This window comes from Poeciliopsis prolifica, unplaced genomic scaffold (genome assembly GCF_027474105.1).
Source record: "Poeciliopsis prolifica strain line A6 unplaced genomic scaffold, Auburn_PproV2 SCAFFOLD203, whole genome shotgun sequence".
Taxonomy (NCBI): domain Eukaryota; kingdom Metazoa; phylum Chordata; class Actinopteri; order Cyprinodontiformes; family Poeciliidae; genus Poeciliopsis; species Poeciliopsis prolifica.
In genome coordinates this window covers 94,820-166,908 of record NW_026562578.1, presented here as the reverse complement: position 1 = coordinate 166,908, position 72,089 = coordinate 94,820, and the positions used below count along the sequence as shown (strand labels likewise).

The 72,089-nt window shown below is 38.4% G+C and overlaps 3 protein-coding genes and 2 pseudogenes across 3 annotated transcripts in view; 2 read left to right on the top strand and 3 right to left on the bottom strand.

Annotated features, from left to right (window-relative positions):
• LOC129356879 (NLR family CARD domain-containing protein 3-like) overlaps positions 1-8,728 on the bottom strand; it is a 12,575-nt pseudogene extending 3,847 nt beyond the window's left edge.
• Positions 8,729-29,158: 20,430 nt separating this feature from the next.
• LOC129356878 (ras guanyl-releasing protein 3-like) lies at positions 29,159-31,435 on the top strand. Its single transcript, XM_055026416.1, has 4 exons — positions 29,159-29,394; positions 30,144-30,180; positions 30,369-30,512; positions 31,290-31,435. Exons 1-4 carry the CDS (start codon positions 29,173-29,175, stop codon positions 31,433-31,435), a joined length of 549 nt encoding a protein of 182 aa, XP_054882391.1. The 5' UTR covers positions 29,159-29,172.
• A 2,240-nt stretch (positions 31,436-33,675) lies between these two features.
• Positions 33,676-49,092, top strand: LOC129356875 (B-cadherin-like). Its single transcript, XM_055026414.1, is given in 21 exon segments — positions 33,676-33,895; positions 34,610-34,724; positions 35,993-36,081; positions 37,421-37,591; positions 39,217-39,339; positions 39,546-39,692; positions 39,976-39,981; positions 40,601-40,745; positions 41,649-41,821; position 41,919; positions 43,017-43,144; positions 44,516-44,699; positions 44,849-45,095; positions 45,245-45,387; positions 45,705-45,796; positions 46,460-46,592; positions 47,279-47,500; positions 47,863-47,996; positions 48,193-48,336; positions 48,426-48,529; positions 48,531-49,092. Coding segments are annotated over 21 exon segments (2,661 nt in total). The 5' UTR covers positions 33,676-33,844; the 3' UTR covers positions 48,640-49,092.
• Positions 49,093-50,149: 1,057 nt separating this feature from the next.
• Positions 50,150-60,906, bottom strand: LOC129356874 (cadherin-1-like; annotated as a pseudogene).
• A 4,252-nt stretch (positions 60,907-65,158) lies between these two features.
• The window catches only part of LOC129356873 (B-cadherin-like), a 16,409-nt gene continuing 9,478 nt past the window's right edge, over positions 65,159-72,089 (bottom strand). Inside the window, 12 exon segments of the mRNA XM_055026412.1 lie at positions 65,159-65,926; positions 66,012-66,055; positions 66,058-66,160; positions 66,372-66,502; positions 66,913-67,131; positions 67,435-67,567; positions 68,932-69,023; positions 69,273-69,415; positions 69,564-69,808; positions 69,993-70,178; positions 70,419-70,547; positions 71,736-71,910. Of these exon segments, the coding sequence (XP_054882387.1) occupies positions 65,711-65,926; positions 66,012-66,055; positions 66,058-66,160; positions 66,372-66,502; positions 66,913-67,131; positions 67,435-67,567; positions 68,932-69,023; positions 69,273-69,415; positions 69,564-69,808; positions 69,993-70,178; positions 70,419-70,547; positions 71,736-71,910 (1,816 nt within the window). The 3' untranslated portion in view covers positions 65,159-65,710.

Here is a 72,089-nt window from a genome sequence, read left to right as displayed (position 1 = left end):
CATCAAATGTGGCATATACCAAGGAGATGCTCTGTCCCCGCTACTGTTCTGCATAGGCCTGAACCCCCTCAGCCAAATTATCAACAAGACTGGTTACGGATACCGACTCAAAAATGGGTCACCTTCTCTACATGGATGACATCAAGCTGTACGCCAAGTGAGCGAGACATCGACTCACTGATCCACACCACCAGGATCTACAGCATGGACATTGGGATGTCATTGGGACTAGAGAAGTGTGGTCGGCTGGTAACAAAGAGGGGGAAGGTGATCCGCACAGAAGGGGTCTCACTCCCAGAAGGAACAATAGCAGACATAGAGGACAGTTACAAGTACCTTGGTATACCACAAACAAATGTCAACCTCGATGAGGCCACAAGGAAAGGAGCCACAGCTAAATACCTCCAACGAATAAGGCAAGTCCTGAGAAGCCAACTCAATGGCAAGAATAAAATCCGTGCGATAAACAGCTATGCCCTGCCAGTAATCAGATACCCTGCTGGAATAATTAGCTGGCCAAAGGAGGAGAGAAAAGCCACTGATATTAAGACTCGAAAACTATTAACCATACATGGATAGTAGTACCCCAAATCCAGCACCCTGAGACTGTACATGAGAGCCGCAAGGAAGGAGGCAGAGGACTAGTGAGTGTGAGAACCACTGTTCAGAACGAAACAACTAAGATCCATAAATACATCAGGGACAAAGCCTCAACAGACAATGTGCTCAGTGAATGTCTCAGACAACAGGGAACGGAGGTTGAGGTGCCAGAGATACCATCATGGGAGGACAAGCCCCTACATGGGATGTACCACCAGCAAATAACCCAAGTGACTGATATCAGTAAATCCTACCAATGGCTGGAAAAAGCTGGACTCAAGGACAGCACAGAGGCCCTCATCCTGGTGTTAGGAACAGGCCCTAAACACCAGAGCAATAGAGGCCCAGATCTACCACACCAGACAAGACCCAAGGTGTAGGTGTGTAAGTATTGTAAATAATTAAATATATATTTTGTTCTGGCCCCAGTTAATCATTGTTCTGCTGATTTAAACTTAGATTGCTTTAATATCGCTGATGGAGTTAAGAAATGAGAAATAAAGAATAAAGCCAAAGTTTATATGTGAACAGGAACTAAAGGTCAGAGAACACAATAAAAAAAGTAATAAAATCCATCACTAAAATAACAATTACATCATCTTTGATGATAGGTAACAAACAGAAATTTAGTTTCAACATGTTTGCCAAACATTGTACCTGATAGTTTCCAGTTTGCAGTTTGGACTCTTCAGTCCAGCAGATAGAAGCTTCACTCCTGAATCCATCAGGTTGTTGTTACTCAGGTCCAGTTCTCTGAGACTGGAGGACTGGGAGCTGAGAACTGAGGACAGAGCTTCACAGATTCTCTCTGAGAGGTTACAGAGGTTCAGTCTGAGGAGAGAGAGAATAAAAAGTCACCTTGAAGAGTGATGGCATGTGTCTTCCACAGGTATCTATGTTGCCTTTTCTTGTGAACTAGTTCATAATAAATAAAGTCAAATAACATGAATCAATATTTACCTCATTGTTAGCATATTTATCTCAATCAATAGTAAAAACAGTAACAATCTGTGTCCTTACAGAGCTTTGTTGGAGGCTTTAACCACTGGCAGCAGCCTCAGAAGAACCTCCTCTGAAGCAGAGTATTTCTTCAGATCAAACACATCCAAATCTTCTACTGATGAAACTAAAATGAAACCCAGAGCTGACCACTGAGCAGGAGACAGTTTATCTTTGGAGAGACTTCCTGAACTCAGAGACTGTTGGAGCTCTTCCACTAGAGAACAGTCATTCAGTTCATTCAGACAGTGGAACAGATTGATGCTTTTCTCTGCAGACACATTCCCTCTGATCTTCTCTTTGATGTACTGAACTGTTTCCTGATTGGTCTGTGAGCTACTTCCTACCTGTGTCAGCAGACCTTGTAGGAGTCTCTGATTGGTCTGCAGTGAAAGTCCCAAGAGGAAGCGTAGGAATAAGTCTAGGTGTCCATTTGGACTTTGCAAGGCCTGATCAACAGTTTTCTGAAGGAGAGACTTTGTTTCTACAGTCTTAGATTTCAAAGATATTGTAGATGTTTGTGTTTCTTCCATCAGGTTGACCCCAGAGTTGTTGAAGGTCAGATTAACATGAAGAGCAGCCAGAAACTCCTGAATACTCAGATGGACGAAGCAGAACACCTTGTCCTGGTACAGACCTCTCTCCTCTCTAAAGATCTGTGTGAACACTCCTGAGTACACTGAGGCTGCTCTGATATCGATGCCACACTCTGCCAGGTCTGATTCATAGAAGATCAGGTTTCCTTTCTGCAGCTGATCAAAAGCCAGTTTTCCCAGAGACTCAAGCATCTTCCTGCTCTCTGGACTCCAGTGTGGATCTGTTTCAGCTCCTCCATCATATTTCACCTTCTTCACTTTGGTCTGAACCACCAGGAAGTGAATGTATATCTCAGTCAGGGTTCTGGGCAACTCTCCACCCTCACTGGTCTTCAACACGTCCTCCAGAACTGTAGCAGTGATCCAGCAGAAGACTGGGATGTGGCACATGATGTGGAGGCTTCGTGACGTCTTTATGTGGGAGATGATCCTGCTGGCCTGCTCCTCATCACTGAATCTCTTCTTGAAGTACTCCTCCTTCTGTGGGTCAGTGAACCCTCTGATCTCTGTCACCATGCCAACATACTCAGAAGGGATCTGATTGGCTGCTGCAGGTCGTGTGGTTATCCAGAGGAGAGCAGAGGGAAGCAGTTTCCCTCTGATGAGGTTTGTGAGCAGAACGTCCACTGAGCTGGACTCTGTGACATCAGTCAGGATGTCCTTGTTGAGGAAGTCCAGAGGAAGTCGACTCATCCAGACCATCAAAGATGAACAAACCTGGATGTTTTCAAAGCTGCAGATTTCTTTGGTTTCAGTAAAGAAGTGATGAACAAGTTCCACCAAGCTGAACTTTTCTCTCTCAGCACATTCAGTTCTCTGAAGGTGAATGGAAATATAAACTGGATGTTCTGGTGGGCTTTATCTTCAGCCCAGTCCAGAGTGAACTTCTGTGTTAAGACTGTTTTCCCAATGCCGGCCACTCCCTTTGTCATCACTGTTCTGATTGGTTGATCTCTTCCATTAAAGATGTCTTCTTGTTTGATTGTTGTTTCTGGTCTGTGTGTTTTCCTGGATGCTGTTTCAATCTGTCTGACCTCATGTTCATCATTGACCTCTCCAGTCCCTCCCTCTGTGATGTAGAGCTCTGTGTAGATCTGGTTCAGAAGGCTTGGACTTCCTGCTTTAGCAATCCCCTCAAACACACACTGGAACTTCTTCTGCAGACTAGATTTAAGTTCTCGTTGACAAGGTGCAGGACTTGTTTCTGAATGAAGAATAAATAATTTTAATATATTTTAGTTTAGAATGATTTTTCCATCAGGTCCAACCTTTGCAGAAACCCTCTTACTTCTTTGCAGACGGTCAGCCAGCTGCTCCTGCTTCATCATCCTCAGGAAGTTCAGTATGATCTCTATCACTGCCTCTCTGCTGCTCTTCCTCTGCACGTCATCCTCACCTTCCACCTCCTCCTCATCTCTCTGGCTCTCTGAGCATTCTGGATCATCTTGATTCAAAACATTCTTGATCTTCTTCAGTTCTTTCTTCACAAAAGTCACAATATCGTCCTCCAGCAGCTGAAAGAAAATAATATATGAAGGACACACCAGATGGGGATCACGGAGCCAAAGAAGATATTCATGCTGGATGGACTGACAGTCCTTTGGTCTACAAAGGACTGTCTACAAGGACCAATGGTAAAGTAGTTGTTGTACTTATACAGACCATAAATATGGAGTCCAGCTGTGTTTGATGCTGCTGGGCGGATGGACTACTGGGAACCTCTGAACTCTGCTCGTTCTCCCTGTGAAGAAACCAGGAACAATTGCAAAGTCATTTCGAAATAATCCAGGTTTTCACATAAAAACTCCTGAAAACAGAATATTTGAGCATCAAGGTAAGACATTAGAAAGCAGATAAGAAGAGCAAATAAAAGAATGAAAACCAGTAACACCAGAATCACGCAATAGATATTAGAAAAAGTGGATCTTGAAATGGGATTTCAAATCATCCACACATTGAGTATGTTGGATGCTGCTGTAGACAGTGTCTTTAGGACAATGCAGAACATCCAACAGCTTCTGCTGACTAGATCTGTGGTAGTGAACATGGAGGAAGTCTTCATAGCAAAACTTGGAACAAGTTGCCACAGCAGAAATGGTGAAGAAAGATAAAAACCATACATTTTTGGTGAAATAGTGAACAACCACACACAGGAAATTGGATTACAAGAAAGAACAGAATGAGAACTGAGTGCTCAGTCCTGCTTTATGAACATTGCATATTTATAATTTTCTCTCTCTTACACGGTCACTTCGCAAGGTAATGATGTAATATTGACAAACAAGCTGATTCTGTTGATTGAACAATGGAGTCTGGGTTATTGAGAGTCTTTTTTTTTGTTTACAATTTTACTTGCTTATAATGCTTTACACACATCAACAGCTATTACTATTATTTTTTTCAGAATTATATTTATTTATTGTATTTATGTTCATTTCATCAAATAAATAATTTTATTTATTCAGCCCAGTACGGGGCTGAATAAATAATTTGCCACTAATTAATGAGGACCAAAACCTAAAATCAGTGAATTTTATGTATTCACTGATGAAATGAACATCAATACAAGGGTTTATATTTTATGGACATATATATAACCAGCTCCTCCATGATAATCACAAGTAATTTCCTAATCAGTTTAGAAACAATTCCTCCAGTATGTATTTAGGAATGGCTCAATTCCACTAAAGTTGTGGTTTCACAGTTGACTCCCTGACAAATGATCACAAGACACATGCTCCCAACCTTATTGTAAATGTGACAAAAGCTAGAAACTTGTAAAAAAAACATAAATATATTTCTTACTAGATAAGCCAAACAGAGATATTGGTATAGACAAAAGCTCACATTTCTCTGCACACTTTTCCCAGTCACACCTGCAGACAGTCAGTGGTAGGGGGGGTGGAGTTATTGCAAAGTAATGTCAATAAAAAGGCTTTAATTGATTGAATTGATTAGATTTGGAGACAATTTAGGATACATGTGATTGTTCCATTTACAGCTGACAAGAATTGAAACATTGCATAACTGAGAAAGATTTTCAAATACAATGAGAAAAAGTTACGAAACAAAAAAGGTCCATTGATTTTATGTTAAACTGTACAGAGTCAGATTCTGTTGGAGATTTCTTCCTGATTAAGGGTTTTTCCTTTCCACTGTTGCTATGTGTTTACTCAATGTAAGGAATTACTGTAAAGTTAACGACACAATGCAAGCCGTGTTTTACTATGTGCATGTCAAGGAGGAGTGAATACTGCAGGTCAAATACACGACGCAATCTGCTGGATTTCATTGGACAGAATTTTTATTTATTTTTTTATCTCTTTTGAATAATTAACAGAGCGTATTGTTTGAAAACTAGGATTGATTGGAATGTATCCATGTCTGGATTTTCTCATGAAATACCTTTAGATTACATTGGTTGTGAATTAGTGGTATATAAAAAAACTGAATGGACCTGAATTCAGAGACTATAAATATTTGAGAGGCAACCCAGTTACCTTAGTAATTTGTAAAAGAGGACTGATCAGTGAGCAGCAGACCAGAATAAGTATTTAACTTTAAAAGAAGAGTATTTAACATTTGGCACTGATCAACGAGGACCAAAACCTATCTGACCGGAACTGTTGGACATGGTGTAGCAGCATCAAGGAGACCTCCAACAGCTTCCATTCCATCAGCTTTCACTACTGTGGTTCTGGAGAACATCCAACACACACCACTCCACATATGAACAGAAAATACGGGGAAAGCGCTGAGCTCACATTAAACACACGTTGGAATAAAAACAGTTCAGACTGACAGTTCACACAGTGAGAGAAGTTGGATATAGCTCACCTCTCTGAAGGCGAATCTCCAGGAGATTTAAAGAAAATGATTGCGTCCTTTGATTTGTCGCTCTTTAAGGACATACAGCTGGGTTCTGCTTCTGGTTTAAGTTCATGCTTCTGTTTCTTGGACATCCTGATAGAGAACAACACTCATGTTCATATCTTGTTGAAAAGAGGAGCAGCAGCAGCTTCATCATCACATCTGTTTTGGTCTTCATATAGTGTGAATTCTGTGTGAAAAGGGCTGCAGAAAGTTGGAGATGGTGATCTGACCTTTGACCTTTGCTCCGGCTCTCATCTTCCTTCCACAACGTGATTTTAGAGGGAGGTCTCCCCGCTCTCTGTCCTCACACTGATCCATGCTGCTGAATTCACATCCACATCAGCTCATACACATCTGCAGAGGAAACACAAATGATTCATCTGCATATCAATTGTGATCATCATTATCGCTGGAACAAGATCAACTGCTCTGGAGGCCTCATTTTCCTGCCAATGACCTTGAAAATACCTTCTTCCCCTCTAGGTGATCTTATGAATGTTGGTCTAATTCAGTCTTTCTGCTGAAACCCAGCTGCTCATTGCTAAACTCTGATTATCTTTCTTTTGGTAAGCAGATGGTTCAGAGAAACTTTTACTGTTTTTATCTGTGGCTAGAAATATTGCACCTTTCAATGTCGCACCTCCTCAGGAACTAAGGAGTTGAGTCATCAGCTTTGAGATTGGTTGTGGGAACCACATGTACTTTGATCCAGCACACCTTTCATATAAAGCTATATTTACATTGTAAACAACAGCTTGCTGAGGAGAAGAAGAAGATCTGTTCATATTTACCAGAATGGATGCAAACCCAGAGAAGTGTAGCAGCAGTGAAGTGCAGGTTTTACAGAACCTGCAGGCAGCAGGAGAAATATAACATAAGGCTGTAATAATGGAGGCAGAAAGTGAAACAACTGAAACAAGATTACAAAAGACAAAGACCACAATAATCAGATTGAATCAGATTATTGGTGGATTTGACTGAACTGGGTTCTGAGGCAAGAACAACTTTTAATACCAAAGGCCCACAAAGGTCAAGTGGGAGCAGATTATTAGAGCTGGATTACTCTTTGATATCCAGATTAGCAACTTGTTGCTCTAATGGACGAAATCAGACTCAGTGAGGGTTCACTACAGATGGTAGATTGACTTCAGCCAAAATTTGTTAAAGAGCTAATGCAGAACCACAACAGGCTTCTATTAGATATCCATTTATGTGAACTAACTGGATCTAATTGCTCTGCTGTTCTCTCATTTCTACATTCAGCCATTCATCACTGATCAACATTCCATTTTAGATTTACTGCTTAATTGTTATTTGGGTTCTGGTTCAAACTTTAGCCACTGAATCAGAAAGTTTTATCCAGATGTTTCTAGAGCAACATCTGTGACTCCTTGAAGGACAGCTGGATTTAAAAGAAGCTACAACATTCAACAAAGAGACACGATTCCTCAGAATCACAGATTTTAGCCACAATTTAAGAAAAAATAATAAAACCTTTGTTTTTAAATGTTAAAGTAAAAATGTTCCCATATAGTTACTTTAACTTTTCAGACTCTTTATTTTGGAAAAACAAATCCATTATCCACTGGATTTGTTTTTGACCTGCTGATTGACCACTGCTCATTACCAGTGGTCAGTCAGCCTGACAGTTGTGTTTTTGGACGTTGGGAGGAAGCTAGTATACTGGAAAGAACCCAGGCATGCACAAGGAGAACATGCAAACAAACTTTGGGCCAAGAATAGAAATCAGAGCTTTATTGTGCTACCAACTGCACAACAGAGCAGCAGCACAGTGGTAAATCCTTACTCCTAATTCTTCTCTCATAGGCCAACACTTGAACAAGAGACAGATCACTTAAGAAAAAATCTGAGTTTGATTACCAGAAACAATTATTGTTTTATTGATGGATTTTTAAAAATTCTGTGTTAAGCTTTTGGATTATCTGTCTTTTGAACAAATTTCACTCTAAAATGTTGAATCTGAAGAAGTTTAAAGCTGAAAACATTTCTTGGTTTGATTCAAGTCACCTCCAGGTTTTCAGCGGTTATTTCAATCCGATCTCTGAACAGCAAATATTTTACAGCTGTCATAAACAGAGTGGAGACATATTTGAGAAACCTCTCAAGTTATTCGTTAATCATTCTCTAAATTCACATCTGGTTCATATTTAAGATGATCCACAAGGTTTAACTAGCTGCAGAATCTCTTAAGAGAGAGTTCAAGTTTCAGGTTGACCTTTGTAGTTTTTGCAGACCAACAGCAGAACCTTCAGAACATGTTTTTTACAGAATCCAGAGTTTTGGTCGGAGATTAAAAGATGGTTTAAACTGAACGTATTTAAGCTCCCAGATATTTAGATTTTTGAAGGATTATCTGAAGAAATAAAACCATGATGATCAATACAGTTCTACTCATTAGCTGTTCATCATCATGTTTGATTCCAGTAAATCAATAATCTAATAATCCTCTGGATTATTCTTCAAACAGCAGAGAAATGAAACTTAGAGCTCAAATTTGAAGTGAACATCTTCTTCAAACTTCAGAGAACAGAAAAACAAACAGGACAGTTCTCGAAGGCAAAGTTCAAGAAGAAAACAAAGCAAACTTACAGTTTGTTCAAACAGTCCCAAGAGGCGAAGAAGAAGATCTTTCAAGTGACTCTCAGGTGATCTGCTTCCAGGAAGGAGGCGGAGCTTCACCTGCGATGGAGGTGGGACAGGTTAGAGGGTGGACCAATAGGAGCACTAGTGGAGTCCCTGCAAGCTTCAAAGTTCAAAGTTTCTTTCTGGTCCTCAAGGAGTTGTTTGGTTTGCAGCTGCCAGTCAACAGAAACCAACAAACACTCCCCACCAGCTCCACTTCCTGGTTACACAGTAAAAAGCTGTGAGCTGCTGGAATCACTGTGTTCTCAGTGGTGACAGAGCGTACCAGCATCCTGAAGGATCCACATCTTCACCCTGCAGCTGACTCTGGTCTTTAACAGGAAGTGAGGCGTGTCGGCAGCTCTGTTGCTTTCTGCTCACAGCATCATTCAAAGTCTGCAGGTTTTTCTCCAGTCTCACTCCTTCAACATACTGAACAAAGGTGGGGCAGTTGGCTTTTTCTTCCACAATCACACTTCTTTAGTTTTCACCACATTGATGTTGAAAAATGTGTCTCCTTCACGATGAGACCATGAAGCTCTGATGTCTCCCTGCTAAGGAGGGACCAATGGCAGAACTATCAGCAGGTGCAGTAATGGGGCATCCTGGTCAAACAATAGCACAAAAAGCTCATAATAGCATTTTGGAATCACATTCGCAGGTCCAAAACACCTGCAGTTGGAGACACTTTGCCAGTGGGATCTTTGACAATTAAAATCCCACAGTTTGGGATGTCTTTGCCACAAAGTTCAAGACGAAGCTCTAGTAGCCAATATTAGGCATATTAAACCCATCCCCTGCTCATGCATGCTCTAGCCTCCTACAACAACTTTAAACCATTTTCCTGACCTTCCACCAAACCATGGACATTTCCAGTCATGAGGCACAAACACCAATCTCCCTGGGAGACAAGGAGTTTCTATCTATAGTAAGGAGAAGTAAAACTAAAATATCTGTTGATAGTGATGGGATTGACATGGTGATTATAAAAAACAATTACTGACTGTGTTATTAAACCAGTTACTTGTATTTGTAGTTTGGTAGATTTCAAGAAAAAAATGTAATTATCCAAAGCAATTCCAATGTTTAAAAATGGTGATAGCTATATCTTTGATTATTATAGACCGATATCAGTGCAGTGCTCTCCTAGTTTACCAAAGTGATTGAAAATGGTTCGTTCAGAAATTTGTGATTTTGAAAATAATAACTTGTTGACTGACAGTCAATATGGATTTAGACAAAAATAAATCAGCATCCTTTGCATTATTAGAATGACATGATGGAATTACAGACGCAATAGAAAAGAAGTGATATACAGCGGGGATGTTTGCTGATTTAAGAAAAGCTTTGATACCATCGGCCACAATTTATGACTTTCCAAATTACAGAATCATTGGATAAACTGTTTAGCTTATAATTGCTTAAATAGTCATTTGACTAATCGCAAACAATTCCTAATTTTGTCTCCTAGATCATGTGCTAAAAATAAAAAAATAAAATGAATATCAATTATTTGCACTTCTGTTTAATGAAAATAAAGCCGGCGGCTCCATAAGGCCCTCCAGAGATTCAGGAGCCCCTTAAGTGATAATATTTTAACACAAACTACAGATATATGAATGCAACATTTATTTATTGATACTATCAATGATGCTAAATTTGATTTAATCTTTTCAACATACATAAATTCAAAAATTTTAAATAAACGGTAGATTTAATTCAATGATGCAAATGTGGCTTTAGTAGCTCTTCCACTTTGTGTCTGTTGACTTTTTAAGAAGCGTCACAGGAAGTGTTTTAGTTGCTGGAGTTAATGGGACGAGATTTTCAGATCTCGGCGCGGTCTCGCACATTAATTGGGGCAAACTAATAAATAAAACGTTCTGTTCAAAAACAACATACAGCTACAGCGTGCCACACAGCTTTCAAATCGGTAATGAACAGTGACTCTGTCCAAACCTGCACAGCTTAAGATGTGAGTCCACTTCATTTAAATGAATGGAACTGTGATCTGTTGGATATGTCTAACTTTAGCAACACTTTAAATGTAATGTTCTGTGTTACATTTCATTCTTTGCACGTTGTTTTCTTTCCTAGTATCTCTGGCAACAATATTCATCATGTTTGGTATTGTTGCAATTATAATAAAATACTTTTGAATGAAATAAGCATATTTATACACAGCAATGCTAAGAATATCATAAACATAAAAAAACATTTTGCTGAGGTACATTATTTGTTTTGAAATGATCTCAAAATACAGGTTACTGATGAATCCTGTTTCAATATTTTAATTGATTGTCAGCCATATTTAAAACATCAAACAACTATTGATGGGTTTTTGAAAGGCAATAAATAACTATTTGAAATGCTCCACATGTAAAAAAATGTACTTTTATCATGCAAATGATAACAAGTAGATAATATTTCAGATTTACAAAGAGAAATAGATTTTCCAGTTGCACATTAAATTTGAACACAAACTGAACAAAAATAACTCTGAGTAACAGAGAGATGGTTTTGCCACACTGTTAATATTTCTACTGAACTAAAGTCCAGCACCTCAGTATTCAGGAACTTAACACTGAATACAATAAGCTGTTTCTAAGGACGAGGAGTGACCCATTGCAGTTTTCACGCTGACTGCTGATTACGATATTTAAAATCCTGACCTGCCAATTCTGATACTGATTTAATTATTTATTTATTTATTTATTATCTGAAATGTTAATGAATATAGTAAGAAAGTTGTTGAGTCGGCAGCAAGTGGGGTGTGGGGCTGATTATTGGTGAACGCAAACATGCAGACGTGACCTGGTGGGCGGGGCTGACAGTCAAACTCTCATGGCAGAGCAAAAGAGGACAGTGGCTGATTTTTAGACCTTCATTGATCAGATCGGTAGATAATATTGGCTTCACATGCAAATATCGCCGATCTGGCAAAATGAAGGACAATGGACTACACCACTACAGACTTACATTTATTTACTCTTATGAAAAGGTGAACTCATGACAACATTCAGTCCAATCTTGATAACACCAGATTATTGCTTATGAGTAACAGTATCTGAAAACAACCTTTACAGGTGGGCAGCGTTGGGCTGTTGGGCAGAGAGCTGTGGGTCAGCCTGGCTGGAGAGCCGCTGCTTACAGAGCCTGAGCCAATCAGCTTCCTGCAGGCCAGAACCAGAAGGAAGACATGCAGAGGAAGATGAGGAGGAGGAAACAGGAGCATCAGCTCAGCTGGAAATCTTTTAGTCATGGACAAAGTTTATGGCAGTGATGCAAATGTGTTTGGCTTTTAAATTGAGAAATATTCATTGTTTTGGGGACAGGGAGTCTTTTTTTCCGCGTGCTTCTTTTTGCTTTTTTATATCAATGCAGAGTTGTATGATTTTGTTTCATACTGAAAGAAAATGCAGGAATCAATACAATCTAAGCAGCATAAAAATAGAGGCAACACATCCCACAATCTAGCAGCCAAGCAATTGCATAAAATAACCTTATGACCTTTCAAATGCTCCTCTCTGGTGATTTTTTGATTGTTTTTAATGTTGCTCCAGTGTAAGGGGAAACTCTATTTATGACATAGTGATATAAATAAATTGGTGTGAATTCAGGCCAAATCAATAATTTGATGAACACATCAGGATGGAGGAAGTATGGGTCGGTTTGGAAGCTAGCAATTTCCAACTTTTGTAAATATCACCGTCTATGATCCCCAATCAGGTTTGTTACGTTCACAGACAAGTTATCTCCACTCCAACAAGAAGAAGCCACCAAGAAACTGGTAAAAACAACTTGGATAAATAACTGAAGTCACTCTGTTCAGTTCTCCCATCCTTCACTGCCGACGTCCGTCATGGCGCCTCCAATGATGAAGTGAAGCAGTTGCAAAGGGTTAATAGTTTCAATCATGCAGAACTGATCTGACTGTTGCTATAGCAACGATCAGAAGCAAGACATTGTCCAGAACTACAGTGAGCTCATTGTAGCTATGACCTCATCAATGACTTAGATCTATGACATAGTTCTATGTCATAGATCTAAGAACCTCTGAGGCTATAAAAACTTGCATCTCAAAACCTCAGCTTTCAGTTGCAGTTCTGTTTAGCCATGTCTTTGGATCTGAATGCGATTGGAGCGACATTTTTTTTCCCCGTATCTTTCGGGCTTGGTTATTTGGCCACCACAGCCATCAGGAAAACAGTAAATCATTTCCTGCCGCACATCAAATTTGAGATTTCGCCCAGGGATGAGGACCTGGACGAATTTGATTCTTTCCTCTTCAATCCTTCTCCGGCTGGAGAAGAGAGCTTAGCAAACATACTTCCCTTCCAGGAAGAGTGGCCTGATGAGTTCAACGCCTATCTCTTCACTCCTACTCCGGCTGGAAAGGATCGCCCAGTTGAAAGTCCTTTGACTGAACTGTGGATTGGGGAATATGATGATGATTTTGATAAATATCTTTTTAGCCCTTCCCCACCTGTGACGCAAACTTCTCCGGCTGGAGAAGTTTGCGAAGAGGACGTAAATGACATCGATGTGGAAGAGACTCCTCAGCTAGGAGTCTCTGATCTAAACAAAGAAAAGCCAGAAGAGCCGACATCTTCAACAAAAGAGGACGTAAAAGACATCGGCGTGGAAGAGACTCCTCAGCCAGGAGTCTCTGATCTAAACAAGAAAAGCCAGAAGAGCCGACATCTTCAACAAAGGAGGACGTAAAAGACATCGGCGTGGAAGAGACTCCTCAGCTAGGAGTCTCTGAACTAAACAAGGAAAAGACGGAAGAGCCGACATCTTCAAGAAAGAGGACGTAAAAGACATCGATGTGGAAGATGTAAACAAAGAGAAGCCTAAAGAGCAGAAAGCTTCTCCTCCATCAAAAAGAGCCGTAGAAGATTGGACTCCAAAAGATTCTTTTAGTTTTCTTCCAAAACAAACTTCCCTGGCTGGGGAAGCTTTGAAGATTAGGAGGTTTTCACCTCTACCTCCCCCACCACCTGTGGAAGTTTGGGATGATAAGAAGGCAGTGAAGAGAAGTAAGAAGGCATGTTGTCGACTATCTTGACTGCCTGATTTTAAGTATGTAGCATCTTGTTTTTTCACTTTTCATTTTCATGAAAAGTGAAAAAACTTGCGAAACAGAGGTCTTGGGTTTGAATCCTGGCCTGGGTTCAAACCCAAGACCTCTTGATCTCCATGAGCATGAGTGGGTTCTCTCCGGGTTCTCCGGCTTCCTCCCACAGTATAAAAAGATTTTTTAGATAAAAAGTGCACATTGGGTTGCGCCTTTGTGATTTCTGGGCTGTTCTCATTCTGTCTAGTTTCTAGTTGAAGTGTCACTTTGTGTCTGATGAATAAAACTTCAATCCAGCTGAGTTTACCAGTTAGTAAATGATTGCAAACACACATCAAATTTGCCATTTCCTGAAAGAAGAATGTCTCAGACAAATTGTTTAATCCCCAAAATCAACATTACTTTGAGTTTGGTGATGAGGAAATGCAAACTGAGGGGATGAAATCCCAATCATCAATTCATTTTTAAAAAGCAAGCCTTCCATCTTCCTTGAGCATTACTGCAGACTGTAAGTAAAGCATAGACCAATCGCCACACGTTTTTCCACAATCTACCAAATGGTTCATAAATTAGTTAAATTGATTTGCTATGACAGCAGACAGATGTGTCAGTTATTTTTCACACTCACTGATCTTTATCCAAAACACAGAATGAGTCCAGAAATGGGAAATTAGCTGCAATACTCTCAAAGTCTTCTTGTGATATATAGCCATCGTGGTCATAGTCATAATTTCTGAAAACGTAGCTCTGATAGTCGGTGAACTGCAGACGAATGAGAATTAATGCCAACACTCATTTGTAAGAATCATTTTCATAGAGGCTATGCAATGTAGTTTAGCTCTATTTGGATTTTAATGTTACAGTCAGTTAAATGAAACACAACCAGCTGCTTACTGTAAAATTTTATGCAGGAAGATTAAAAAAAGAAAAGAAAAAAAAAACAGGATTCAGCTGAAAATGGAGGAAGCAAAAAAAAGATATGGCTAAAAAAAAGTAATTTATGTGGAAGCCCATTTCCGCCATGAAAAAAAAGACCAACAGGAATTATGACATTCAAAGTCATAATTATGAGATTCAAAGTCATAATTTCGACTTTCAAAGTCATAATTTCGACTTTCAAAGTCATAATTATGAAATTCAAATTCATAATTATGAGATTCAAAGTCATAATTATGAGATACCGGAGCAGTTGGATACAATTCTCGTTAGAATAACAGCGTGCTCCAGATCCCAGTTAAATATGACCTTAAATCCAAGGTCCAACCTTTGCTACTGCGTTAAGAGTCAGTAAAAGGTAGGCTCACCTTTTTTGATTTTGTTTAGATTCCTTCGTTTTGAATGCTTTTTGATCGTGTGGTGTTATGTACATCGTTCGTTGTTTTAGCAACATGAGCTAGCTGCAGGTTAACCGTCAAATCGTGCTAACCTTGTTATAGCATATTTAACAGAGTTTTTTTTAAAGTAGTCCGTTAATTAGATTGTTTTTATGTCAGAATGCGATAAGAAGTTTGTACTCCAAAAATTCAATAAGTTAATATGTATAATTATTTTGTGGCATTAATACAAGCAATAGCTAGTAGGTTAAAACAAGCTCCACAGCTTGTTGTATGTACGTTTTGTTATGTGTAACAGCTTCCCCTTATGCCCGTCCCGTCATACACACAAAGGAGGCCAGTTGGTTGAATTTTCTGTAATAAATGGTCAACACAAATTAGCACAGTGAGCTCCACTACTGGTCCACCAGCTCTCCGCATACACAGTAGAGCGCTGAACAGACTGCTTAATTTACGGTTTAGCTTTCTATTTATAGGCAACCAGTAGGGGGCGCCAAAAACCATTCATCACATAGTAATTACAAAACATATTTTAACAAGAATTTCATCTGTATCTATTACCCGTTACATATGCATAATGTGATTCACTATCTTTCCCGTTAAATTGTTTTTGTCGATACACAGACAAGAGTAAAATATGGAAGTACAATATGAATCAGTTTTCAAACTGTTTTCGTAGCATTTTCATGTACACTTATGCTAATGCTGGAGATCTACAGCTTTACATTGACAATATTTACAAAAGCAATTCAAAATAAGAAAAATTGAAAACAAGAAACTTAAAAAATCCCCCAAAACAGGAAGGCCCTGTTGAAAATTTTAACTCCTCAACTTTACTCAACTTTCAGGATACCTACAAGAGACAGAGGAGGTTCCTTTCACCTGAACCTAAACCTAAACAGAGGTAAGTTGCAACTCTTGTGAAAATCCAATTTATTATATTATCTGTTTAAATGAAAATAATTGAGATCAAAACTAAAATCATTCTGATGATGTTCATGCACTTGACTCTTTTATAAAGATGGAAATTTCATTTTAAGAATTGTTCAACCACTGAAATATTTTAGGGGAAAAATGTAATCAGAACTTTCAGACCTAAGCTCTACACTTTACCATTTAGTTGTGGAGACACTGGTAGATTTTTCTTTATTACTTTTATGTAGTTTCTTTATGTATTGGTTTATTTTTGCAGATCTGTACAGCTGTTTTGTTGTCTATTGTCTTTATTTTAGCAGGAGCTTGAGTCTGAAATACAGTTTCTATCTGTCTTGTAGAGTTGGACAATAAATCAGTTATATGTATCACGATACACAGTGATCGATATCAATAGATAGTAAGTCTGACAGAATATTCAATGAATATTCTCTGAACTCTGATCCAGAACCACATACCATTCTGGAGGATGTAGGCACAGTCAAGGCTTCTCAACCTCTTCAGGCTGGCTCATCTAGGTTGATGGCATCATTTAACTCACTGGTGAACTAGCAACAAGCTGTTGAGTAACTTTAATGTTTCACCACTGTGCCTCGTAGATGTTTATAAAAAAACATTATGGTGTGAAAGCGGTGGATAAAATGGGAAAGGTCACATCACCAGTTTGGCAGTATTTCAGATATCTATAAAAAAAATTGATATAAAATAAAAAAATAAAAAAATGCTTGTATCGTGAAATGTTTTTCAGTAATATCATTCAACCCTATTCTCATGTTCATAATAATTTTTTTGCAATGTTATGTTTTATTAGACATAATTCATTAGTTATTGTGTGTAATAGTCACAGGATGGATGAGATATGACTTCTTAAAGTCACAGGATGTTTCAGAGGAAGTCAGACAACGACTGCAAAAGGATAAGGTAGCTAGATTGCTCAGGAAATCAGTACATTTAGAAGTTATTATACAACACTGTTATAGAGACATGGTGAAGACAGATCAGTTTTATCATGTGGCTGTTTTTACTGGGTTTCCCCCCCATTTTTATAGGTCAAACAACTGTTTAACTTTTGTTTTCTAGATTGACTCCAGTGTCCTTCTGCTCATGACAGATGAGCAGCTTAAGGAGTATCTCCCATCTTATGGTGACCGACTGGCACTTCTCGGATGTTGCAGACGAGGAGCACGAGGAGCAGAGGCTGCCGGAGCAGCGGCACGAGGAGAAGAGGCAGGACACAGAGAAACACAGAACCCAACGGTAGTTGGACTGAAAAGCCGACATCTTCAACTAAAGAGGAAGTAAAAGACGACGCTGTGGAAGAGACTCCTCAGCCAGGAGTCTCTGAAGTTAGGAAAGAAAAGCCTGAAGAGCAGAAAGCTTCTGCTCCATCAAAAAGAGCACTAGAAGACTCAACTCAAAAGGATTCTTCTAATGTTCTTACAAAACAAACTTCCCCGGCTGGGGAAACTGAAAATCAGGAGGTTTTCACCTCTACCTCCCCCACCATCTGTGGAAGTTTGGGGTGAAAAGAAGGAAGTGAAGTAAAAAGGCGTGTTGTTGATTATCTTGACTGCCTAATGTTAAAGCGAAAAACCTTTTCACTTAAGTGAAGCAGTTGCAAAGGGTTAATAGTTTGAATCATGCAAAACTGATCTGTTTCCATAGCAACGATCAGAAGCACGACATTGCCCAGAACAACAGTGAGCTCATTGTAGGTATGACCTAAACAATGATATCGATGACCACAGCCATCAGGAAGACATTCAACACATTCCTGCCGCACATAAAATTTGAAATATCGGCCAAGGATGAGGACCTGGACGAATTTGATTCCTACCTTTTCAATCCTTCTCCGGCTGGAGAAGAGAGTGACGAGGATAGACTTCCCTACCAGGAAGAGTGGCCGGATGATTTCAACTCTTTTCTCTTCAATCCTTCTCCGGCTGGAGAGGATTGCTCAGAGGAAAATCTTTCCTCTGAGCAATGGATGGATGATTATGATGTGATAGATGCCTATCTTTTCAGGCCTTCTCCACCTGCGACGCAAACTTCTCCGGCTGGACAAGTTTGCGTCGCTTCAACAAAAGATGAAGTGAAAGACATCAGTGTGGAAGAGACTCCTCAGTTAGGAGTCTCTGATCTAAACAAAGAAAAGCTGGAAGAGCCGACATCTTCAAGAAAAGAGGACGTAAAAGACATTGATGTGGAAGATGTAAACAAAGAGAAGCCTAAAGAGCAGAAAGCTTCTCCTCCATCAAAAAGAGCCCTAGAAGATTGGACTCAAAAGATTCTTTTAGTTTTCTTCCAAAACAAACTTCCCCGCTGGGGAAGCTTTGAAGATTAGGAGGTTTTCACCTCTACCTCCCCCACCACCTGTGGAAATTTGGGATGATAAGAAGGCAGTGAAGAGAAGTAAGAAGGCATGTTGTCGATTATCTTGACTGCCTGATTTTAAGTATGTAGCATCTTGTTTTTTCACTTTTCATTTTCATGAAAAGTGAAAAAACTTGCGAAACAGAGGTCTTGGGTTTGAATCCTGGCCTGGGTTCAAACCCAAGACCTCTTGATCTCCATGAGCATGAGTGGGTTCTCTCCGGGTTCTCCGGCTTCCTCCCACAGTATAAAAAGATTTTTTAGATAAAAAGTGCGTACATTGGGTTGTGCCTTTGTGATTTCTGGACTGTTCTCATTCTGTCTAGTTTCTAGTTGAAGTGTCACTTTGTGTCTGATGAATAAAACTTCAATCCAGCTGAGTTTACCAGTTAGTAAATGATTGCAAACACACTGTGAAAGAGACTCCTCAGCTAGGAGTCTCTGATGTAAACAAAGAGAAGACTGAAGAGCAGAAAGATTCTTCTCCATCAAAAGAGCCCTAGAAGACTGGACTCTAAAGGATTCTTCTGATGTTGTTAAGGAACAAACTTCCCCGGCTGGGGAAACTTTGAAAATCAGGAGGTTTTCACCACTACCACCCCCACCAACTGTGGAAGTTTGGGGTGAGAAGAAGAAAGTGAAGTTTTTTTACTGAAAAAACGCTAAATAAACGTGCCTACAGCACAACATTTCGACGATTTTCCGTCTTCCTCAGGCGTTTTGGCACAAAATCCAGTTGCTGCTACTGGTTCTCACTGCTGAAAAGGAATGAGGGGGGAGAGGGCTCACTCCCATTTATAACCTCTCCCCTGCGAGGCTCCTCCCCCTACGTTCCTCTTCGTCTGTTTTTCTTTCTTTTCTTTTTCAGTATCACATCCACTCCTTTCTTTCAATTATTTAATGTAATTGTTTTTAATTTTTCAAATAAAGAAATGAAAATAGAAAAAGATAAAAAATATTTTCTTTTCATAAAAAATACTGTTTTTAATGTTTTCGGTTTGTCGTTTAATTAACCGTTACCGTTTACGTATAATTTTTCGCTGTTTATATTGTTGTATATATGTATATATGCATATACTGTGCTTTGTTTCAGAAAACGAAATGACTGAAACATCAGAGTAGCTTAAAGTAGAAGAAAGTATTTCCTGCATATTCGTTTTTAGAAAATCAGAGGGCAGTTATCCTTTTTCCCCAACTGACCACGAAAACTAACGTATAAAGTTAAGTGGGCATGAAGTGAAGCAGTTGCAAACGGTTAATAGTTTGAATCATGCAAAACTGATCTGTTTCTATAGCAACAATCAGAAGCAAGACATTGCCCAGACAACAGTAGGTATGACCTCGTCAATGACATAAGAACCTCTGAGGCTATAAAAACTTGCATCTCAAAACCTCAGCTTTCAGTTGCAATTCTGTTTAGCCATGTCTTTGGATCTGAAAGCGATTGGAACGACATTTTTCTTTCCTGTGTCTTTTGGGCTTGGTTATTTGGCCAGCACAGCCATCAGGAAAACATTGAACGTTATCCTGCCAAACCTACAATTTGGAATGCCATCTAAGGATGAGGACCTGGATGTCTTTGATTCCTTCTCTTCAATCCTTCTCCGGCTGGAGAAGAGAGTGACGAGGATAGACTTCCCTACCAGGAAGAGTGGCCGGATGATTTCAATTCTTTTCTCTTCAATCCTTCTCCGGCTGGAGAGGATTGCTCAGAGGAAAATCTTTCCTCTGCACAATGGATGGACGATTATGATGTGATAGATGCCTATCTTTTCAGGCCTTCTCCACCTGCGACGCAAACTTCTCCGGCTGGACAAGTTTGCGTCGCTTCAACCAAAGATGAAGCGAAAGAAATCAGTGTGGAAGAGACTCCTCAGTTAGGAGTCTCTGATCTAAACAAAGAAAAGCTGGAAGAGCCGACATCTTCAAGAAAAGAGGACGTAAAAGACATCGGCGTGGAAGAGACTCCTCAGCCAGGAGTCTCTGAACTAAACAAGGAAAAGCCGGAAGAGCCGACATCTTCAACAAAGGAGGACGTAAAAGACATTGATGTGGAAGATGTAAACAAAGAGAAGCCTAAAGAGCAGAAAGCTTCTCCTCCATCAAAAAGAGCCCTAGAAGATTGGACTCAAAAGGATTCTTTTAGTTTTCTTCCAAAACAAACTTCCCCAGCCGGGGAAGCTTTGAAGATTAGGAGGTTTTCACCTCTACCTCCCCCACCACCTGTGGAAATTTGGGATGATAAGAAGGCAGTGAAGAGAAGTAAGAAGGCATGTTGTCGATTATCTTGACTGCCTGATTTTAAGGATGTAGCATCTTGTTTTTTCACTTCATTTTGATGAAAAGTCAAAAAACTTGCGAAACAGAGGTCTTGGGTTTGAATCCTGGCCTGGGTTCAAACCCAAGACCTCTTGATCTCCATGAGCATGAGTGGGTTCTCTCCGGGTACTCCGGCTTCCTCCCACAGTACAAAAAGATTTTTTAGATAAAAAGTGCATACATTGGGTTGTGCCTTTGTGATTTCTGGGCTGTTCTCATTCTGTCTAGTTTCTAGTTGAAGTGTCACTTTGTGTCTGATGAATAAAACTTCAATCCAGCTGAGTTTACCAGTTAGTAAATGATTGCAAACACACTGTGAAAGAGACTCCTCAGCTAGGAGTCTCTGATGTAAACAAAGAGAAGACTGAAGAGCAGAAAGATTCTTCTCCATCAAAAAGAGCCCTAGAAGACTGGACTCTAAAGGATTCTTCTGATGTTGTTAAGGAACAAACTTCCCCGGCTGGGGAAACTTTGAAAATCAGGAGGTTTTCACCACTACCACCCCCACCATCTGTGGAAGTTTGGGGTGAGAAGAAGAAAGTGAAGATTTTTTACTGAAAAAACGCTAAATAAACGTGCCTACAGCACAACATTTCGACGATTTTCCGTCTTCCTCAGGCGTTTTGGCACAAAATCCAGTTGCTGCTACTGGTTCTCACTGCTGAAAAGGAATGAGGGGGGAGAGGGCTCACTCCCATTTATAACCTCTCCCCTGCGAGGCTCCTCCCCCTACGTTCCTCTTCGTCTGTTTTTCTTTCTTTTCTTTTTCAGTATCACATCCACTCCTTTCTTTCAATTATTTAATGTAATTGTTTTTAATTTTTCAAATAAAGAAATGAAAATAGAAAAAGATAAAAAATATTTTCTTTTCATAAAAAATACTGTTTTTAATGTTTTCGGTTTGTCGTTTAATTAACCGTTACCGTTTACGTATAATTTTTCGCTGTGTTTATATTGTTGTATATATATATGTATATACTGTGCTTTGTTTCAGAAAACGAATGACTGAAACATCAGAGTAGCTTAAAGTAGAAGAAAGTATTTCCTGCATATTCGTTTTTAGAAAATCAGACGGCAGTTATCCTTTTTCCCCCAACTGACCACGAAAACTTAACGTATTCCAGCTCCTTTAATTGAAACTTATTGTATTGTTTAAAATTGTATTATGACTGTAGAATAAAATCAAATGCACCATTTTAACCAAAGATTGGAATGCACTTCTCAACCAGATGTACTCTGTGCAATAATTTTATAATTATCTTTCATTAAAAAAAAAAAACGAAACTAGTCGGAGGAACACCACAGACATTGCGATGAATGAGCCAAGATGATTAAACACATTCAACATCCCTGATTTCAGATCAAAATGGTCCCGACGTTCCACCGACTGGACCCGATCAGTCGTAACACACCACACACCACAGGATGATCGGTTACGATTGTCGGAAGCAAAAAATCGTGTATTGTGAACTGGGCATGAAGTGAAGCAGTTGCAAACGGTTAATAGTTTGAATGATGCACAACTGATCTGACTGTTTCTATAGCAACGATCAGAAGCAAGACATTGCCCAGAACAACAGTAGGTATGACCTCATCAATGACATAAGAACCTCTGAGGCTATAAAAACTTGCATCTCAAAACCTCAGCTTTCAGTTGCAGTTCTGTTTAGCCATGTCTTTGGATCTGAATGCGATTGGAGCCACATTTTTTCCCCCGTATCTTTCAGGCTTGGTTATTTGGCCACCACAGCCATCAGGAAAACAGTGAACCACTTCCTGCTGCACATCAAATTTGAAATATCATCTAAGGATGAGGACCTGGAAGAATTTCATTCTTTCCTTTTCAACCTTCTCTGGCTGGAGAGGATTGCTCAGAGGAAAGTATTTTCTCTGAACAATGGATTGGCGAATATGATGATATCGATGAATATCTTTTCAGCGCTTCCCCACCTGTGACTTAAACTTCTCCGGCTGGAGAAGCTTTGAAGATCAGGAGGATTTCACCACTACCTTACCCACCCGTAGAAGTTTGGGGTGAAAAGAAGTGGTGCTTTGAATACATATGTCCTCCTGAGTGACACCTGGATCACAAAAATGTGACATTAGTTCTTTCAGGATCTGGCCACGGTGAAGAACAAGGATTTTCTTAATCCCTTCTCTCTGAACAATTGGCTCGTTCAAAGAATCAACTTGTGAAGAAGAAAGCTGTGGAGACAGAGGAAGGGTGTGATCAAGACTGACACTATCTGTGTCAGAAATGTGTCCTGTGAAAAAGGTAACAGTGCCACTGTCTTCTAACATGTTCCCATTGATTCCTGCATCTAGCTCTTGGACATTGGACAAATCACCCATGTCACCAGTAGAGTAAACTTGGTGAACATTATCACTGCTGCTGTTTGTCAGGACACTGCTGGTTCCAACATGGATGGCATCAATGCTGTCTGGTGCTTTGGATTGAGTCAGTGGTGTGCAAACTTGAGAGTGAGTAGAAAACCTTAAAGTGTCTTGGTCATTTCCACTGGGGTTGTCTGGTTCTGAGTCGCTGCCAGTGTCCTTCTTTTTTTAGTAGCAGGTAGTTTTGTCTGCTCATAAAGTTCTCCAACTATAATATGTTCATCAAGTAAATGTTCCTGGAAATCTGTCATGTCAACCTCAAAATCTGTAATTCTTCCATGTGAATTTCTTTGAGACGGGAAAAACAAACCCACTGCCTTTTCAATGAAGTCATTTTTTCTACAGACCTTTGACACATCAATTTTTCTTGATCCACCACCTTTCTTTGTCCGAACTTGAAAAAGCTTCCCATCTCGAGAATTCATCCATCCTATCTCAACTTTTCAAACAGTTTTTTTTTTTTAGCATTTCTGATGCTAACATTTTCTGAGATCTGCTTTTGATCGTTGCCTTTGTTCCTTGAAATCTTGGCTCTCAATCGGTCAAAAAGTTTTGATTTCCGGCCAGCAGGATCATTTTCCCTTCGTCGCAACATCCGAGAAGTGCCAGTCGGTCACCATAAGATGGGAGATACTCCTTAAGCTGCTCATCTGTCATGAGCAGAAGGACACTGGAGTCAATCTAGAAAACAAAAGTTTAAAACAGTTGTTTGACCTATAAAAATGGGGGGAAACCCAGTAAAAACAGCCACATGATAAAACTGATCTGTCTTCACCATGTCTCTATAATAGTGTTGTATAATAACTTCTAAATGTACTGATTTCCTGAGCAATCTAGCTACCTTATCCTTTTGCAGTCGTTGTCTGACTTCCTCTGAAACATCCTGTGACTTTAAGAAGTCATATCTCATCCATCCTGTGACAATTACACACAATAACTAATGAATTATGTCTAATAAAACATAACATTGCAAAAAATGTATTATGAACATGAGAATAGGGTTGAATGATATTACTGAAAAACATTTCACAATACAAGCATATTTTATTTATTTTATCAATTATTTTTTATAGATATCTGAAATCTGGTGATGTGACCTTTCCCATTTTATCCACCGCTTTTACAACATAATGTTTTTTTATAAACATCTACGAGGCACAGTGGTGAAACATTAAAGTTACTCAACAGCTTGTTGCTAGTTCACCAGTGAGTTAAATGATGCCATCAACCTAGATGAGCCAGCCTGAAGAGGTTGAGAAGCCTTGACTGTGCCTACATCCTCCAGAATGGTATGTGGTTCTGGATCAGAGTTCAGAGAATATTCCATTGAATATTCTGTCAGACTTACTATCTATTGATATCGATCACGTGTGTATCGTGATACATATAACTGATTTATTGTCCAACTCTACAAGACAGATAGAAACTGTATTTCAGACTCAAGCTCCTGCTAAAATAAATACAATAAACAACAAAAGCTGTACAGATCTGCAAAAATAAACCAATACATAAAGAAACTACATAAAAGTAATAAAGAAAAATCTACCAGTGTCTCCACAACTAAATGGTAAAGTGTAGAGCTTAGGTCTGAAAGTTCTGATTACATTTTTCCCCTAAAATATTTCAGTGGTTGAACAATTCTTAAAATGAAATTTCCATCTTTATAAAAGAGTCAAGTGCATGAACATCATCAGAATGATTTTAGTTTTGATCTCAATTACTTTCATTTAAACAGATAATATAATAAATTGGATTTTCACAAGAGTTGCAACTTACCTCTGTTTAGGTTTAGGTTCAGGTGAAAGGAACCTCCTCTGTCTCTTGTAGGTATCCTGAAAGTTGAGTAAAGTTGAGGAGTTAAAATTTTCAACAAGGCCTTCCTGTTTTGGGGGATTTTTTAAGTTTCTTGTTTTTCAATTTTTCTCATTTTGAATTGCTTTTGTAAATATTGTCAATGTAAAGCTGTAGATCTCCAGCATTAGCATAAGTGTACATGAAAATGCTACGAAAACAGTTTGAAAACTGATGCATATTGTACTTTCATATTTTACTCTTGTCTGTGTATCGACAAAAACAATTTAACGGGAAAGATAGTGAATCACATTATGCATATGTAACGGGTAATAGATACAGATGAAATTCTTGTTAAAATATGTTTTGTAATTACTATGTGATGAATGGTTTTTGGCGCCCCCTACTGGTTGCCTATAAATAGAAAGCTAAACCGTAAATTAGAGCAGTCTGTTCAGCGCTCTACTGTGTATGCGGAGCTGGTGAACCAGTAGTGGAGCTCACTGTGCTAATTTGTGTTGACCATTTATTACAGAAAATTCAACCAACTGGCCTCCTTTGTGTGTATGACGGGACGGGCATAAGGGGAAGCTGTTACACATAACAAAACGTACATACAACAAGCTGTGGAGCTTGTTTTAACCTACTAGCTATTGCTTGTATTAATGCCACAAAATAATTATACATATTAACTTATTGAATTTTTGGAGTACAAACTTCTTATCGCATTCTGACATAAAAACAATCTAATTAACGGACTACTTTAAAAAAACTCTGTTAAATATGCTATAACAAGGTTAGCACGCTTTGACGGTTAACGTGCAGCTAGCTCATGTTGCTAAAACAACGAACGATGTACATAACACGACACGATCAAAAAGCATTCAAAACGAAGGAATCTAAACAAAATCAAAAAAGGTGAGCCTACCTTTTACTGACTCTTAAACGCAGTAGCAAAGGTTGGACCTTGGATTTAAGGTCATATTTAACTGGGAGTAGAGCACGCTGTTATTCTAAGTAGAATTGTATCCAACTGCTCCGGTATCTCATAATTATGACTTTGAATCTCATAATTATGAATTTGAATCTCATAATTATGACTCTGAATCTCATAATTATGACTTTGAATCTCATAATTATGGCTTTGAATTTATGACTTTGAATCTCATAATTCTGACTTTGAATCTCATAATTATGACTTTGAATCTCATAATTATGAATTTGAATTTCATAATTATGACTTTGAATCTCATAATTCTGACTTTGAATCTCATAATTATGACTCTGAATCTCATAATTATGACTGAATCTCATAATTATGACTGAATTTCATAATTATGACTTTGAAACTCATAATTATGACTTTGAATCTCATAATTATGACTTCCTGTTGGTCTTTTTTTTCATGGCGGACATGGGCTTCCACATAAATTACTTTTTTTTTAGCCATATCTTTTTTTTGCTTCCTCCATTTTCAGCTGAATCCTGTTTTTTTTTTTTTTTATCTTCCTGCATAAAATTTTACAGTAAGCAGCTGTTGTGTATTTCATTTAACTGACTGTAACATTAAAATCCAAATAGAGCTAAACTACATTGCATAGCCTCTATGAAAATGATTCGTACAAATGAGTGTTGGCATTAATTCTCATTCGTCTGCAGTTCACCGACTATCAGAGCTACGTTTTCAGAAATTATGACTATGACCACGATGGCTATATATCACAAGAAGACTTTGAGAGTATTGCAGCTAATTTCCCATTTCTGGACTCATTCTGTGTTTTGGATAAAGATCAGTGAGTGTGAAAAATAACTGACACATCTGTCTGCTGTCATAGCAAATCAATTTAACTAATTTATGAACCATTGGTAGATTGTGGAAAACGTGTGGCGATTGGTCTATGCTTTACTTACAGTCTGCAGTAATGCTCAAGGAAGATGGAAGGTTTGCTTTTTAAAAATGAATTGATGATTGGGATTTCATCCCCTCAGTTTGCATTTCCTCATCACCAAACTCAAAGTAATGTTGATTTTGTGGGATTAAACAATTTGTCTGAGACATTCTTCTTTCAGGAAATGGCAAATTTGATGTGTGTTTGCAATCATTTACTAACTGGTAAACTCAGCTGGATTGAAGTTTTATTCATCAGACACAAAGTGACACTTCAACTAGAAACTAGACAGAATGAGAAAGCCCAGAAATCACAAAGGCGCAACCCAATGTACGCACTTTTTATCTAAAAAATCTTTTTATACTGTGGGAGGAAGCCGGAGTACCCGGAGAGAACCCACTCATGCTCATGGAGATCAAGAGGTCTTGGGTTTGAACCCAGGCCAGGATTCAAACCCAAGACCTCTGTTTCGCAAGTTTTTTCACTTTTCATGAAAATGAAAAGTGAAAAAACAAGATGCTACATCTTAAAATCAGGCAGTCAAGATAGTCGACAACATGCCTTCTTACTTCTCTTCACTGCCTTCTTATCATCCCAAATTTCCACAGGTGGTGGGGGAGGTAGAGGTGAAAACCTCCTAATCTTCAAAGCTTCCCCAGCCGGGAAGTTTGTTTTGGAAGAAAACTAAAAGAATCTTTTGGAGTCCAATCTTCTACGGCTCTTTTTGATGGAGGAGAAGCTTTCTGCTCTTTAGGCTTCTCTTTGTTTACATCTTCCACATCGATGTCTTTTACGTCCTCTTTTCTTGAAGATGTCGGCTCTTCCGTCTTTTCCTTGTTTAGTTCAGAGACTCCTGGCTGAGGAGTCTCTTCCACGCCGATGTCTTTTACGTCCTCCTTTGTTGAAGATGTCGGCTCTTCTGGCTTTTCTTTGTTTAGATCAGAGACTCCTGGCTGAGGAGTCTCTTCCACGCCGATGTCTTTTACGTCCTCTTTTGTTGAAGATGTCGGCTCTTCTGGCTTTTCTTTGTTTAGATCAGAGACTCCTGCTGAGGAGTCTCTTCCACATCGATGTCATTTACGTCCTCTTCGCAAACTTCTCCAGCCGGAGAAGTTTGCGTCACAGGTGGGGAAGGGCTAAAAAGATATTTATCAAAATCATCATCATATTCCCCAATCCACAGTTCAGTCAAAGGACTTTCAACTGGGCGATCCTTTCCAGCCGGAGTAGGAGTGAAGAGATAGGCGTTGAACTCATCAGGCCACTCTTCCTGGAAGGGAAGTATGTTTGCTAAGCTCTCTTCTCCAGCCGGAGAAGGATTGAAGAGGAAAGAATCAAATCGTCCAGGTCCTCATCCCTGGGCGAAATCTCAAATTTGATGTGCGGCAGGAAATGATTTACTGTTTTCCTGATGGCTGTGGTGGCCAAATAACCAAGCCCGAAAGATACGGGGAAAAAAAATGTGGCTCCAATCGCATTCAGATCCAAAGACATGGCTAAACAGAATGCAACTGAAAGCTGAGGTTTTGAGATGCAAGTTTTTATAGCCTCAGAGGTTCTTAGATCTATGACATAGAACTATGTCATAGATCTAAGTCATTGATGAGGTCATAGCTACAATGAGCTCACTGTAGTTCTGGACAATGTCTTGCTTCTGATCGTTGCTATAGCAACAGTCAGATCAGTTCTGCATGATTGAAACTATTAACCCTTTGCAACTGCTTGACTTCATCATTGGAGGCGCCATGACGGACGTCGGCAGTGAAGGATGGGAGAACTGAACAGAGTGACTTCAGTTATTTATCCAAGTTGTTTTTACCAGTTTCTTGGTGGCTTCTTCTTGTTGGAGTGGAGATAACTTGTCTGTGAACCTAACAAACCTGATTGGGGATCATAGACGGTGATATTTACAAAAGTTGGAAATTGCTAGCTTCCAAACCGACCCATACTTCCTCCATCCTGATGTGTTCATCAAATTATTGATTTGTCCTGAATTCACACCAATTTATTTATATCACTATGTCATAAATAGAGTTTCCCCTTACACTGGAGCAACATTAAAAACAATCAAAAAATCACCAGAGAGGAGCATTTGAAAGGTCATAAGGTTATTTTATGCAATTGCTTGGCTGCTAGATTGTGGGGATGTGTTGCCTCTATTTTTATGCTGCTTAGATTGTATTGATTCCTGCATTTTCTTTCAGTGTGAAACAAAAATCATACAACTCTGCATTGATCTAAAGAAGCAAAAGAAGCAAGCGGAAAAAAAGACTCCCTGTCCCCAAAACAATGAATATTTCTCAATTTAAAAGCCAAACACATTTGCATCACTGCCATAAACTTTGTCCATGACTAAAAGATTTCCAGCTGAGCTGATGCTCCTGTTTCCTCCTCCTCATCTTCCTCTGCATGTCTTCCTCAGAGACGGATTGATCAGCAAGGATGAGATGGTGGCGTATTTCCTCCGGGCCAACCCTCTGCTCCAGTGTAAGATGGGACCAGGATTCATTCACAACTTTCAGGAGATGACCTATCTGAAGCCAACCTTCTGTGAACATTGTGCTGGATTTGTATGTATTTCAACACAAGTAAATTATGTTTATTGATTCCAAACATGCTGAATGTGTTCAAACATAATGTCATCTTTTACTTTGGAATGACTAAATTACAGAAAACCGGGTTAAAAATGAACAGCTTGTAAAAATGTAAGAAAGGTGGAGCAGGTGATGACAGGTAGGTTCTCTTCTAAGTTCAGATTCTAGCTGTGTTTGTTCACACATGTTGCTTGAAGGGAAGTGTGAACCACCAGAAGGCAGAAGCAGGACCTCTGGCGTCCAGCAGGTGGCAGAGTGAATTACATGCACACAATAATCACTGCAGTTCTGCTCATCAGTGATTCTGTAAAAAGGGCAAAAACTGTGGAGATGAAAGCTGATCATCTTATTAACCGGGTCTGAGGATGGATGGATGGAATCTGTCACATTATGACAAAAGTTTGACATATTTGTGAGTTCTCTGGATCCTACATTAGAGAGTTTTTCATTTTCTCCATAAATGACCAAGAGAAATGTTAAAGTCAAATAAGAATGTAGCTGCAGATTGGAATTTGGGAGCACTACACTTTGTGTAAGAAATTAGATGTTCTTCTGGGCCCCCTGGTGGCCTGTTGGTCCTAAGCAGCTTGCCAGTCCACTTGTGTTTTCTGACACCTGTTCTGGACTCCCAGAGGTTGGCATGAAGCCCAGTAGACTGCTGTGATTGTGTCTGTTTTCTCTCCATTATGTAACATTTCCATCTTTTTCTCCTTCCGTGTGTGCAGCTCTGGGGAATCATCAAGCAGGGATACAAGTGCAAAGGTGCGTCTGCTGCTTTATTCTAAGAGTGACTGTCATGGATATGAATTCACTTTTTTACATTTCCTCTCTTTTTGACACCAAATTTATTAGCAGTAGCTATAATTATTATTCTCTATATATTATTTTTTATTGATGCTGCTTGAATACTGCAGGGATGATTTGAGCCAGGAAATGTGTTTGCCTTGCAGACTGTGGTGTTAACTGTCATAAACAATGTCGGGAACTGCTGGTTCTGGCCTGCAGGAAGCTGATTGGCCCAGGCTCTGTAAGCAGCGGCTCTCCAGCCAGGCTGACCCACAGCTCTCTGCCCAACAGCCCAACGCTGCCCACCTGTAAAGGTTTTCAGATACTGTTACTCATAAGCAATATTCTGGTGTTATCAAGATTGGACTGAATGTTGTCATGAGTTCACCTTTTCATAAGAGTAAATAAATGTAAGTCTGTAGTGGTGTAGTCCATTGTCCTTCATTTTGCCAGATCGGCCGATATTTACATATGAAGCCAATATTATCTACCGATCTGATCAATGAAGGTCTAAAAATCAGCCACTGTCCTCTTTTGCTCTGCCATGAGAGGTTTGACTGTCAGCCCCGCCCACCAGGTCACGTCTGCATGTAATCTATCAGAAAGTAATCTCTTTATGTATATATAAATATTAATGCACTATAACATGAGTTCTCCTGGAGGCTGAGATCTGGGCTATATTTTTTGTTTTTCTGTGGTGATGGCAGTTTTTAGGTTGTTTTCAGGAAAATGCATTTTGACTTTTCACACTCAAAATTGACAGAAATAGACATTTTAGATGTAACGTAATATGATGTGGTAATATCTGAATTACCCTTTTTGAACTGAATTACTGAAATAATTCAAATATTGAGCTACACTTAATATTTTCTTCTATTGCTATTTTATAGTATTGCTATTGAAGCGTCAAACGTCCTTATTAACAGTTAGATCATTCTGAAAGCATGGCAAAGTATGTCATTGAACCAATGAGCGCCTTTGACTGTCTTGTGGCAGATAAGGGTGCAGACGAACTGTTTAGTGGAAAATATGGATGGCAGTAAGAGAAATAACGTTTTGTTCACCTTTGGTTTTCTTAAGGACAGCTGACTTGGCCACAACAATGAAGGCCGGGAGCACAGGACCTCCAGGACCACCAGGACACAGGGAGCAGGAGGTTCTTCTCACTGGGGAAGACCTTGGGATGCTTCAAGTCCCCATTCAGGACTTGAAGTTATCTCACCCTTTCTAGACCCCGGGTAGGCATGTGGCTGCTACCAGGAGAAGCTCAGTGGATCGTGAACGCCTGACGTGAATCAAATCTTGAGACTACGGAAAGCTCTGAAGGCTCCAGAAAAGACGACACACCTGAGGATTTACAAGTGAAATGGAAGCTAGAGAAGCGTGCTTCGGACACAACTCAGTGGATCAGTCTTTAATTAAAACTCAAAAGGTTTGAACAGAGAACACCCTAAATGAAAGGTCAAAGTTTCCTCTTGAAGAGGTTGATATCTCTGAGCACATATGTACATAACGTCTTTATAACGTGGTGCAAATAAAGGGAAATTATTACTCTTATCAATAGCAATGTTGTTCTGCGGATGGTTTTGAAGCTTGGTTCATTCCAGGACGACTCAGTTCACTCAGATTCGAGTTAAGGTAACAAACAGTCCAGTCCTACTTCCTCTGGATCAATAAAAATCCAACTAGTTGTAAAGGGTTCAACGAAACTTGTGTTTTATTCTATCCAGGTAAAAACCAGTTTCTTTCAGGGGGTCTGGGCTCCCAGCTGCTGAAAACCTTTGTTTCCTGGAGGCGTGGGCCGGGTTGGAGTTTTCAAATGTTCCCAATCACTAACGTTTGTCCCTGACGTTCACCATGCAACGGTTCAGTGTTATGAAGCTTACCTGCATTGTAAACAACCGACCTGCGCAACTTCCCTGGTGTAAAGACAGCATACTTTAGTATACTTAAGTATATTTTAAATATGCCATATTTTTCTGAACTACAGTTTTAGTGTGTTATCAAAGGGTATGCTGATTAAGATCATACTAAAAATGTCAAATAAATAAATTTTTATAAACATGCTTTGAGTACTCTTTTTAAAAATGTATTTTTGGTATACTGCATATATAATGCATATTGTAAATACACAATAATTTTCTCAAATAGGTTATATGGATATTTTTACAAATACATTTCAATATTATTTGTAAGTACTTTGTAAATAGTGTCTAGTAATTAGGCTCTATTATGTAATATTTCAAACTCTAGGTGTCTTAATAATATTTTACTATTTTGTTAAAAAGACAAAAACAAATGAACCTATCCTTTTAGTGGAACTTACTGTAACGTTTAACAAAGTAATAAATATTCTGTTCATGCCTCAAAACATGAAAAGATGACAGTTTAGTGATGGTTCTGCACCAAAAACATTGTTTGTCTTTAACACTGAATCTGTATGTTCAGAGTTACATCTCTGAATATGATCTTTTTTCTCAGTTCTTGAACAAAAACACGGAAGCTGCCTTTACACAATCCATTTTCAGAGGTAAATCCTCCTTCTGTTTATTCTGCTGTGAGCCGGCAGAAGATTTACTGATGATACTTTGTAAAAGGTAAACCTCAGTGGTGCTTTTCTCTTAAAAATGAACTATTGTTGCTTTTCTATTATACAAAGCCAGAAAATTCTTGGATTGGAAGCATTTTCTTCACATAGAAATTTAATTACAAAGATTACATGTGTCCAATTGACTTTTCTGTGAATTGGACACATGAGGCACCATGACAGGAAATGGGCCGAAGACAGAAGTGAAAGACATGCAGCAAGTGGTCCAACACTGGGAATCAATCCCAGTACCACCAGGTTGAGGGTTGTACTCTTTCCACTGACTGAGCCACCCAGAGCCCCTGAACTTCCTGCTTTGCCAGGTTGCCACATGTGAGAGCTTTCAGGTTATTTGTTGGATTAGATTATCTGATGATATGAATCATCATTCTGAGAGTAGATTGCAAAGTGAAAATAAAACTGTGGCCGGAAAATATTCAAATAAGTGTTTCTGCATAGCTCTCTTTTGGTTTTGGTTGGTGTGTGTATGAAAATTATTTCCCATCACTTTGAAAACAGATTTGACAGACAAAATAAAACTGGCTCAAAATCTATTTTAACGTTTGAAGCAGACATGGAAACCAGAGCTATAAGCAAAAGCTGAGCTACTTTACTTAACAATTTTTACCACATGATGTTTTACCACTTCCTCTTTATTAGGTGCTTTAAAGGATGTGTGTGTGTGTGTGCGTGCGTGTGTGTGTGTGTGTAGGTAGGCGTGAACTTGCGGGAATGTGTGTACTTACCTGTGGGTAGGTGTATGATTTGTTTTCTTACTAACGCATTAAATACCTACAAATACCTGACACTTCAGGTTTGCTCTGTTTCCGTGGCCATAAAAAGAATCCGGAACAAGTTCACCTGTAATATGATAGACACTGAAACCACCCAGAGCAGCTCATCCATACACTGACACTTCTTCAGAAAACGTACCAGAGAGAGGCTCCACATATCACGTTTACAGATAAGATCTACACATTTATTTATTGATTTATTTTTGTTTTCTTCCCTCCTTTTTATTTCTGAAGTTTTGACCGACGGTTTTTCACACAAATGGGAACCAAGTGGCTCATTATATGGAGCGTTGCGATCACTTTATTTCAGGTAAGACTTCCTCTTCTCATCTCATCCTAAGTAATATCCGTTGTTTATTAAACAAATTTTTGTTTAATAAAATGTAAATCTTTTTCAGCCATTTTTTCTCTCTTTTACTCGTTAGAACGGTTGGATTTTTTTCAAGTATGCTTTAATATTTTCTTTCTTTATGTCCTTGCAATAGTAAATTATGTTGTAAAAACATCTATTTGTTGTAATTTCATTTAAAATAACGTATTACAAATTCATCACACATGGTTTGCTGTGAACTAGCAGCTTCAAAGGAAGTTCATGGTAAGATGATTTTCAATAGAAGTTCAGTAAACTCACTGCGTTGTTGGATAATATATCCGTTGATAAAATCTTTTCAACTGTATGATAGAAGGGTTATATAATGCTTCTAAAATGAAAGGAACTTGTTTATTTCAAATGAACTCAGTTATCAGATAAGGGAGTCATTTCCTTTTGACTCATTTAAAGGTTCTGGTCTGACATTAGTACTTGTCCTTTTACGTTTTAATAAATGTTCTGAACAAAACATTTCTTCCTGCCAAAACAGCAGTTTCTATATTTTCTTCTTACTGTTTAAATATTTTCTAAAGACAATTTCAAAACTGTTTTTGATTTAACATTATTCCATTCACTGCCAAATATGTTCAGGTTTCAATGAATGAGGTTCCACAGCAACAAACAGCTTGACAGTGTTTCCTTCTTCTCGTTCAGGTCTCAGCAGTCGGTTCTGCAGAGGAGTCATCATGTGTACCTGGTTTTGAGTCCAAGTTGTTGATCTTGAATGTGACCAAAAAGCACCTGAGACACGGCACAATACTGGGCAAAGGTGAGAACGTCTCATCAAGTCACTCTTTCATGCTCACATTCTCAAAATGGTCTCAAAGTTGATTTCCTATGAACTTTTCTCTGGATTAGCCTGAATTATAAGCAGGCAATCATTAGGAAATCCGTCAATCTCACGTTCTCAGGTGTTACTTTGCACTGCTGAGGCTTTAATGCTTCCTCCGTCAGGGTGAAGCATGTCCCCAAACCTGATTTTCAGGTTTTTCCTTTAAAGATGTCAGCTGCGGTAGCCCCAAGCAACAAGCATCTGAGAATGTGTCATGAAATGGTGGTGAGGCTGACGCCATGAGACCCAGGATAGGTGGAAATGGTGGTTTAATGGTGACAAGTCCAAAAACACAAACCGCAGTAGGTCCACAGCCAGGCAGCACGGTTGAGCGGAAGCCAGGGCTCAGTACCGGTAGCACTAGTGGACAGAACAACACATGCCAAAAATGAGACGAGGATCTGAAGAGAAACAAAGGACACAGGGGATTAAATACACAGAGAGTAATCAAGGGGAAGACAGGACAACGAGGAGACGAGGACGCAGAAATCTCTAAATATAAACACAGAGAAACACGGAACATGACAGAATCTCCATATAAGCTCTCCATATGTACTAACAACCACTAGACAGTTATTTCTTGAATTATCACTTAGCCAATTATTTTTTTGCTTACACTTTTTCTCCAAAATGAACAGACATGCACTCTACTGTACTTGGTGTGGTAGAGTTTGTTTATGATGGAAAGCATTTCGCAATCTCTTTATTGAAATGGTCATGCGTTGAAATGATAAAGCAGACAGACTGCTGTTGTCTTTCTGGTTGGTGTAGAAGAAGTGAGAGCTTCTTCCAGAGCTCCTTTAGCTGGAAATCCTTTCATCATTCCTGTTCCGGCACATTGTTGTCTCAGACTCTTCTGTACGTTTCCACGCGCATGATCCTTATTTCAGATGTTGAGTTTCTGTGGTGTGTACTGGTTGAACAAGTTTTAAAAAGAGAGCATGAAGTGAATCATTGGAAGTCAAAATTGGAAATCAAAAGAAGAAGGAGCTCATTTTAATTTAGTGAATTGCTGGAAGGTTTTCAGAAACCTGATTATGTCACAAATACCAGCATTAACTCAACATCGATGTGTATTTGAATCCCTTTATCAATTAATACTATGATCATTTATTTTTATTTTAATTCTGATATAATCATTTCCAGTTCCCAGTAGCAGTTTCTAATGTACATACTTAACATTTTGTTATTTTGTTGATTTCCAGTTGGCTTCACTGACTGCACAGGTCGCACCAGATTCCCTTTCAGCTCTGATGACAACCGTTTCCTGGTCCGGCCAGATGGGATTTTAATGGTGAGTACAAACGGGCCGAACCCAGACAATATATAATCATCTAGAAGCCTTCAAATAACTGGATTATAATCTGTGTTAATTGAGCACTCCTGGTGTATTTCGATTAAAAAAATAACTTGTACAATATAAAACTTACAATATGTTTAATTGCCAGGATAATTTTGTGTCCAGGCAACGTTAATTATTATTAGTGTGTCATTCTTAGCTTTCTACTATTTGAATATATTCAGCATTTTGTTATAAAATATAACTTTTACTCATTAGTTGTGGAAACCATGTCATTAGTTTGACCATGCTCAAAAATATTCAAACTCTAAGCATAACTTTGATTTCATAACATAGTTTCTCAAATGACACAGGGATGTCCCTAAAGAGAAAATATGTTCCAGATATGTTTTTGTTATTGCAACAATCAAATATTTTAGAAAAAGCATGTTAAAGCTGCAGTATGTAAGCCTGTATTTTGTGACAGCTTGGTATCACTTCTCTGTTTTTCTCCGCCTGCTCCCAGTGCTCCCAGTGCTATTCAGAAGCAACCAATCAGAGCCAGGAGGCAGAGTTTAGTGCTGTCAATCACAGTCACTCATAGTGCTGCTCTGACCTCCCTTCCCATCCCTCGCTCTTCCCTTTGCCCTCTGCAACACTGCAGCTGTCAGAGACTGACTGTAGTGAATATTCATGCTAGTTGGACATTGATGATGGTGGATAAAAGGTTTTCCGCCGCTCATTTAAGCACATTTAGTAGCTTAGATGAGGTTTTTTTCTGACAGTGCAAAGGCCTGCCGCTCACTCTGATTGGTTGTTTTTGGATGGATGGATGGATGGATGGATGGATGGATGGATGGATGGATGGATGGATGGATGGATGGATGGATGGATGGATGGATGGATGGATGGATGGATGGATGGATGGATGGATGGATGGGATGGATGGATGGATGGATGGATGGATGGATGGATGGATATTTCCATAAACATTACAGGATGCAGCTTTAATCAAGATTATACTCACATCTATCTCTGTGTTAAGTATGAAGAATTTTGATCCTACCTCCATCATTCCATCTCAAGAGTCCCAAGAGTCTTTAGTTGGTCTAATCAGTCCCATACCTTTGCCTCAGTAGACCGGCGGTGTGCCCTGGTTCCTTTAGTAACACTGAGGGGTTAATATAAGGTGTAAAAACAGTGTTTCATTTTGAAATATTTTGAATTGTTTCCATAGAGTTAGTTTGGGAACCCAGACTGGTAGAAAAGTTGTCCTAATCAAGAGTCCCATGAACTCGTCTCGGCTGGGTTCCTGGACACTGAGTTAATGACTGTGGTTCTTGGCCTGATCCAGGTGAAGAGACGGGTCGTTCTTCAGGAGGGGAACCAAAGCTTCTCTGTCCACTCCCTGAATGCACGAGGTCAGAATCTGAGTCTTCCTGTCATGGTTTTGTACCGACGGATTCACCACAGGAACGACGAGTCACTCGATCACAATGAAATAAGTTCCACCGGTCACATAAAGGTAGGCGTGGAGATTCCTAAAGTAATTCAGTTCCCTCAGGTTAAAGTGAAACAATTCATGTTCATAGTTCCCAGCTCAAAGCTTGAACATAACCTAGTGGTTCTTCATCCATCGCTTTATCTCAGCTAAGTCTGAACGCATCAATTGTCATTACGGAGCGTTTTCACCTAAAAAATAATTGTTAGGACAATTTGTTTTAATAGAAGTTTCATATAACTTAGAAGTTGATGTAAAAATAATGTGTTTTTTAGCTACATAAATTATCTTGCTCAGCAGAAAATGAATATATCACCAACTGCACCTTTCGCTAGACAATGTCAAATATTTATACGTTTTAATTATTGTCATCAAATGTTATCCAACACATCGTTTTGAAGGAAAAAAACTGAAATATTTCGGGCCAACACTTAGAAGTTAAAGCTCAGTTTCACACAAATACAAAGATGCTAGAACTGGACTAGCCCTGTTGAACTGGACCGTTCATGTTGCTATCAAGCTGTTTCTATTAGCATTACATTACCAAGACACATGAAAACAAACCTTTATCTATTCTAATATTCTTCCTCTTTCTCTTCTCGCTCTCTGAAGGATAAATCCTTTTTTGACATTGTTTTGCTGACTTATCTCCCACGGGAGCTTTGGAGGTTTGGGTGCACATTGCACTGCAGCTCATGTCACCGGTAAATCGTGACCTACCGCGACCTCCAGAAGGTTATATTGCAAGACAATTTATTTTTTTCATTTTTCTTGTTGTCCATATAAAAGTGACTTCTACATACATTATCAAATATATAGAGAGAATTTTTGGCTGTGCTTCAAAATGGCTGTTCACAGCCAATCCCCACCAACCTGACAGAGTGTGAACAGTTTCAAAGGAAGAATGGAGTAAATTTGCTGCCTCCAGATGTTAAAGTCTGATTGAAAGTGATCCACACAGGCCCCCCAAGACATATTCTGCTCAAGGCCTCATGCAGCCTTGGACCGGCCCTACATGAGTTAAATCCGCTGCACTGCAACGGGAGATTTCATTAAATACTGCTAATGTGACTTTAGTAGCTCTTCCATTTTGTGTCTGTTGAGTTTTTAACTACAGTCACAGAAAATGTTTTGGTTGGTCGAGTTTATGGGACGGATTTCTCTTTTTGTGACAATGTTAAAATATGGAAATTTCATGCAGGGATACTAAGTCCACTAAGTCTGCTGAGTTTTTGTTTAAACTGAACCATAATAAAAACAGAGATTACAATAGACTGACACAGCGCTTCACTGCTAAATAGAAGTGAATACTTTTTGTGGGACTGTACTTGTACAAACCTCACACTACCAAGGAGCTGTGTTGTGTTGAACAAATGCTTTTTAAAGCAGAGATGTTTTTTGTGAAACACTGCCACTTTGTGGCTATATTTAACATTTTCTCCTTCCATGCTTTTTTTTTTTTGTACTGTCTTCAAGTCCCACATTTCTTTTCATGACTGGTTCATTTGAACTTCTGGCCCAGAGAAGATTTATATTAAGAGCTTCATAAGAAACTTTATTGTGTTAAATTTGAAATCGGGATGCATTTGTATTTCTGGAAGCCATTTAGTTTTAGTAGTTTACTGATTAAATTGTATTTGTTTCCACAGGTTCCCATTCTGTATTTCCCAGAATCGAATCCAGGACTGAAGAGGATAAAGAGAGCCTGGTCTATCCCTCCCATTAGTTTTGCTGAGAATAGCAGAGGACCATATCCCTATTCTCTTGCTCAGGTGGGAGAAATTAAAATGCATAGAGGTGTAGTTTTATTTATTTTATTTTATTTATTTGTGTATGAGTGAATGATATGGAAAAATGGCATTCAGTGTAATTTTCTTTCCTCTTTCAGTTATACCTTGTATTTTAAGATGTATTCCTCTATTTTTGTGTGTGTTTTGTTTAATGGTATTTGAATATAACCTTGGTCTCTGTTGTCCAGATTCGCTCTGATGAAGATAAAGTGAAGAAGATCATTTACAGCATCACTGGTCCTGGAGCTGATCAGCCTCCTGTTGGTCTTTTCACCATGGATAGAGACACTGGTCATCTGTATGTCACACAAGGACTGGACAGAGAAACAGGACAAGTACAGGGTCAGTGTTTTGTGTTAGATCTTTAATCCTGACACTTTTCTATTTGCTGTTTGTTAAAGAGGCTAGTTAAGGTAAGGTCATTTTATTTCTACAGCTCATTTTCAGCAATAAGACAGTTCAAAGTTCTTTACATGAGTTAGAAAGAAATACAAACAAAAGAATAGAAAGACCACAAAGAAAAACAAAATAGTATAAATTAGATGGTGGTTTTCCATGTTTGGTAAGATCAGTGAGGCATAAAACTAAATGTTGGTTCTCTGTGTTTATTCTGTAAAGTACATGGTACTAAATGTTGATCTAAGGCAGTGGTTCCCAAAGAGTTTTTGTCCCCCCCTATGGATTACAGTGAATTCATAGGGATTTACTGGGCACACACATCCTTCAACCAGACATAAACCTTTACACATATTTGTTTCAAACTCCTCTAAAGTTTATTTCACACTTCGAAGTAACAAAACAACAAACCATCTTTACGGTGAAACACTTTTATGTAAGTTTTTGGGGTTTTTTCCATTCAGCCATGCCCCTCCCTGCAATGGTACTGCATGGGAACCACTGATCTAAGGTAATGAGTTAGGGGTTTCTTTAAGTTTGTTCTAATTCCCAGTTTGCTCTGGTTTGATTTCTGTTCTGGGTTGAGTGAAATATATAAACTAATAAGAATAAATAATTCCTCATTTATAAACCAGTAGAGGGTTCTCTGGATTCTTGTTAAGACTGATTAAGACTCATTTTCTGAAATAATTCTCAAGTCTACAAAAATACTCAAATTGTTTGCCATCTGTGATTAAATATATTGGAAAAAAGTTTATAAAATGGAAAAATGAAATATACCTTATATGCACCATAAAACTAAAGTGGTCATATTGTGTTCATATGTTGAAATGATCATTTTTTACAGCTTCAAGCTCTTGCCAAGACACAGGCTGGTACAAATGCAGAGGCTCCTACGGATATTGTAATCAATGTAATTGACCAGAATGACCAAAAACCTGTTTTCAATCAATCTACCTATAATGGAGAAGTTCCAGAGACCGCGAAAAAAGGTAAAGTTCCAGGATTCAGATAATGAGCATGCAAAAAGAAAATGTTCTACTTTATGGAAACAAAATTGTTAGTTTGCTTTGAACTTTTGGCAGAATCCTTTGAACAATTTTTAAACTATGTATAATTGGTGTATGTAAAGGGAGCTATTATGAAAAAAAAACTTTTGCACAATTTTGTACTTCTACTTCGGTCTTAACCAGAGATTGAGCTAGATTTTTTCACTGATCGTTGTTTCGAAGGACAGCAGAAAAAAGTCTAGCTGTCCGTTTAGCTGACAGACTGTCCATCTGTGAATGTCACAGCAGTGACAAAACCAACTTGACGCGCAGCTGTGGAGGCAACACACAGCTGCACACAGCAGCAATCCCACTGTGTGCACAGGACAGTGACGTTTCATTTTTTCTGTGACGCTTTCAGCAGTGCCAGATGAAATTACACAATTGCCAATGGACACAGTTTCAGACTCTTTTTTCTGTTGAAGTGTCAAGTACATGATTAGCATCTTCTCCATTGCAGTATTGGTGGTTTCATCTGCTGCTTTTGTCGTTTTAATGGGGATAAGATTTCATATTCTTTGGTTTTCTTGGAAGCCTGTTCACAGTGGGTCATCACGATAACTCTCGAATCGGAAATCAAAGTGTCTGCTTTTAAAAGTCATTACGACGCTGGTTAAGCACAACACACATATGAAGACCTTCGTTCTCAACTCAGTTGTCGCAGGTTCAATTCCTGGCCTGGTGACCTTTGTCGAATGTCTTCCCCACTATCAAGGCCACAAGAGCCTTTAAAAAAATAATTACAGTACTACATGTTTTAAAATCAAGTTGGTGTTTCTTAGTAGATCTTGCCGAAGTCTTAATAGCTGCTGCTCTCACTGTTGTTCATCGTTTTCTCTTGATTAGGTTTTGAGGTGATTAAGGTTTTGGCCACAGATGCTGATCAGCCAAATACTGACAACTCTGATATCAGGTACCGTATAATGAGTCAGACTCCAGAGGAGCCCAGTCCCAACATGTTTAACATCAACCCAATAACTGGACTCATCATCCTCAACCAAGCTGGACTGGACCGAGAGGTGATAACAGTTTTGGCCCATTTGACTAAAATCAGAATTAGGCTTCAGTTGGCGTGTATTTTCTAATGAAACGCACGGATTTGGAAAAATGATGTAGAGTTTCAAAAGCAGAAGTTATTGTCAAATTGCTGTTTCAGTCAAATCTCTTTGATGTTTGAAACTTCAAATTAAGATTAATGTGGTGTATTTACCCCCATGATTTACCTGAGTTGGTACAGTCCTTGTATTCTGAGACATGCAACTTCTCTCTATGGTTATCACAGATATAACACAACAATAAAGATAAATGGATATAGACTGAGTCTCCTCTGTTTTATTAAGACAATACTATTAATTTCTCATAGTTCTAATGATACCGTTTTGATTGATTTAAAGAAATAAAAGTGCAGTGAGAGCTGCTGTGCTCTCCTCCCACTCAGAAACATTTTCAGGTTGTCGATCTAACAGCAGCAGAGCAGAGAGGAAACCCACTCTGTTCCATTTGCACCTTGCAATAAAATCACTCAAACACAAAGCTGCCAGTAATCCTGCTCTGAATTACAGTAACAAATAAATTTATACATATGCTATTGACATTTAATCATATGCATGCTTGAGTAATATAGAGAAAAAATAGTAAGTAAATGGGCAAAATGCTTGAGTAAAATGGTGATTTCTATTGGTTTAACTAAATCATGCTCTAACTGGATCATTTCACAATTCAGTCTTGTCAGGCATTTAAAAACAGATCATTCAATAATTCCCAAGAATAAAAAATCCCAAGAAACAAAAAGTTACAATATTATTCTTAAATATTGTGACTTATCATGATGATATTTATCTTATAATTAACTGAGGTTGACATGAAAAGACAAGTCTTTTTTTTTTAAGTATGTCAACAGCAGTCTTTATAAGTTAGTTCTTCATTTGAATTATTAATTATTAGTTGGGCAATAGTATTGTCCATCATTTCCACACCTCTCCTGCAGTGTCCTGTATCAGATTCTATGTTCTCTGCTTTAAGCAGAGACGTTTCTCAGAATGAGTTGTTTGTTGGAACCTAAATACTTTCTATGCTAAGTTTTTCTTAAAAGCTCTGCAAGTGATAAGAGGATTGAAATAGTGTTGAGTATTTTAGGAAGCTAATTTTCTACACTTCAGTGACAACTAAAAGTATCTTGTTTAACTAAAGTCAACATTTCATTTCATTCAACAGAAAATTCTCTGTACACACTGGATGTTCAGGTAGCTGACATGAAAGGAGAAGGTTTGACTGGATTTACCAAAGTGTTTATCAAAGTGATGGACAGCAACGATCACGCTCCAGTCTTTACGGAGGCCTCTGTGAGTAAAACTGCTTTTACTAAAACCTTTTGTTTATTTGTTAACGGATGGCTTTGAATGAAAGTCTCTGCTTATAAATTAGTGGCACTTAAAATGTTAACTTTTTGTAAATAAAGCAAACTACCTTACAGATTTAAATCTTTTCATATTTTTAAAATATTTTCTGTTTTGTCCAAAAAAACATCTTATTTTTGAAGTAGAACAGCCCAGCATGTTCAATATTTTTCAAAAATTAACAGCGAAGTTGAATCCTTTTCATGTGGATGTTCTAGCCTTGACCAGGTCAATAATTAATTGATGTTCATGCATTATTAAATTTTGGAGTAATAAGAATTCAAATGGACGCTCTTCACATTTGTGATGCAAAATGGTACATATTTGTCAAAAAAAAAAAAAAACAAACATACTTTTTCTCAAGGTAAAAAAACAAAATATGCAGTATTTTTAACATCACCAAATCATTCCATATATTTACTGATGGCCTCCCCTGTAGGCTAATCTTGCAGGATTAGCTGCAATACGTCTGTAAAGAGAGATGAATATTGTCAAAGGCCTGCAGATTCTGGCAAGAGAGAAATCCTGGAGTGAAAATATGAGGAGAAAAATGTTTTATCTCCATGGAGATTTCCCATCATCCATTGCTTCTTCCTCCTCTCAGCTGCAAAGTCCTCCATTGCCAGGCTGCAAATCCTGCCCCTCAGATGAATTTTGACTTCTGCTCATATTTACTTCACACTTCATCCTCATTATCCTCAGACTTGTATTCTGGTAAAATCGTCTCCTTTGCATCATTTCCATCTCACCAGGACTATTTGTTTGGTGTTCAATATCTTTATTGCTGTGCATTTTGGAAAGTTATAGAACCATTTTCCCTTCTGAAAGTTGATCAAGTAAATGAGCGAGGTCAAGTTAATATTAGGGAGGTCATCACGCACAAAACAAGTTTTTCTTGTATTTTGAAGACCGAATCTTGGATTAGTTTGGTTTTCATTGAAAATGTCCACTGAAAATATGTGGTTATAATAGCAGTCAATGGGATCAAAATGGGACAGGAGGTTTTAAATGTACACAAAGTGCTTATCTTATGTTCTGCATACCTTATAATCAAAGGGACAATTATTTTTTAAAAGAAAATTTAAAAAGTCTTGACCAAGTTTCATAGAATTAACTTTTAATCTGACCGAGATGCTGAGAATTAAAAGAAAAAGCAGTATAGCAGAATGTCTCATTTTAGTCAAGAATCTGCAAGGGTTAAAGGGTTAAAGGGTTAAAGGATGTGTTGTGTAGATAACTATGTATATATGCAAATGTGTAAAACAATTTGGAATTCGTTGTGGTGAGCAACCTTAAAAATGTCTTGTCTCCTCTCAGTACACGGCCACAGTTGAAGAGAATAAAGTAGACGCTCTAGTTGTTAAGATGTTGGTGACAGACGGTGATGAGCCTCAAAGCCCAGCCTGGAATGCAAAGTTCAAGATCATTGATGGAAATAAAGAAAATCTGTTTACTGTGGAAACAGGAACAAACAAACAAGAAGGAATCATCACTACTGCTAAGGAACAGGAACAGGAACATTGTTGGACCAAATGTAGTTTTTTCAAAGTATTTTGTTTTTAAGCAAAATTCAGTGACCCTGAAGTTCAGCCTGAGCTGTTCATGCCTGAGTTAATACTGAACCTTTCTTCCTCTAAACCATGTGGTTTTAGGGTCTGGACTTTGAGAGAGTCAGTAAGCACACTCTGCTGGTCACCGTGGTGAATGAGGAACCTTTCGCTGTTTCATTGATCACTTCCACTGCTACAGTGGTGGTGACTGTGGAGGATGTCAATGAACCTCCCATCTTTGCTCCAAAAGAGGAACGGGTTTCTAAACCTGAGGATCTTGCTGTGAACAGCACTGTGGTGCGGTACACAGCTTCTGATCCAGACATTGGACGCAAACAGAAAGTCATGTAAGGAACCTGAAAATCCTCCACCATGAAGAGTCACAGCATGCATATTTTACATTTATGTTGTAGATAAGTAATTTCTTTTCTTGATCACACAGCTTGCAAAGTCCTGCTTTGTGTTATTTACATTCATTTTTGTGCTTGATGTTCAGGTATAAAATACTCAAAGACCCAGCTGGCTGGCTTCACGTTGAGAGGGACACTGGTGTGATAAAAGTGAGAAAAGACATGGACAGAGAATCTCTATTTATCAAAGAGGAGAAATACACAGTCCTGATTGGTGCATATGATGATGGTAGGTGTGAGGATTCATTGATTTGTACAGCAGCAGCTACATTTTGGAATCAAATGTGAAGTCAATCCTAATTGAATAGCTTCATTTAGATGGTCGTCTGTGAGCTGAAATCAAATGTACAACCTCAGAAGTTAAGGGTCCTCCACGTCTGTAGTCTTAGGAAGCCTTTTCCTTTGCTTTGTGGGACTTCTCTCTGGAAGAATCACAAGTATTGCAGTTTTAGATTTCCTAACCTTGTCACAAGAGTCTCAGTAGATTGTCGAAGCCATCTGTGTGATTGCTCACGATTTCCTGACCCACGTCCGTCATCTCACCAGATCAGAACCCAGCTACCGGAACCGGAACTTTGATTATCAAGCTTGAAGATGTGAACGATAACGCCCCCAGCATTGTTGAGCGTGAATTTGAGGTATGTCAGCAGGGTTAGGGGGTTTCGTTGGCTGCATATTTTCCAGGCAGATAAAATCAAGTGGAAATCTTTGTTTATTCTTAAAGTACTTAAAATGACTTTTATTTTATGTTTCTTCTAATCTCTACTGAATTTTCAAACTAAAACAATGATCAACACCAGCGTCATGTACTCATGTGATTGACAACAAGTAGTTACTCAGAACCAATGCCACTTTTGTTCTGGGTGTTTCCTCTTGAGTTGGGTTTGAACAAACCAGATACCAGGTGTTGGTAACAGACCAACAAGAAAAGAAATACAAAGAAGAAAAGAGAAATTAGGTGGCAGGACGAGGTCAAAATAAAGATATTTGAAGATAAACATGGCAGATACTAAAATAAATTTAATTTCGTTATTTATTTCCTCATTTTTTTACTTATTATTTTGTATGCCACGCAGTAGTTTTGTTTGTGTTTTTCAATGTTTGTTGTGATGTACAGTATAAGTACAAACTTATTAACTACTCTGCAGTGGTTCTTAGAATCTTTAAGTACCTGAACTGAAGCAGTAGTACTTTGTACTCGGCCTGGAAAAAAGCCTGCTGTCGGCTCATGCCTGCTTACATATGTGCTGTAGCACATTCATATTCACCAGGGTTTCAAATCCATTTCCCCCCCTCCCCAGATGTGTAACAAGAAACCAATTCCTCATGTACTGAATGTAATGGATAAAGATGGAACAAAGTTTACTTTTCCATATGCTGTCAGCCTGCGGGAGGCTTCAAAGGCTAACTGGACCGTTGAGATGAACGCGTCTGGTATGTTTACCCTTTTATATTAATTACTAATTATACTGATTACAAAGTTGTTCCTGAGAACAGAAAATGATCTCAACAAATTGAAAAACGTACCTCTTTCATAAATCGTCTCTTCAGTGCTAAGATGTCGATCGATCTGCTCTGTGACCCACTGAAGGTTTGTGAGGGCAGAGTCTCCGGCTCTGGTCCTCCAGGCTCACCACCCTGCAGGTTTTAGGTGTTTCCTTGCTTCAGCCAGGGCGATCTCAATTCATAGGTCTTTGCTGAACTGCAATTGGCTGAATCGGGCGGAGGAAAGCGATGAGTCGTCTCCAACATTCGGGGCCTTGAGGGCCGGAGTTGGGAAACACTGACAGGGGACGCAGAAGTTTTGAAGGACCTGCTTTAGTCCGTTCATAAATAACACAAAGTGTCAAATAAATGACAGCTGGATGAAAAATACGGTTGACTTGGAGCAGGATAATGAGTCACAGCAGATCAGGAGGATCCGGATCAATCCACTTAACATCCTGTTTTTTAGATATGCTAAAACATGATCCATCAGTTTTTAATTGAAGTTTTTGTTTGGGTTTTTTTTTTTTTTCAGCTAAAACCGATGGGTCCCTTCTAACTCACTGTTTCTGCTTTTCCGCTGTTCTTTAGATTATATGTTTTCTGTTTGTTTTTGTTTTTTTTTTTGCTTACAGGCACAGGCATTATCGTGAGATTAAAGCCTAAGATTGCAGAAGGAACCTACAAAGTGGCCATGAGTGTTTCAGACAACCAGGGTCTGTCACAGGTCAGCACGGTCACAGCTAAAGTGTGCGACTGCACTGGAACACCAATCTGCAAGAGAGGAGAAGCAAAAGTTGCCAGCTCCAGTTCTTGGGTCATTGCTGGAGTTCTTTTATTGGTGCTGCTGGGAACTGGTGAGTTTTAAATGTTTACTTGCAGACGGATAGAGAAATTTTAACCATGAAACACAAAATAACAACTCAGAAAAAAAACGACCAGATTCAGTGATGCTGAACAAAAAGCAAGCAAGCAGGATCTGAAAATTATAATCACAAGTACTGGATAAAACAGATAGTATTTATATTTGATGTTAAATTACAGACCCGTTCAATAAATTTCAATATTGATGAAAAGTCAGTTCATTTCAGTAACACCATCACCAAGAGAGACACATTGAACAGAGGCTGATGTTTTCGCACATCGTCACAATATTTAAAATGAACATATTACAAGAAACCAATAACACATCGTTTACTGTTTGTGCTCCTGTTTTTAGTGATTGCCTTGATGATGTATTTAAAGATGAAAGGAAGAAATGAAGATGGAGTAAAAGATGAAAGAAGTGAAGATGATGACAGGGATGAGCTTATTTTTTCTAATGAAGAGGGAGGTGGAGAGAGCATTCAGCAGGTGAACAGTGACACGTCTATTCAACTGACACATGACATGTTACATTTGTTTAAAATCCACAATAAATTGTGCTTACAACATAGTAATAACTGAAAACCTTTCGTCTTGCCATATTTCTTAACAATTCAAGTGGATGATTGCGGATTGGAAAATAAGCCAATACGTGTCTAACAGTGATCCTCCCTCTCTCTGTCAGGATTATAATCAGAGCATTCTCCACTTTGCTCTGACCAACAAGTCTGACATGTCCAAGACCATCATGGCTCCTCCTCTTGAAAGCAGCCCCCAGTACCGACCTCGGCCCACCAACCCAGATGAGATCAGGGACTTTATCGACCATGTGAGTGAGAAATAAGAGCAAATGTTTCCCTTTGTGTTGCATCTAGTTTCAAACCCCAGATTTCTTAACTTTTGCCTTTCATAATTCAGAACCTGAAGGTGGCGGATACAGACCTCACTGCTCCCCCCTACGACTGCCTGCTGGTGTTCGATCTGGAAGGAGACGGTTCTGAGGCAGAAAAACTCTCGTCTGTACTCCTCCAGCGACGGAGACCAGGACTACGATTCCCTCAGAGAGTACGGCCCTCGCTTCAAGAAACTGGCCGACATGTACGGAGGAGGAGATGATGATGACATGATGTAAATGAACCCACACTGTGAGAAAAATGCCTGCATGCATGCAGTCCAACTGTGACAATGTGTGAAATACATAATCTGTGTGACAATATGTGAAATCAGTCGTATTTTTCCTCTTTTAGCTGTTCTTCATTCGGATCTTCAGGTTAAACCTCACATTAGTTTTAGTTCTTCATTTATGATTCTGTTCTTTGTTAGACATGCAAACTTGAAAGCTCAGTTGTGGAGAATGTAACCAATATAGTAAGTACTATGTATCTTTTTTTATCATTATTTGTTATTAATCTTTCCATCAGTGTTTATTTTTTCAATACATTAGATCCATGCGACGTTCTTCAGCCATTGTGTCATTAGCAAGAGTTGATGAGATTGTTTTTGTTTGTTTTGCACAAAAAAAGATGTCTGCAATATTTGAAGATAAGACAAATGCTTTTTAATATTAAATTCTTTATGTCTTTATTCACTGGCTCTGTGATGGTCTTTATGTTTATTAGAGTGATTTTGCTCTTTTTAATGCATAGTGACTATAATAAATGTAGTACATTTCTATAGTTATGCATGCAGTCATTTTCAATACGTTACACTTTTGAAAGTCCATTTATTTTAGTAACAAATAAGTGAGAGATTTATTCCAAAGTGACTGCTTTCAAACCCGCATTTCATTAATGATGATTTTCTGCTTACAACTGATGCAAAGACGACAATTTAGATCAGAATATTGGAAATATCAATGAAAATGTCATTTAATGAAACACCTGCTTAAAGCTCCTGCTTAAAACTTAATACAGTGCCTTGGAAAATTAACACAAGGTGTTTCAACAACAGAAAAACAAATCAGGCAAAATTAAACAGAAAGCAAACTAAAAAATATATATATATGGTTTATACAGGAAGCCACTGGGTCAGCTGATCTCAAAGGAAGGAACCTTTTAAATAGAGAAGTGAAAAATCTTTACTGGCATTAAAGCAATAAACCTTTTGTTACAGAGGCTTAGCATGTTTTTGAATGTTTTACTGATTTATCTAAAGAGCTCCAGGTTTTCAGGGCTGAATTGTCTCCTTACCATCACCCTAATCTTATGCTCTCTCCACAGAAGCTCTTAGAGATTCCCTCATAGATTACAGATGAGCCTCTCCAAAAATGTTAATATTACGTGGCAGTATAGAAACATGATGGCAAATTTTGAGGTGTACCTTAAAGCTTGTGCACATGTTGCTGTCCAGTGTTTGCTCAGTGGCACCAGCAACGCAGAAAACAAAACATAAACAAACATAACAAAGGTTAAAAGTTTTCAGAAAAGCTTTAAAAAGCTTGCAGAAAGCCAAGTCCCCAAATAGTGAGGGCAGAGGAATCAAAAACATCTTTGACCTCTCAACAATAGGTCATTACAAAGATCGAAATCAAACTAAAACAAAATATCCCAACAACCACAAAAATGTCACTACAGACACGTTTAAACGCACGGAGCAATTGTATTCAAATGTACCAAACGTGTACAATTGTTTTCATCCTGTTCTCCATTATTGTCAGGCAGTTCCTGAAAGTGGTTCCCCTTCAGTCAGATATTCGTATTCCGGGTCTTGCGAGTCGGAATCGCCTCCCTTACAGTCCAACACCAGCAGGATGATTCAAATGGGAAGCAAAGAAGGACAAAGTTAGTTTAACATGGAACAGGTTATCTATAGAACTGATGCACATTTTTTTGTTTAGTTTTCACAACGATTAATGCTGGTTGTCTTCAGAAAAGTTTGTGAAAGGAGAACAATAGCATTGCTGGGTTTTACTTCACATACAGGATGATTGCAGCTGAAGAAACTAAACAAGATCAAGAAAAAATATTACATTATTTTGTTTTTTTCCATCCATTGGCTTATGTCGTTTATGTCGTTTAGAAGAGTCTCCTGGGCACATGGACCTTTTCCCACTAACAGTTCAGACTTACACTTTGTTCACGACTCATATTGTCTAAAAGATGTTTTTGCTGAAAGCCTGCATCAGATGTTCACCTGCATGTCCTCTCTGTCGTTCCTCTCCTCATCCTCACACATGTTGTCTGCCATGCTGAGATCTCTGAGTTCAACAGGTTCCTCCTCTGTTCTCCTTCGTCTCACAAACAGGAACGATGGCAGCCCCACCACTAAACGAAGAGCAGACCGTTTTAACCACCAAATTATTAAATCCCAACAAAATTCCACGAAGTTGGAAGTATCTTGGGTTATCGTTCACGAATGAGGGAAGAAGAGAGCGGGAGGTCGACAGGCAGATTGGGTTGTGACCAAAAGGACAAAGTTGCGGATACAAGCGGCCGAAATGGGTTTTCTCCGCAAGGTGTCTGGACTCAGCTCGGTCAACCAGGAGGGACTCAGAGTAGAGCCGCTGCTTCTTTAAATCAAGAGGAGCCAGTTGAGGCTCGGGCATCTGGTCAGGACGCCTCCCTGGACATTTACAGCAACCACAGTCACAATGGTATAGCAACACAATCAAATTTCAAACTCACTGATCAGCAGCACCATGATGGCCTTCAGTATTCCCAGGATGACTGGAGCGTCGGAGCCACCAACACCTTTCTCCCGACAGCTCACGTCTTTTCCAGCACAGTCACACACTCTGGCTGTGACTGTGCTGACCTGAGACAGACCTGGTTGTCTGCAATGCTCATGGCTACAGTGTAAACTCCAATCTCCAGCTCACGGTTTGAAGTCAGGATAATTCCTGTTCCTGCAAAATAAGAGAATGGCAGACATCAATTATGAGGAATTCCACCAGTTTTAAATATTGAGGGGTTTATTCACATCAGGAAAATGCTTAGATCATTCCTAACAGTTGAGTCTATGCTCATGGTCAGTTTCTATTTGTCAATTCCTTCCTCTTAGTTTTGATTTGTCATTGGCAACAGTTTCATTCATTGGCAACTTGATGTGCTCAAAGAATGAGCATGTTCATTGACGTGTTCATTCAAGAATGTGAATGAATTAGGGTTAGAGTCAGTGCTCAAAGAAAGAGTAGATTATACATACTGGTGATCATTCTGGCCGTCCAGTTAGCCTTCGCAGAGCCAACTAGGCTGACGTTGAATGGAGAAGTAAAGTATGGTCCATCTCTGTCTGTCACAGTCAGCAGCTGAGGAACTGGTGTCTTGCTACACACCTGTGGAAATCGACTAGATTTGAAACGTCCCCTTCAATACGGATTTATTTTTTATTTCCAAAGTTAACAATTTTGCATCAAGTATATTAAATTCTATTCTAAAGTTTAATATGTAGGACTTTTAAAAAAAAAAAAAAAAAGACGCACTGTGAATTTGCGTTCCTCAGTGGTTGGTGGGTTGTCATTGACATCCTCAAGATGAATAACCAGAGTTCCAGTTGCTGTCGGCTTGATCTGATCTGGTGAGATGACAGACATACAGCAGTAGCAGGAGCCGCTCTGGGTTCGGCCAAACTGACTAAACGTCTTAACTTTTCAAGAGCAGAGCAAATCATCAGCTGTCAGAATAAGTTTAAAGACCTCCAGGAAGTACAACTAAAAGGCAAGTATAATGTAAAGATAAACTTTTTTGAGCTTCAGCTCATGTTATAATGTGATTCCCTTCTCCAAACATACATGCAGGGTTGCTTTGATACTTTCATGTATGTTTGAGGAATCATTTAATCTCCCATGGCAACTACTTATGGGTGCCTAAAACACTGGCTCATGCAAAACACAGACTTCTTCCACTGAGCCCCTCCAGACTAGCAGTAGCAGCAATTAGCAGACACCTGGTGCTGCGGTTCATCAACTGAGCTCATCACACAAACTACTTCCCAGTCCAATGCTCTGAAGAACAGTTGTAAATGGCATAATGGAAATGGAAACCTACATTTTTGTTTTATATCCACGTCTAAGTTTCTCTCCTACATTTACAGAACAAGACTCACACCTACCATCATCATATGCACCAATCAGGGCTGTGTATTTGTCCTCCTTGACAAGTGGAGATTCTCTGTCCATTGGTTTCTCACTTTTATCACACCAGTCTCCTTCGCAACGTCAAGCCAGCCAGCTGGGTCATAGAGTATTTTATACCTGTAACAATAAAGACAAACCATAAAAACACGTTCAAACATCAATTCCAGCTTTTTGATGTGGGACAGTGTGATGTATGTTGGGACAGGAGACAAATATCCTCATATTTTAGATTTACAAACTTCTAATTTGCAGTTTTGTGTGTTAAACAACTTCCATGAAGTAATAAATCTGCCCATCTAGTTTCTTAAACAGACAGATTTGGAATATAACTTCTACAATATAACTTGGTTAAAATAGCTGTGTAAAAATGTGAAATTTCATTTTGTTTAAGTTCCTTACGTGACTTTCTGTTTGCGTCCAATGTCTGGATCAGAAGCTGTGTACCGCACCACAGTGCTGTTCACAGCAAGATCCTCAGGTTTAGAAACCTGTTTCTCTTTTGGATCAAAGATGGGAGGTTCATTGACATCCTCCACAGTCACCACCACTGTAGCAGTGGAAGTGATCAATGAAACAGCGAAAGGTTCCTCATTCACCACGGTGACCAGTAGAGTGTGCTTACTGACTCTCTCAAAGTCCAGACCCTAAAACCACATGGTTTAGAGGAAGAAAGGTTCAGTATTAACTCAGGCATGAACAGCTCAGGCTGAACTTCAGGGTCACTGAATTTTGCTTAAAAACAAAATACTTTGAAAAAACTACATTTGGTCCAATAGTCAGAACCTGTTGGACCAAATGTCCAACAGGTTCTGTTCCTGTTCCTCTTACCTTAGCAGTAGTGATGATTCCTTCTTGTTTGTTTGTTCCTGTTTCCACAGTAAACAGATTTTCTTTATTTCCATCAATGATCTTGAACTTTGCATTCCAGGCTGGGCTTTGAGGCTCATCAGCGTCCGTCACCAACATCTTAACAACTAGAGCGTCTACTTTATTCTCTTCAACTGTGGCCGTGTACTGAGAGGAGACAGAAGATGTGTAAGACAAGTTGTCAGACAGATAGCTCATTTTACCATCATTTATCATTTTATGTCATATGTACTTTAAGGACTCACTAATAGCAGTGAGAGTGATCTACTGTTTACTGATGTTGGAGAAATTGTGATATTATTAATCAAATATTTGTTATTCTCATGGATCTTTATAATGTATCTTTTCTTTTATGCTTTCCTTGTTTAATCTCATGATAGAATTAAGAATGTTTCTGTATTGTTGATTTACTCTGATTCCTTTCTCAGAAGGCCTCACTGGCGAAAAGCAGAGACAATAGTCTTCCTGCAGGGTTATCTCTTGATGAAGAGTTCTACTTCGTTTGAGTTGCTGGATTGCTATAAAACTGTCACTGTGAAGATTGACTGCATATTCTGTTTAACTTTGTGCCTGGAAGGAGATTATCTAGTGCAGAATAATCTGTGTGTTAGTTAGTGAATGACATTTGGCGCTGTAGCTGTGTGATGAGATGCTTCCCCTCCCTTTAGAGCTACAGCGTCCTTGTGATTAGGGATCCTGAAAACAATAAAAAGAGAGGAGCAGACAAATGTGCTTCAGAGCCGTCGGAGATTGTAACTGAAAGCAAATCTCTGTCTGTTCTCCTCGCGAGTAAGAAAGAATCTAACTCTCTTGTCTTTCCTGTGTTTGTTTAATCTGTGTTTAACAGGTGTTAACCCTAACAACTGACCATGTGCTGCACAAATCAATGTGATAAATAGATTTGAATATAATATTTGCGAGTAATTACTGGGTGACAAAATCAGCAATAAATCAAAAAAAGCAGTTTTACTCACAGAGGCCTCCGTAAAGACTGGAGCGTGATCGTTGCTGTCCATCACTTTGATAAACACTTTGGTAAATCCAGTCAAACCTTCTCCTTTCATGTCAGCTACCTGAACATCCAGTGTGTACAGAGAATTTTTCTGTTGAATGAAATGAAATGTTAAACAAGATACTTTTAGTTCATTGTCACTGAAGTGTAGAAAATCAGCTTCCTAAAATACTCAACACTATTTCAATCCTCTTATCACTTGCAGAGCTTTAAGAAAAACTTAGCATAGAAAGTATTTAGGTTCCAACAAACAGCTCATTCTGAGAAACGTCTCTGCTTAAAGCAGAGAACATAGAATATGATACAGGACACTGCAGGAGAGGTGTGGAAATGATGGACAATACTATTGCCCAACTAATAATTAATAATTCAAATGAAGAACTAACTTATAAACTAAAGACTGCTGTTGTCATACTTTAAAAAAATGACTTGTCTTTTCATGTCAACCTCAGTTAATTATAAGATAAATATCAGCATGATAAGTCACAATATTTAAGAATAATATTGTAACTTTTTGTTTCTTGGGATTTTTTATTCTTGGGAATTATTGAATGATCTGTTTTTAAATGCCTGACAAGACTGAATTGTGAAATGATCCAGATAGAGCATGATTTAGTTAAACCAATAGAAATCACCATTTTACTCAAGCATTTTGCCCATTTACTTACTATTTTTTCTCTATATTACTCAAGCATGCATATGATTAAATGTCAATAGCATATGTATAAATGTATTTGTTACTGTAATTCGGAGCAGGATTACTGGCAGCTTTGTGTTTGAGTGATTTTATTGTAAGGTGCAAATGGAACAGAGTGGGTTTCCTCTCTGCTCTGCTGCTGTTAGATCGACAACCTGAAAATGTTTCTGAGGTGAGAGGAGAGCACAGCAGCTCTCACTGCACTTTTATTTCTTTAAATCAATCAAAACGGTATCATTAGAACTATGAGAAATTAATAGTATTGTCTTAATGAACAGAGGAGACTCAGTCTATATCCATTTATCTTTATTGTTGTGTTATATCTGTGATAACCATAGAGAGAAGTTGCATGTCTCAGAATACAAGGACTGTACCAACTCAGGTAAATCATGGGGGTAAATACACCACATTAATCTTAATTTGAAGTTTCAAACATCAAAGAGATTTGACTGAAACAGCAATTTGACAATAACTTCTGCTTTTGAAACTCTACATCATTTTTCCAAATCCGTGCGTTTCATTAGAAAAATACACGCCAACTGAAGCCTAATTCTGATTTTAGTCAAATGGGCCAAAACTGTTATCACCTCTCGGTCCAGTCCAGCTTGGTTGAGGATGATGAGTCCAGTTATTGGGTTGATGTTAAACATGTTGGGACTGGGCTCCTCTGGAGTCTGACTCATTATACGGTACCTGATATCAGAGTTGTCAGTATTTGGCTGATCAGCATCTGTGGCCAAAACCTTAATCACCTCAAAACCTAATCAAGAGAAAACGATGAACAACAGTGAGAGCAGCAGCTATTAAGACTTCGGCAAGATCTACTAAGAAACTCACTGCCTACAAATAATTTATTCTTGATGTTGAATTTTTCATATGTTATATGTTTACAAGGGTGAGCGGGAAACCCACTAAACTCTGCTATCAGTAAGAAATACAACAAATTTGTTTATGTTTTTACTGGACTATGGTTTACATAGTCTTGTAAAAAGGTGGAAAGTCTTCTCTAAATTTCAAAGAGACAAAGCTCAAATTGCTTTATTGCAGGAAACACAACCAGCTGATATTGAGCATGTGAGATTGAAGGCACAGGGAGAACATGCAAACTCCATGCAGGATCCAACGCAGAACGTTCTTGCTGCAATGTAGCGCTACCAACTATGGCACCGTGCAGCCCATTGTATTGTATTAATATGCCTTTCAATTAATTGGCACCTATATAATCTAATAAATTCTAGATTGTATGATGTGTAAGAGAAGCTGTCAGACAGCGAGCTCATTTTACGATCATCTATCATTTTATGTCATATGACGTATGACATACGACATACATACATATCTATGTATTGGAGATCTATGCATTTTCTGTCCAACTGCAGAAGGACATTTTCTACAAGATATGGTCAAAGTGGATGGAGTATGTCAAGCCATTCATGTCAATTTCTTTAAAAAAAAGAAATTGACATAATCTGAATGACAGCATCAATCTGCTGTCATTCAGATTGATGCTTTGATTTGAAATGTGATGTCAAGGATTGGATTATATTCTGTTACCAATCGGTCAAATTCGATCAATAAATGTGTAAAAATAAAAGAAAGCAAAAGCTATTTAATTTTTTTATTATTATTGTAATGTAATTTCTCAGTAAGAAGGTTAAAGTAAAAAAAAAAATCAAAGCAGATACTCTATCTTTCCCAGAGAGTGGAATGTGCATGTCAAGCAGTCCAACAGTTATGCAATAAATAATTAAAACATACACATATACATTCATAAGTTATTTTGAAAACTAACTTATGTAAATGAATAAATAATAAACCAAAAGCCAGATCTGTCCACTGACAAATCAACCCAGATATTCAATTTTGTCTTATAGGAATTCATTGCTGGTCCAAACACAACAATAAAGACACAGATCAGCTGATTATTACCTTATGCATATAAATATAATTACAATCTGGTAGTTTTTTTTTATGTGCAACCTTTGCACATAAAATGTAATGCAGTCAAAAGATTTAAGTGTTCCTCCTTACTGAGCAGCTATACGATGGTCTGGCCTGTTTTTAGAAACAAAAGTACAAAACCAAATTTTTGCTTAATATGCACCTTTTTATGCACCAATTTTTATTTTAAAATTGTTCAAAGAATCTTGCCAAAAGTTCCTAGCAGACTTGCTACTTGTAAAATGTAAAACATTTTCTTTTTGCATGTTTGTTATCTGAATCCTGGGACTTTACCTTTTTTCGAGGCCTCTGGAACTTCTCCATTATAGGTAGATTGATTGAAAACAGGTTTGTTGTCATTCTGGTCAATTACATTGATTATAATTTCCATAGGGTCCTCTGCATTTGCACCACCTCCAACTGACTCAGCATGGGCTTTAAGCTGTAAAAATGACAATTTCTGTTTTTATGTTCCAAGAAAAGCTATATTTCATTTTCCCCATATTATAAACTATACTCAGAATATTTAATCAGAGATTACCAGTTTTATTTGAGTTTTTTTCGTACATTTGATACTTGTTTCAGAATGTTTTTTATCTTGAATTTCTTCTATATTTCATCTTTAACAGTGAATAGAAAAGCATCAGGCTAAAGGTACGAGAAAAAATACTGACCGTGTACTTGTCCTGTTTCTCTCTGTCCAGTTCCTGTGTGACATACAGATGACCATTGTCTCTATCCATGGTGAAAAGATTAACAGGAGGCTGATCAGCTCCAGGACCAGTGATTCTGTAAATGATCTTCTTCACTTTATCTTCATCAGAGCGAATCTGGACAACAGAGACCAAGGTTATATTCAAATACCATTAAACAAAACACACACAAAAATAGAGGAATACACCTTAAAATACAAGGGAAAGAAAATGACACTGAAATATCCATTCATTTGAATTTCTCTTACCTGAGCAAGCCACAGGGGATAAGGTCCTCTGCTATTCTCAGCAACACTAAGAGGAGGGGTAACCCAGTCTCTCTTCCTCCTCTTCAGTCCTGGATTAGGTCTTGGGAAATTCAGAATGGGAACCTGTGGAGCATCCTAAGGAAACAAATATTTTCTAATCAGTAAACAAATAATCAGAAATACAAATGCATCCCGACAGCATCTCACAGAGAAACATCTCTACATATCAAACCTTCTTAAAGAAGAAAAGCTGCTCAGTGGAGATTAGATGAGTTTGTGACGGGGATGATGCATTTTTTCTACTTTCTAGAAGAACAACTTTCCTCTCTGGCCGACTTTACAGAGACTCTGAACTCACCTGCTGATTTCTATCAGAATCCAGGTGATCATGAAGCTGCTTGTTGAGTTTCTGAGCCTCTTGATGAAATTCAGCATCCAGACGGTTGTTCGTATAGTGATGCTCTGGATACAGCAGCCTGACAGGAAGAGTCATTTTCTGACCCTGTGAATCCCAGGCATGGAGCAAGAAGTTATGGATCCCCTCATGAAGGACGACCCGTCTCTTTACCTGGACGGAGACAAGGGCAAAGGTCATTGGCCTGGTGTCTCTTTAACTCTCAGAACTGATGAGATCATGTGATTCTGTCTAAAGCCAACTAGGGTTTATAAACCTTCTCTTCAGGAACAATGACAAACATAACCACCTTTGTTGATCATATATTATTGATAAGAAAAGAAAAAAAAGAACTGTAAGGATACTTAAGTATTTTCACTGGCCACTATCATTTCCTTTTTCACATTCATAAAAGTACAATAAATGTTTTCCGCCGGGAGACAATTCAGTAATTAACAGCTCCTGTAGAGTTTCCCGTTAAATATAGGATAATCATAGATGTCATTATTTGATTTCTACATTCTGCCCAGCTGCAGATGATAACATTTTTGTCAACCAGACTCCCTCCATGCAGATTGTCAAATAATAGCAGGTTTGAGGTAAGACACTGACTTAAATAAAAAAAAAAAAAATAATAATAATAATAATAATAATAATAATAATAATAATAATAATAATAATAATAAATAAATAAAATAATTAATGCATTTTTGACATTACCTTAGAAACACCCAAGAACAACATTATGTGAGAGTCATGTGACATGTCGTCCAATAACAATATGGGTTTCCAGTTACTCACAGTTATTATTCCCTCAGTCTCTACAACTAAACGCTTGTCATCTGTGCTGAAGAGAAATCTTGTGCGGCTCGTGCAGTCAGTGAAGCCAACTGGAAATAAATACATTGAAATAAATCAATATATTTAAGAAATACAATGATTCCAATAAAAACAAAGATCTCTCGGTTTTATCCACAGACACAAAGTAATACAATACTTACTAGAAGTAATAAAAATAAGACATATTTAGAAAACAGAAACTACAAAGGAATTATGAAAATGTGAGCACCATGAAAAAATAATAGTAATAATATATATATATATATATATATATATATATATATATATATATATATATATTAAATCAAGACATTTTAAAACACATTGGAAAGTAATTTTTGTACACTTCAGATTTTCAGGCAGATCGTTTTTGAACATTTAATCTTAGAGTCCTGCATGTGTCCCTTGTCCCACATGCTAGGACTAAATGCTTGACTAGCATGCAGTCAAGCTCTGCTAATGAGCTAATACTGGAGCCAGGCGTGCTGAAGCAGAGGCATGAGTGGTGGAGTGATGGAGCAGATGGAGGGAGTCCTGATACCTTTGCCCAGTCTTGTGCCGGGCTTCAGGTTCTTTCTGCTCACTTTTAATATAAACAGCTCTGACTCAAATCCAGGTTCACACGATGCCCCGTCTGCAGCAGATGAGGTCTGGAAGAGGAGACACCATGAATTTATTTATGAGATCGATTCTAATCTGTGGTGTCATAAACAGTTTGGCTTCAGATTGGAAACATTTCATTTTCCTTTTTGCAGGTGATAGATTGAAGTTTCATAAATTTACTCGCCTGTAAAAGTCTTCATTGGTGACGGCAGAATATCAATACAATGATCAAATTAGATGTCAAATATTTCAGGGTTGCCCCCTGTGTGTCATAAGCCTGGCGGGCCTCCAGGCTTCACTTGTGCCCCCACCAGGCTAAGCTTATTTAATTAAGTCTTTTTAAAATGTTTGCATTTTTAAAACTTTATAGTTAGTGTTCGGGTATCAATCTTCCATTCTTTCAATAACACATAATTACCAAGAGATATTTTCAAATTTTTTAGCTCAAAAACACAACAGGCTGCTGAATGAATGACTGGCCTGCCACCATCTACCAGTTTAGCAAGATTTCTAGGGAAACCTTGCATTTCATCCCACTTTGAATTGATTACAGGACAACTGAAGAAGGAACTAAAAACAACCTTTCCTCATTAGCATTATTGTAAACTTGATCAAGTTAACCCCAAACAGTGCAATCAAACCGTTGGTATAGTAAGTCTGAGCTAAATGTCAGAATCACGTAGTAGCTTGGCCTTAAACCTTTAAACCTAACTTCTTTTTATCAGTAACAATTACAACAAAATGTAGATAAACAATCGTAGTTTAAAAAGTCTTAACATATTAAAAAATGAGAATTATTTAATTTTAATGAGATTGTTAAGACTGTAATGAAAGGAAGATTTCTTACCTGACACAAGATCCAAATACTCCAAACTACAAACCAAGTGATCTCCATTTGTGAAAGTTCACGTGATTTACCTTTGTGACCAAAATCTCTTGGAAAAAACAAAACCTTCGCATCTGCATCTGTTCAGAGGAACAATTTCTCTGAAGATTACTTTACATGTCTGCAGTCTGCGCACAAACCACCAGATGTACAGACATAAAAAGCCACAAAAAAAAAGCACACACAAATGAGAAGTACATGCACTAAAAGTCAAAAGTTCCTTTTTCTTTTCTTTTTTTCTTTTGTCAGATTCATCATTTTAACTGGGTTTCATTTGGTTTCTTTTGTGTCCATTTTCAGACTTTCCCAGCTGCAGCAAATGAGTTCTGGTAAACTTCACGTGAAAAGCCGAAAAACTGCAGAATATGGATGATTCAAAATGTAAGGATCGGCGTCCATAGACACAGAATCTGACAGAGCTGCAGATCTTCCTTTTTTCACATCCTCTTTCAAAACCACGACTGACTGAAGTAGATAAAATTCTCACAAGAAAAAGCAGCGGAAACATTTTCACTTTGAGACGATGTGACATAAACTTCAAAGAGAGGCATGAACCTAACTGATGATAGGCAGGACTCTCCTCCGCCGCAACATTCATGCATCCCACAGCAACACAATATGAACATGAAAAACACTGAAAAGTTCAAGAGCAGCAGGATGAAATGTATTGCATTTTTATTTTGCCAGCCCTAAATAACAGCTTTGTTTTCAGATACCATGTTGACTGATTGCCTGGTTAACCTGCTAGAAGCTACAGAGCTCACAGCATTGACAGCAGCAACCATCCTGTTGCTGCTGTCAAAGCTGCTGAACTCAAACCAGAAGAAAAAGAAAACTAGAAAGACGTAGATTGTCACCATCCTGAAACAATGGCCTTGAGTAATTTTCTTTTCTTTGTTTTTTTTTTGCAGATCTTTCAGGGGGTGAAAAAGGTGGTGATATTATACCACACAGACGTCAAAAACAACTTATCTTACCTCTAAGCAACAGCTCATTGCAACTAAGGTAATTAAAGTAAAAAAATCATTTTTACATTCAGACACCAGCAGGATGTTTCAGGCAGAAGCAGCCAGGAAGAAAATAAGGAAAGAATTTGTAAAAGACAAATAAATGTGGACAAGAGATATTTATGAAAGCATTTATACACCTCATTTAGTTGGATTTATTAAAACAAACAAACAAACTAAAAACTGCATGGAGAGGGTCTTGACATCTAGTGCCCTGATGTGGAGAGTAATATTATTATTAATATTTTATAAGCAGGTATATTTGGTGCAAAAGTATTTGTGGATTTAACTGTGAAATTGAATTTATAGGATAAATTCTGCAGGACTTGTACAATTCTGCTTTCACAAGTCCAGAACAACTCTTCCAACTCTTCAAATTCCTAAGTACAAGTACACAAATTGTATTCCTCAAGCCATGCATTCAAACGAAAATCTTAATTTCACCGCAAATCATTCCATAGTTTAGGAGTGCAATTGATTTACACACCTGTATTGGATTTTCCCACAAATAAAATAGAAACACAGACACAAGTCAGTGAGTCCTGCATAATCTGATGTGAATCAAAATGCTGCTGTACAAGCCACGCCTACTTTTATTGTGGCTCTCCTATTTGAACCATTGGTCCAGTTTGGATTTATTTCTTTAGTTTGGTGTTTCTCTGATTTTATCCTTTGTTAGTTTGAGGGGATTTTTTTTCCTCTCTGTTGTTTCGTTTCCCTCAGCCCTGCCAGCTTGCTGCTACTCTCAGCTGTTTCCAATCTCTTGATTTCCCTCTGTCTGCACTTCTGCTCAACCGCTTTCCATCCTCGTCTGATTAACTAAATTGGTTTCTTTGCCACTGGTGTCATTCTGAGAATGGTGGAGGCTTTAATTCACTTCCTAGTTAGGCTACAGGCAGAGCAACACATGCTATTGGTCATGCTGTGTCGCAGTTTCAACACATCTAACCACCCACCTACCCACTGAGGGAACACACAAGTCACATGTCCAACAAGTCAATGTGACTTGTTGGACAGAACAAGTCACATGGACAGAACAAGTGTTACAAGAAAAAATAAAACACACGCACATGTTTGCATGGCTGTCTTTGTGTGGACTTTCCATTGACTTTCATTCATTTCTACAGCCTAAACTTTATCCTTATCCTAACCCTAACCAAAACTTAGTACTAAATCTGACCCCTGACCCACAAACAACGTTTCCCCTTATGGGGACCAGGCTTCGGTTCCCCACAGGAATCTGTGGGTCCCCACAATATAGTATGTCAGGAAAATGGCCCCCACAAGTTATTACAAACGTGCACACACACACACACACACACACACACACACACACACACACACACGCGCACACACACACACACACACACACACACACACACACAGAGGCCTGCAAAGTGACAGAGTTGGTAGCACTGTTGCAAAACTATAGACAATGAATGAAAGAATGGTTAGATGGATGGAATCCAAAATGAAATATTAGAACGTCTTAATAAATTTATGCTTTTCCTTCCTTTAACAGTTTTCTTATTTCCAACCAAAACATGGATTATGGGCTGTCAGAGTAGCTTTTATTGAAACTCCAAATAAAAAATTATTTGGAGTTTCAAATATCTGTCTGATTTTTAAAATATATCAGACTGATATATTTCAAATGTTAATTTCTTTTAATGTTGAGCTAAATTTAATAAAAAACCCAAATTCAGCATCTCAGAAAATTAGAATATTACTTAAGACCAATACAAAAAAAAAAGGATTTTTAGAAAAGTTGGCCAACTGAAAAGTATGAACCTGTCGTCTCCTGATCTGGTGAAGCTACAGATGAATTCACCAAATGTAAAGCTTCAACTTATAGTCTCTGTTTGTGGCTGTAATGTCATTAAAAGAAGTACAGCAAAGTTCATCATGTATAAATCAAACTATTCTCAGGTTAATCAGGTCATTATGTTCTGCTATGCACCATGACATTTGAACGGGAATTGTAATGCTAATTTTAATAAATCTTTGACCGAGTCCAACTTCACCATCACTGACTTGTTATTGTCAATCACATTAAGATTTGTACTGACACAATGGTCTTTTTTTTAAACACAGGCAGGACATAATATGCAAGAACAGGGGGGAAAAAAAGCCTAGAAAAGGAAAATCAAGTTTAAAGAAAAGTTTCATTCTGTACAGAAATCTGGGGAAGCAGCTTGGAGTGTTAAGTCACAAGGGCCAGAGGATGTTTTACCTGATGCATGATGATCAAAACACTCAAAAGTTTGAGTGTTGTCCATTTGTTTAAAAACCAGTCAATTAAAAATTTTTATATTCTTCTGAGAATCCTCGATGGAGCCTCTTTTAATACTCAGGAAGCACGCAAAAACATTTGGATAATGCATTCCTTAAATGTATGCAGGATTCAGGCACATCATCAAACACTCAGACACAAACTGACTCAAGGAAACAAGAGGCATCAAACAGCAACTGTTATTTGAAGCTCTGTATTTCTTTCATTTCTGACTAGTTTCCTGATATGCCAGAAGAATCATTATAAATCGGATAGTTGTTTTTTCAGATGCACATGCTCCTAAGTTTGCTCTCGTTTTCACATGAGGTGTGCAGGAAGAGCTGCACATCAAACAGGATTTGATGGGGCATCTGTTGAGCTAAACAAAGCCAAGGCACAAAACTGTCCCTGCTACTGAAATCTCAGGCAGTTAAAGACACAAATCCATCCGAGCTCATCAGAATACCATTAGTAACTTTCCCCAAGACAAGTTTATCCCATTTCAGAAACATGATTCACAGTGCTATGATGAAAACATTGAAGGGAGTTTACACTGCAGTGGTACAATAAGGGAAAGTTGGTCTGTTTCAGTTCCACACCTGACTGATAGAACAGTGAAAGGCGACACTAAGCAAGTGGGTTTTTAGCCTCAATTTAAAGAAACTCAACTTTTCAGCAGCTTTGCTGTTTTCTGCAGATTAGAGAGAGCAGAAAAACTGAATGATTCTCCATGTTTAGTTCTGGAAGGACCAGGGGCCTTGTGCATAAAATGTGCATGCGTACAAAAATTGTGTGCCGCCATATTTTACACACAAGCCTGCACAAGCTTACACAAAGCACTTTGCATACAGTATTGATGCATAGACTCACATCCTGATGTCGAAGCCACAGCTGTAATGCAGTTTTCCGGTAATTTCTTGGGAACTTTCCACAGTTCTCAACTTGCTGTCATTAAAGTCATGCGGCTTTGACTTCAGAAAAAGTCGTTCTACACGGATTTTTAATGAACATTGTTAAAATAAAAGCTGTGTTCCCAAACGTTCCACTGTTAATAAAGTAATTACTATTCTGGAAAAAAAACAAACGCCATACAAATCTAAAATGTATAACTTTATATATATATATAAAAAGTGAAACATGACATTTAACCTTTTACCATACATCAGAAATTATTGCATCAAGATTTAGTAAAGCAGTACAAGAAGCATATATTATCAACTCAGATGTAGTCCACAGGTTGACTCGCCTTTGGCTGGCTACCAGGATTTCATATTTCTGAAATGTTTCTAATCCATCATTTAAACAAAACTATAAACACAGAATGCAAAAGAGATTAAAAAAAAGTACTTTATTTTACCAGCTCCACACTAGTTTTTTTTTTTTTTTAAACCAGTGATACTGCAAATCTTTCAGTGTATGAGACCACTATTTCAGTAAGCTACAAATAAAACATTTTTGGCCAGCCTAAAACAAAACAAAATAAAAGGCTCAGAAAGACTTCTCTAATGGGGAAAACTCATAAAGCCAAACTCTGCAGTTGCTCAAATGCCAAATTGGCTGAACTAAAATTCACAAAACAACATCTCACTGATGTCTTCACTTCAGCACACTTAAACTCATGAGGCTACTTTTCCTCAGTACTGCTCCATTTACATCATGTCATCATCATCTCCTCCTCCATACATGTCTGCCAGTTTCTTGAAGCGAGGGCCCCAGTCGCTGAGGCAGTCATAGTCCTGGTCTCCATCGCTTGACGAGTTCAGAGATGAAATGCTTCCAGCTTCAGAACCGCCTCCTTCATAATCAAACACCAGCAGGGAGTCGTAGGGGGGAGCAGTCGGGTCGTTATCTGCCGCCTTCAGGTTCTGTGTCGTAGAGTAGAATATGTTATAATGCTTTCAGGGTTATTTTTCAACAGAAGTAAGTTCTTTAGTGGTGTTTTGAACTCACATCATCAATGAAGCCACCAATATCTTCTGGGTTAGCGGGCCGAGTTTGTACACAAAAGGCCGTGACTGAAAAACTGGAACCACTTCATCCCTGACCACGTGGGGACGGTTGTCCAAACCACGGTGGAGAACACCCAGATCAAAGTAGTCCTAATGGAGAAAAACGCAAAATAAAGCTTCCTTTTAGATTACAAGACATAAAAATAGTCACTGGATTAAACCACTAGAAGAGCTTGTTGAGAGTAAATTAAGATTTAAATACATTCTCATGAATAGTTATAGCCCATCAGCCCCATGTAAAAAATATTACATGTAAACAATGTTCCAGACTATAAATATCAATTATATAAGCAGCATTTACCTGGTCCTCCTCTCCGCCTCCCTCCTCATCATAGAAAAAGATGTCATCTCTGATGTCGTTGTCTAGGAGCAAAGGTTGTTCCTTCTTTGGCTTGTTTTTATTTGCCAACAGTAGCAGCAGCAGGACCAGCACTGAAAGAGCATAAAACTGACATGATTTCTCATTTCAAGAGCAAAATAATCCCATGAAGCTGGAAGGTGACAACCACTATGGAGTGCTGCCAAAATATGTCCTGGGTGATCTCATCAAGTCTGCACATGTGACATAATACAATCTACTCCAGTCAAGACTGCTGGGTGGCCAGCATTCGACAGAGAAACTATTCCAGACAAAAGCAGCTCAGGTCACCTTCAGAGTGAAAATATCTGACACGACTCTCTTCAAGTAGCAAATTCAGGAAATTATTATTTTAGTTAATCCATAGTTGAACTTTTTCATTAAGAGATCAGATAGATCAAAACCATTAACAATTTTTCTTCAGACCAACTTTCACTGACAGAACTCATATTCATCAAGAAACGTGGTAAATTCCTAAACTCACTGAGTAGCAGGAGGACGCCACCGAGTATTCCCAGGATGACCGGCATGCTGGAGCCAGCAATAACTTTGTCTTTGCAGCTCACTTCTTCTCCACTGCAGTCACACAGTTCAACTTTGATTGTGTTGAGTAGACTCTTGAGCTGGTTGTCTGAAACCACCATACCCACCGTGTAAGTTCCACTCTCCAGCTCACGTGTCAAAGTCAAAATAATAGCAGTTTCTGAAAAAGAAAAATATACAATAAACACACTTAAAATTACTTTGTCAATACAAGTTTCTTTTCTTCAAGCCCTATTCCATTCCCACCACAAACATTTAGATTTGTTTTATTCAGCTGATTTTTAAGCAATAAATCTATGTTACTATAGGCAGGTTTTATTTGCAGTAGTAACTTTGGGTGGGTCAGCTGTCTCCCAGACAAACAGAAAATTCAACAGGCCTTTGCAATCATTTACATCACCGTCATTACAGAAACAGCAACAAAATATTGTGATACAATTGTTACGTCATTAAGTTTACATACTGTTGTCGTTCATCCTCGCGGTCCAGTTGGCCTTAGCAGTGTCCTGTAAGACAACGCTGTATGGAAAAGTAAAGCCTGGTCCATCTTCATCTGTTACAGTCAGCAGCTGAGGAACTGTCTTCTTGTTACACATCTATGGAAACAAAATGAATTTAAAACACTGATGGGATTATGCTGCAGTATATTTGTAATTTTCTATTTAACAATTTACAAATAAGTCAAACTACAACTCTAAAGTTCCTGAAAAGATAGGTACAACTAGGCCTGTCACGATAACAGATTTTGCTGGGCGATATATTGTCTCAAAAATTATTGCGATAAACGATAATATTGTTTGAAGACCTTTTTACATTGATTTAATGGAAATTACGTAATAATACATGCGATTTCCTGCCAAAGATAGAAACACTTTACTTTCAAAAGACACTTAACACTGGGACTGATACACAAAATAAATAAAACAACCAAAACCAAAATAAAATTGATTCTTAGTCTCCATTAACAATAAATGTACTTGAATAACAACATAAAGCCAAAGTGGAAATAAATACTGCATTCAACCAAAAGAGTGCAGATTATGAAGTCTGTATAGTTTATTGGCCTTCAGTAATCATTAGATTTAAATAGAGAAGAATCCGACTTCCTGATGCAATAGTTCAAACTACTGGATTTTTTACCCCGAACGACAATCTTAGAACGTCATTCGTTCTAAGATTGTCCCTTGTGTGTTACGGTAAATCGTCGTAGCCGCCCCTATCTAAATCAAGGATTCATCCAGACTGGGAGAGTGACGCAACTTGTTGAATGTGACCGGTAGCCAATCAGAAAGCGCGGATTCTGTCATGGAGGGAATCCCGAACAGCTGACACGGTGCAACCCGAAGTCCAGTAGGCATCGGAAACAACATGAATGTTTATTCAACAGCTCGTGCAAAGAAAATATAAATAACTAGGGGAGGAGTTGGCGCGAAATTTCTACCAGATACCCGGTAACTTTTCAGCTGTTCTTCGTTAACGTGACATAAATAGGTTCTAATGATTTTCATTCAGTCAGACTGACACTCGCCACATGCATTGCAGGTAGATTGTAGTAAAGAATTGATTAATGCTGTTTCAAAATTAGTGAATTGGACTTGTTATTGTGTCCATTGTTGGACACAACACGGTTTCAACCGAACTGTTATAGCGAGGATTTCTGTCGCTAATGTGTCTCAGGTTTTGATAATGGGCCGACAATCGGCGACATAAGATTGTGCAGCACGCGCTGGGCATTACACTAAGGAAATAAGGGTCAGTGGAGAGCACCGGAGTGGAGCCTTTTTTCATTCAGTGTCATCAACAGTAAGAGAAAAAGGCAGGAAGAAACGATATAGACGATAATTGAAATGAGGTCGATAGTTTTAACTTATCGTTCGATTTATTGACTTATCGTTTATCGCGACAGGCCTAGGTGCAACATGTAAATTATCTGGACCTGGTTTGGTTGGAGGGTACGTACATTAATTAAACGATCCTCAATGACGGGGCCGTTGTCGTTGACGTCCTCAAGTGTAATGATCAGAGTTCCAGTTCCTGTAGCTGGGATCTGATCTGGAGACATGATAAAAAGTTATTATAGGTAGTTATTGACACTTTCAATGATCGCTGAAGGAAAGTGTAAAAAATCTCAAAAGAAAAGTTTGAGAAATTCAGAACTGCTACAGATAATACTCTAAAGAGCTCTTTTCAAGGAAAGCTTGACAGTTTGGGCTCAAACCATTAAATTAAATTCCTTTTAACTTGCAGTTATTTATGAAGAATTCCTCCAAAACCATTAAGACAGTTAATTCTCACACCTACCATCATCATATGCACCAATCAGGACTGTGTATTTCTCCTCTTTGACAAATGGAGATTCTCTGTCCATGTCTTTTCTCACTTTTATCACACCAGTGTCCCTCTCAACGTGAAGCCAGCCAGCTGGGTCTTTGAGCATTTTATACCTGAACATCAAGCACAAAAATGAATGTAAATAACACAAAGCAGGACTTTGCAAGCTGTGTGATCAAGAAAAGAAATTACTTATCTACAACATAAATGTAAAATATGCATGCTGTGACTCTTCATGTTGGAGGATTTTCAGGTTCCTACGTGACTTTCTGTTTGCGTCCAATGTCTGGATCAGAAGCTGTGTACCGCACCACAGTGCTGTTCACAGCAAGATCCTCAGGTTTAGAAACCCGTTCCTCTTTTGGAGCAAAGATGGGAGGTTCATTGACATCCTCCACAGTCACCACCACTGTAGCAGTGGAAGTGATCAATGAAACAGCGAAAGGCTCCTCATTCACCACGGTGACCAGCAGAGTGTGCTTACTGACTCTCTCAAAGTCCAGACCCTAAAACCACATGGTTTAGAGGAAGAAAGGTTCAGTATTAACTCAGGCATGAACAGCTCAGGCTGAACTTCAGGGTCACTGAATTTTGCTTAAAAACAAAATACTTTGAAAAAACTACATTTGGTCCAACAGTCAGAACCTGTTGGACCAAATGTCCAACAGGTTCTGTTCCTGTTCCTCTTACCTTAGCAGTAGTGATGATTCCTTCTTGTTTGTTTGTTCCTGTTTCCACAGTAAACAGATTTTCTTTATTTCCATCAATGATCTTGAACTTTGCATTCCAGGCTGGGCTTTGAGGCTCATCACCGTCCGTCACCAACATCTTAACAACTAGAGCGTCTACTTTATTCTCTTCAACTGTGGCCGTGTACTGAGAGGAGACAGAAGATGTGTAAGACAAGTTGTCAGACAGCGAGCTCATTTTACCATCATTTATCATTTTATGTCATATGTACTTTAAGGACTCACTAATAGCAGTGAGAGTGATCTACTGTTTACTGACCATGTGCTGCACAAATCAATGTGATCAATAGATTTGAATATAATATTTGCGAGTAATTACTAGGCGACAAAATCAGCAATAAATTTTAAAAAAAGCAGTTTTACTCACAGAGGCCTCCGTAAAGACTGGAGCGTGATCGTTGCTGTCCATCACTTTGATAAACACTTTGGTAAATCCAGTCAAACCTTCTCCTTTCAAGTCAGCTACCTGAACATCCAGTGTGTACAGAGAATTTTTCTGTTGAATGAAATGAAATGTTAAACAAGATACTTTTAGTTCATTGTCACTGAAGTGTAGAAAATCAGCTTCCTAAAATACTCAACACTATTTCAATCCTCTTATCACTTGCAGAGCTTTTAAGAAAAACTTAGCATAGAAAGTATTTAGGTTCCAACAAACAGCTCATTCTGAGAAACGTCTCTGCTTAAAGCAGAGAACATAGAATCTGATACAGGACACTGCAGGAGAGGTGTGGAAATGATGGACAATACTATTGCCCAACTAATAATTAATAATTCAAATGAAGAACTAACTTATAAAGACTGCTGTTGACATACTTAAAAAAAAGACTTGTCTTTTCATGTCAACCTCAGTTAATTATAAGATAAATATCATCATGATAAGTCACAATATTTAAGAATAATATTGTAACTTTTTGTTTCTTGGGATTTTTTATTCTTGGGAATTATTGAATGATCTGTTTTTAAATGCCTGACAAGACTGAATTGTGAAATGATCCAGTTAGAGCATGATTTAGTTAAACCAATAGAAATCACCATTTTACTCAAGCATTTTGCCCATTTACTTACTATTTTTTCTCTATATTACTCAAGCATGCATATGATTAAATGTCAATAGCATATGTATAAATGTATTTGTTACTGTAATTCGGAGCAGGATTACTGGCAGCTTTGTGTTTGAGTGATTTTATTGCAAGGTGCAAATGGAACAGAGTGGGTTTCCTCTCTGCTCTGCTGCTGTTAGATCGACAACCTGAAAATGTTTCTGAGGTGGGAGGAGAGCACAGCAGCTCTCACTGCACTTTTATTTCTTTAAATCAATCAAAACGGTATCATTAGAACTATGAGAAATTAATAGTATTGTCTTAATAAACAGAGGAGACTCAGTCTATATCCATTTATCTTTATTGTTGTGTTATATCTGTGATAACCATAGAGAGAAGTTGCATGTCTCAGAATACAAGGACTGTACCAACTCAGGTAAATCATGGGGGTAAATACACCACATTAATCTTAATTTGAAGTTTCAAACATCAAAGAGATTTGACTGAAACAGCAATTTGACAATAACTTCTGCTTTTGAAACTCTACATCATTTTTCCAAATCCGTGCGTTTCATTAGAAAAATACACGCCAACTGAAGCCTAATTCTGATTTTAGTCAAATGGGCCAAAACTGTTATCACCTCTCGGTCCAGTCCAGCTTGGTTGAGGATGATGAGTCCAGTTATTGGGTTGATGTTAAACATGTTGGGACTGGGCTCCTCTGGAGTCTGACTCATTATACGGTACCTGATATCAGAGTTGTCAGTATTTGGCTGATCAGCATCTGTGGCCAAAACCTTAATCACCTCAAAACCTAATCAAGAGAAAACGATGAACAACAGTGAGAGCAGCAGCTATTAAGACTTCGGCAAGATCTACTAAGAAACTCACTGCCTACAAATAATTTATTCTTGATGTTGAATTTTTCATATGTTATATGTTTACAAGGGTGAGCGGGAAACCCACTAAACTCTGCTATCAGTAAGAAATACAAC

What these genes read in the sequence shown, in the direction of transcription:
- LOC129356878 (XM_055026416.1), top strand. Translation starts at nt 29,173, where the DNA reads ATGACTAAAAGATTTCCAGCTGAGCTGATGCTCCTGTTTCCTCCTCCT. An exon ending in GTGAACATTGTGCTGGATTT is followed by an intron (nt 29,395 to 30,143) that starts GTATGTATTTCA and finishes CCGTGTGTGCAG; the next exon opens with CTCTGGGGAATCATCAAGCA. An exon ending in GCAGGGATACAAGTGCAAAG is followed by an intron (nt 30,181 to 30,368) that starts GTGCGTCTGCTG and finishes TTTGCCTTGCAG; the next exon opens with ACTGTGGTGTTAACTGTCAT.